Raw genomic sequence first — 72,089 nt, 5'->3', positions numbered from 1 at the left:
ATAAAATATATTTTTCATTAAACTTGTTTTCAATTTGCTTTCCAGCTTGCCTACGAAGGATAAGATACCCCCTTCAAGAACTCTCTTAGACATAAAATTTACAAATGAAATAAAGAAAAAATGTGTTATTTAGTTCATATGGAGCCATAATGAGGTGTATTTATAGGAGATTTGATATGGAACAGATGAGACAGGTTATATCTCAAGTTGAATGGGTTGGGGCGTGTTGAATGAAGAAGGTCGACCTTGGCCTCAACCGTGGGTCTTCCTTGCATGGGTTTTATATTAAGCTTCAAGTGTGACTTCGGGCCAAAGCATGCATAAAATATGTTCTTTGACCATTTGACAAGGATCGACCTTGGCCATTAGCTTAGGCCTAGCCCAAACTAGCCCCATTTTCTAAGCTCACTTCGATCTTTAATTGTTTCTTTTATCTCAGATCGTGCTTCTTCTTGGTTTTGTTATTTCAAAATGTTAGTTATACTCTTTGGTCCAAATTCACCCATAATATCAACCCTACTCTCATGCGGGGTCATGAGGTTTGACCTGACTTAAGAGTATAACTTCTTCTAACTTGCAGTGCTTGATTGTATTGGTTAGTTAATCCTTAAGAATTGTACATCGTTTTGAGAAAGATGAAAACTCAATTTCTTTAGAGGTGAGGTGTGACCATCGTCTCGAGAAAGATGAAAATTGATTCCCTTAAGATTTGTACACTATATCGAGAAAGACAAAAATTGATTACTTGAAAGGTAAGATGACGATCTTGTCAGAAAGATGAAAATCAGTTTTTGAAGTTGTGAGTTGACAATCTTGTCAGAAGATAAAAAATTTCTTTCAGATTTATGCACCATCTCGAGAGAAAGATGAAAATTAATTGCTTAAGAGGTGGGAGGTAGCCAACAAATGACCTTATTTGGAGCTTGAAACCTTCTTGAGAAAGATGAACCTCAATTTCTGAGAGGTGAGGTACCCAGAAAATGATCACCTTTGGTGCTTGATAAAGAAGTATATTCTCTATACCTGCTTTTTGTTTAATAGGGAAGCATATTAATACCTTGTAAAGCTATTTTTTGTTTGATAGGATAGCATATCCCTTGTAAATCCGTTTACTCAAGGAACATTTTCCATAGAGAAAATGTTTGATTGAGTATGAATTTAGATATCTTCAAAAAATAAGTTCTTCTCTCAGAGGAGAATAACAAAATGCTTTGAGGGAGCATTTGGTTAGTGATAAAAACAAAAAGTTGAGTTGGTAATAATTATAGAAAAGTTATTGGGGGAGTTGTGATACAAATAACAAAGTGAGAAATGTGAGTGTTTTAGTGAGAAATGTTAGTTGGTGCGAATAACGAGGAAATAAACCTCTTTTACCCCCTCCCCCAAGTGAACTCTCCCAAATTACACAAGTTGCCAACACACTCCATGAATTGAAAGCAAACATTGTGCAAAAATAAAATGTCATTATAACATACAAAGTATTGTAAGATTAGATTGACCAGGAATTTGGCAAGTTGGCTCAACCTTGGCCTCGACCTTTGTTGGTCAGGCCAGACCTTTTCCTTAATAGGTTATCTCTCCATCTTAGCATTGGATGGCTGGTCATCCCCTGTTCTCAGCCTTTGGCTTGATCAACCTCGAGTGGTCACCTCTCTAATCAAGTTTTGCATGTATGTTTTTTTCATTGTCTCTTCATTTTTTAGGATACTTGTTTTCTTAGTCTATAGCAATCCTTGTCGATCTGAGCCTCAACCTTAGACTATCTAATATTTGAATTACCTTTCAAAGATGAAGCTTCAATATTTTAAACTTCTTGAAAACTTTGGATTCTCATAATCATTTAGACATTAGAGTAAGGTCGGCAAAGATATATTTGCCCTTGTGTTCTTAGGGTCGGCCTCGACCTCAACAAGCTTTCACAGTGCGTCTAGTGAAAATATTTTACCTCGATACATTTACTATTGGGTCTTAATCAACCCCTTATGAATTTCAATTGCTAATTCACGTTCCTATAACAAATTTGAGCCTAAACCTCACCCTCAGTTACTTTCGGTAGTTCCAACTTTGAACATTTTGGTCTTTCTTTATTGCTCCCACTTAGTCTCCTTACTCTAGGCCTCAACCTTAGTTGCCTAGGGTCTCTTTGCTTCAACTTTGTTTTTTTCTGGTGAATTAGGTCTCCTTGAGCTTGACCTCTGTTATTCATCTTAATTCGATACCTTCAGTGTCGGTTGCCTCTTTATGTCTACTAGGGTTATCGACCTCGACCTTAGTAGTCTCTGCCTTTCCTTTTTGTTTTAATTTGGTCTCCTCAGTCTTGGTTAAGGGTGTACTAGGGTCGTTGACCTCAGAAAAATCGATAACCCAACCAACCTGGATTACCCAACCCAAACTAGAAGGGTTGAGTTGGATTAGAAAAGTAAAAAAAAAAAAGAGTTAGGTCGCCAGGTTGGTCAAATAAAGGGCCGGGTTGGCTCAACCCGACCTAACCATAATATAAAATAATATATATATCTATATATATCCTAAATTCTAAAGACCAAGCCGTTTGTCTGTCTCTGTCATCTCCTCAACCTTCAGCGCTCGCCTTCAATCCTCGCCTTCAACGTCTGTCCGCCCCTCCTCCATATTTTATTTGTTTTTTTTTCCTTCGTCTGCCACCCTAGGCTGGCAGCCCTCCCCCATTTTTCTTTTTATGTTTTTCCTTCGTTCGCCTCCCTCCCATTTTAAATATTTTTGCAACCTCTCTGAGTAACCCTTTCTCTTAGCCTCACAATAATGAACTATTTAATTAAAAATGTTAGTTTCTTTATTTCTCCATTAGTATCGTTAACTTTTGGTGGCCATGTGTATGAATTAAGTACATTAAAAAATATTTTTTCCATAACACAAGTTAATTCTTTTCAATACATCTTTAGATATAAGAACACTAAGGTTTTTTAATAGAAGAATTATTAATAAAAGTGCATATGCTCCAAAAGTTTTGGTGAAATCTGTCTAATTCTGTCGATTCAATTAATCTAAAAGAATTAATTTGCATATTTCATGTTGCCGTCAGATAAGAATATAAGAAATATTCTTAGTTTCCACTAGGTAAAATAAAATAAACACCCTAAACCCTTACATATCAAAGACTAAAAAAAAACAATCAAACCTGCCAACCCAACCCATATTTTTGGGGTTGGGTTAGGTTGGGTTGACCCTTGCATATTGAACCAATATAGTTCATTTTTGCCAACCTAGATACTTTGGGTCGATCCATAATTTTTCTCCAACTCGACCCAACACGGCTTATGTACACTCCTAGTCTTGGTATTTGGTTGCCTTAACCACTACCTCGACCTTGATATTGGAGTGGCCTTAGCCTCAATCAATATCACATCTAAATGAGAGGGATTCTAAAGACATGAAAGTAGGGTTAAAAAAGACTTAAAAGAATTAAAAGTTACTACCTATACCAACAATGTGCACCTTCCTTTTTAGAAGCTCGATCATAGGAACTCCAAAGTTAAGCGTGCTTAGCTTGGAATAACTCTATGTTAGATGACCTCCTGAAATTTTTTCTAGGATGCATGTGAGTAAGGACAAAGCATGCTAAAAGGACTCGTGTTGGTTTGTGAGGACAACTTTCACTCTAATAAGCCTTTAACACAAGTAAGGATGATGTTGCCAGGTTGCAAGGAAATGTCGGAGATCTAGATTCTGAATCATGGGCTTGGGGGCATTACACATGTACTTGATAAGTATTCTTTAATTATAAGACTCATTGTGTTTAGTCTTAGCTTAATCCCAACATCTGATTCTCTTCAAGGAGAAGGAATCAAGCATTGGTCAACAACTACTCGAGAGAAACTCCCTTTTGACATTTTTCCTCCATCATTTGTGTCCTGAAAGGAGAACAAATGTGACGTTTAGCTATCGAGAGGTTGCTGGCCTTAATTAGAAAGGAAATGTGATTCTTATGAGCATAGAAACCTAGATATATATCACATGATTTATCTTCATCATTTATGTCCTGAAAAGGAGAACAAGTGTAGTGTTTAGGTGTTGAGAGGTTGCTCGCCTTATTTAAAGGATGGTTAAATGATCTAAATCGCATGGCTTAAATCGCCTACAACGCGTAGAATTTCATGCACCTTTCTTTAAGGCAAGTTAGTTCGTATTCCATGATCATCCCATTCCATTCCATCTTCTACAGAAACCCCTAGTGTAAAGAATATATAATTAGAATGCATTTAAATTTATAATGTATAGATTTATACAACTTAAAATTAGAAGTAAGTGTTATTGTTGGGGTTGATGCCCTAAATCTCGTGACATTATAGTTTGTAATTGTATATATTATACAAACATTTTATTTATCTAATAAAATAAAGTGTTTTATTTTGTTTGACAATTAGTTGCATTAACCCACAAAACCAATAAACTAACGTCCAAGGTTATCTTCTGTAATCTAAACATGTATGTGGAGACATACAAGTGGATCATGTTTAAATGATAACCTAAATGGTTTGTAGTAGATGGATAAGGCTGGATACCTTATCTTGGTGACACTACGAATACAACCTGCTTTATAGTTGTTACAATTGTTCTAAAGTGCTACAAATGATTTGATCCTAATCATTCATATCGAGATATTAGAGTGAGGGTATTCTATACAAAAAGTTTGTATAAGATCGGACTATGAAATGAATAGTCTCTCTTATTAACACCATTACTAGTTGAGACTACATTTCACTAGGAAGACCATAGGTGACTTGACCTAAATCCTGAGTGAGTTATGAACTTTTGCCTATGAAGGCGGTCCTTTGATTTAGATGGGTGAGAGTGGCCTATGTCGCCAACTCAATATGTCTACCATTTTGGGGATTCGTCTAATTTGGGAGCTGGGAACACAGTTACACAAGAAGGAATTCGCTTCTCTATAGATAGAGTAAGTAAAGAAATTTCTCTATTAAAGGTTAGTTCCAGGGCTTGAATAATGTGGCGTGACACTCTCTTTTGGCCTGAGAGAAGTTCAGTTATAGTGGGACTATAATTATTATTCATTAGAAAAATCAGTGGTATGTAAGGAGTTAGATGTAACTACAAGGGTAAAATGATAATTTTTTGCCTAGTTGTACTTACGAGCAATTTGTGAAGGGTCATTGCACTGTTGATTGGTTATATTGAATGATGGACACAAAAATATATCTACGGTAAGAAGAGTGCAACTATTAGTCTTTAGTTGAATGGCTGATAGTTAATGAATAAAAATTATTTTAATTAAAGAGTTTAATTAATTAATCTTATCTCATTGGAGCTTCAATCTGTAGGTCTCCATAAGGTCCCCTTGTGAGCTCAATAACGATAAATGAGAATCAAATTTATTTTGGTTTAATTTGAATTGTTCAAATTGATTAAAGGAAATAAATTGTATATGATACAATTAATATAATATATTTGATACATTATAATATAAAGTTTTTATGAGAGAAGTTAATATTTGAATATGATTCAAATAATAATAATAATATAAATAAGATTCATAAATAAACTATAGGTCAAAATTAATATGAATTCGATTCATATTAGAATTATAAGTCATATGAGATATTTAAATTACCATTTGTTATATTATACATGATATAATATAAAGTTTATATTATTTGAGATATAATATGGTTTAAATTTATATTATTTAAAATAATATAGTTTTAAATAATAGAATAACTCCTAGAGAGAGAGGGAGGAAGTGATAACTCCCCTTCAATCTCTTAAAAAAAAGGTTAAGATTACATTAATTTGAACCTTTATGCTCTCTGCTATCGACGATCTCTCTGTTCTAAAAGAACAAAAAATCTCTAAAAAAGTTTTCCCATGCCAAATCACAAAAGCCACAACTCTCTATTGATTTTCATCTTGAGAATCGTGGTGTTTGGAGAATCAAAGAAGAGATTTTAGGCGATTCTACAAGGTTAGTTTTTGTTCCATTTTTCCTCCTTAAAGCATGTTTAGCCTTTAATTTTGTTTTTCTCTGAATTTTTTGGTTTTACAAATTAATTTAATTTGCACGGCGTTCATATGCTTCAACTTTAGGAATTCCATTCCTTCAGTTATAACTAAGATTGATAAGAAATTTCCTATGTTCAACCTTGACTTATCCTAGGAAACCTCTTATTTCGCTTACATTTGGGCAAGCGAGAGAAAAACTTGTACTCAATGTAGACTTAGTAGAAGTAACAACAGATGGATATAATGTGCACCTTTTATAGTATGATCCTCACCTAGAGTTAGGACCTTTAAACGCATAACCATATCTTCTCGCGTAACAAGTCGTAAAGTTAGAACCTTAATTGATTAATCAGCGATATTATTTATAAACGGATGGGAGGCAAGTAATCAAACCGTATGCCCATCTCACATTCAATCAATGGAGAGAAAATAATACTTTAGTTGGGTATTTTAATTTAATTGTTTCTTTTGGCTCATACCGTACTTCTTTCTAACTTTTTTATTTTAAAATGTCAATTATACCATTTGATCCAAAATCATCCGTAATACATTACAAAATAAATATTCAAATTTCAAAATAAATTAATTAAAGTTTTGTAACATGACAAACACATCATTTCTCAAAGTATTTTTAATAATTTAAAATTTAAATTCTAGATTACACAGACAAAAACATTAAAATAATGTTATATATGTACTATTTAAATCACATAATTTAAAAAACAAAAAGTATATAACATGATTGCAAACCAAGTGAATTTAATTATTGTAAAAAAAAATCTAAATTGCATACCAAACAATAATACATAAAATTTGTAGAATATAATGGATACAAATTATTGCATAATGATATCTCGTTGTGGACAGAAACACTCCGTTGTTGAAGGCAAAATTCCACATGCTGTAATTTTAAAATAGAAAGCGAAAAGAAAGAAAAGTAAAAGAATTATGTGTATAAGAATTTTCCTAATTCAAAAGTTTAGGCTACAAACTCTGTAATATAATAATAAACTAAAGTGCGTTTGTGTTTTTTTTTTTTTCCTTCGTTCACTATCCAAAGTGCTTTGTTAGAGTTGGAACATGAAATATTAAAAATAGTCCAAATTTCAAAATGATCTTTCGCTCATCAATTTAGAAACGTTAGGTTTTTTTATTTTCACACATTGACACACATTCCTAAGCATACGTTCTTTCAATAATACATTTATAATCTTTTTTCTTAATGCAAACAATTGATTGTATTAACAAAAAAAAAATATGGGATAAAAAGATTGAATCTCCAACTTTTACATGAGCAAAAGATTATGTCAATTATTATTAAATTAAGTTTACTATAATTTCTTGTGATTAAAATTGGTACTTTCTTATTTATTATTTTGTATCAATTTAGTTCTTAAATTTTGGATATATAACATTTTGAAAAAAAAATAAAGAAATTTAAAGGCTAAAATTTTAAAAGTAAATATACATAAACTTCAAATTTTTTTAAACTGAATTTGTAATTCAACCTATTATATTTTGTTAGTACAATAATTGTGGGATGAGAGAACCGAACATTTTGGGTCGTCTGGGACAAAGATTATCTAAGACTATAATAATCACTTCTTACTACCGTAAATACTATTTAAAAGTTTCCAATTAGCTACAGTAAACACAATTTCAAAATTCTCAAATTATTACATAATTTACCATTTGCTACAATTTTTACGATTTGACATTCACCATTTTTTTTATTCTTTGCTATAGTTTTTACTATTTTCTTATTAAACTAAATTAGTCTACACATCAAACACATACTATTATAACCCAAACTAAAATAATCTCCGTCCTAAGTACAAATTATTCTAATCAAACTATAATAACCTAGGACTATAATAATTCACTTTTTGTTCTAAACATCCTTTTCATCTTTAAATAGAATATCATTTCAATTACTGTTGAGCTATACTCAGTTAAATGAATAAGTGGAGACAATTATTTTTATGGAGAAATTAACAAAGTATTAAGTTTTTAAATTTAATCATATTATTCATTTGGACTCTCTTGGTGGTTGATAAAATAATATTATTTAGTATTTTTTTTAAAACTTTTTGGCAAAGGTGTATAAAATATTTATAAATATATAAAAATGTCGCTATGTACGATAGGTTAATGAAATAAACTAAGATAGTTATTCATTATTCATTATTATTAATAGACAATAACAATATGTTATATATTTGTAAGTAAACGGACTTAATTTTGCTATATTTGAAAACGACTAGAATTAATGGTAAAGTGAAATATAGGTATAAAGTAAGTAAGTAGGGATGCAGTGATTTATAGAAACTCATATTTAAGTTAAAAATGAGTTTGTTTACCATGTTTGGGATAGTATTGTGTGATTTGAATTACTTGTTAAAGGAGAATGATAATGATGTGCATATTGCTCTCCAAGGAAAAATCTAATAGGATTGGCTATTGTGGCTGGTCCAAATTGATCTTTTTAATTATTAGAGTCAAATCAAACATGCTAATTCATTTTATGGTGCTTCCCTAATATTCTGCTTTTACAAATATCAAGTCAAAATTAAATTGCATACAATGTATGCATTTTCAAATGAAAAGTTCTTTCAACTTTTAGGTTACGTTAAATCTAATCCAGAATAGAGTTACTAACAATCAGTGACATTATCCTCAAAACAAGTTTACTATTTTTCATCCTAATATAAAGCAAAACGTAGTTGCCGTTACAAATTCTCATGATATTGATAATTAATTGGGTCATACTGTTAGTTATATAGACTATATATGTTTATTAGTTACTTACCAAAATCTCGTACGTGTAATATTCATGTTCGTAAAATGATATTTGTGAATCAAAAGCATTTACATAATCTTCATCTTTGTTATTAATTGCTCTAAAATTATCTTGATATCCAAGATAAAAAGTTAGTTAGCATTTTGTTATAAATAAGTTACACTAATTTACATTTATTTCAAATTGATCCTTTAACTCTTCGGTAATAAGAAATCTGTATAAATAGCAAAGAGATGAACAAGAGCGGTGAAAGAAAAATGTACCTTTGAAACTCTAATAATAAAGAGAGTCACAAATGGTTGTTTTTGTAAAGTGGACGTAGGCATCCATTGCCAAACCACTATGAACTTGGTGCTCTTCTTCTTTTCCTTTATAATTTCTTTATGTGATATTGAATCCTTAGTTGCATGATTCGAAACAAAAGGAATGGAAATCTAAAGGCGATCTTGGGCATATTGAAGTTAATCTCAGGCTATCCTAAACTGATCTCGATCGGAAGATCTTGGGCAATCTAGAGTTGATCTCAGACAAACTGAAGTTGATCAAGCAATAATCTCGAGATAAATTTGAAGTGAGATATAAGGAATCGAGACAAAATTGAAGTGAGAAAAAGACAAGTCTACTTTTCTCTCTCTCTTTTATTTTTACCTTTTATTCTTTCGATCTTGGTGAATCACGATATTTATAAAATGAACTAAAATATTTACAAAATATTATAGTATATTTATGGTGAATCACGATAGATACATATAATGATCTATTTATTGTGGTATATAAAAGATAAATGGTTATATTTTGTTATATTTAAAAATATTTTAAAGAAGTTTTAATTTTGTGGCTATTTTAAACTTACTTTTAGAATATATTTTAATTTTTTAACGGGCTATTTTAGAAATACTATAAAAGTGGTAGATGATAATGAAGGTTTATAAGAAATGAAAATTATATGAGAGAGTATATTAAATATTTTGAGGTGCCATTATAATTATAATTAAAGTAGAAGGAGTGTCAAAATACTTATAAGTTGACCAAAACCAAAAGGGTTTAATTTTAAAAAAAAAAACAAATTAAGAAGCGTGGTCCAAAAGGAAATTTGAGAATTGGAATTACCTTGACTGCCCCATTTTCCCTATCCCTATCCCTATCCTATCCTTGACTTTTATTTTTATTTTCTCGTTTCATATTAGGAATTGAGGGTATTTCGGTCTTTCCATCTAAAATATTGCCATTATTCAATTAATTTTGAATAATAATTCACTATATATAAACATATGTTATTTTCATATATATTGTGATTTTGTTATTTGTTACCCCCTTTGACTAACCTTTTGAATTCTATTTGTGAATAATTCAAACCCTTGAAAATTATTTTTCAAACTTTTTTTTTTCTAATTTTTTTCGGAGTTCTTTATTCAATTCATGAACGCATCTGAAAATATTCAAGTATTCTTAAGAATGATTTTCTTATGGAGTATTTCTTAAGAACATTACAGTTTAATGTGGATTTAATACCATTTTAAAAGATTATACTAATTATATAATAAATAAATAAATAAAATAAAGAATGAATATATATATATATATATATATATATATATATATATATATATATATATATATATATATATATATATATATATATATATATATATATATATATATATGGTTTTAGTTAGGCTTTGGTTTTTGTTGCTTTTTAGTTTTAAAGTATTATCATATATATAGTAATATTTTAAAAAACAATTGCTTATACCAAAATCTGTTAGAGTTGATCAATGATAGATAGATAACGTTGGAAATATGCTATCTTATAATGCTTCACTCGAGCTCATTTTCGTGATTTTACGTTCTTAATTGACTATTTTATAGGTTTTGAGCAATCCAAAAGGTAGAAATTGGTGTTGATGTAACTTTGAGGCTTAATTGAGCAAATACCAAGATAAACGACATCAACCGAGAGGCAAACGAGTGATCAAAAGAAGTCATTATGCTTTTGCATTATAAACAGAATCCAAAAATATTAAAGATCAAAAAATATTTACGATCTATTTAACAAAAAAATGTCTATGAAGTTCGTAAAATATTTTAATAATTTCCAGATTTGTATTTGAATATTACAGATGATTCGTCACTTCTTTTTCTTCTTCTCATTGAGATTTATTCATCTTCTCTTCCAGATTTTTTATCTCATCTTCCATATTTTCTTATATTTTTAAACGATTTAATCTTCTGTTTAAATCTCATATTTCATTTTCACCATTTTTTACAAGATTCTTTGAAACTTCTCTATCTTCTTCTTATTCAAGAAGATCAAGATTGTTTAAATATCCTTTGAAATGATCTAAATGATCGTTAATTATTGTCAACCAGATTGTTTACAATGGTCAACACGATTGCTTAAATTTGAAGCACCTTTTCCATTGTTAAAAAAAATTACACGATCGTGTTAATATGATCTAAGCAATCACTTACCATAGTCAACACAACCGTTTAGCATGGTCAACACGATTATTAGATTCAAAATTTTTAACGATGATTTATATTGGTTCGTGGTACACGATCGTGTGGTTCTTTTTTCTTTCCATAGTCAACACAACCATTTGAAGTCTTTTTCTCCATTGTTAAAAAAGAACCACACAATCGTGTATCATGATTATAGTACATGATCGTTCAGAAGAAGATTATCCACGCGCACGTATGGTTGATTAATCGAATGTTGACTAGAGCATTTTTTGTATTTTTCATTGTGGGTCTGTGAGCTTTTTTCGTTTTTAGAATTGTTCTATAGGACATAAATATTTTACCAATTTATTATATTTTTTTAAAAAGCCCTAAATTAAATATATTTAACTAAAATGTATTGTAAATATAATGATATATTACAAATGTAGATATCCATAACCTACTTAGGTTACAATTTTCATATAACTCTCACATTCAATTCCATATTGTAACATCCATCCTATTGAATTCTACAATGTAACCTATAACATAATATGTCCTATAAATAGAGGAGTGTAGTGCCTTTGTAAGACACACCACAATTGAGTTCAATTGTCTTCTTTTCTCCCTCTCTTCTTCTCTTTGTTTTGTTTCATTATTCTTTATTTCATAACACGTTATCAGCACGACACTCTACAATTTTATTATTTGCAAAAGGTAGGTTATAATATTAGTTTGTTTTTATGGTATTTGTGAATATTGCATGAAACAATCCATGTATACATCATGCATAGTTTAAATGTTTGAGAATGTAATATTTTATACCTATTGCATGTTGTAATTTTACATATTACGTTTACATGGTTATTGTTTGTTAAAAATATTTTTAGTTCATGATAAGATTATGATTTAGTTCATCTTTAATTTCTTTATGATTTATATGATTGTTTATGTTTGGTTCTTATATCAATTATTTTAAGATCTATGTATAGTTTATGGGTTCTTTATAATTTGTTTTTATAATTTAGTTGTTTACTTTCTATTAGTATAAGTTTTGTAATTGTTTTTATAATCTAAATGCTTTTATCAATTTACTTAAGTATATTGTAAAATTAACATTTTTGGTGTGTATTGTTGTTAATTTTCCATAATATGTATATGTAATTTTTAATTTTAATTATTGTACATTAACATGCATGTTTTGAATTATTATATATGGGTTCCATTGATTTTTGTATCATGTGCATAGTATGATATTTATCTAAGTTGTCTTAGAATGCATATTTGACATGTTTATTAAATTTCGAATATAAGTTAGTTTCTTTGTTATAGTTTTACTATGTCAAGTCTTACCAAATTAGAATTTCTAGTTCTTGATATCGATAGTGATAGTTATTTATCATGGGTGCTTGATGGTGAAATTCATTTGAATGCCATGAATCTTGGAGAAACGATTAAAGAAGGAAACACGACTTCAAGTCAAGAAAAGGCGAAAGTTATGATTTTCCTTCGACATCATCTTCATGAGGGACTAAAAATTGAATATCGTATGATAAAAGATCCCTATGAACTATGACAAAGTTTAAAAGAAAGGTATGATCATAAAAAAAGTGTGATTCTTCCTAAAGCTCGATATGATTGGATGCACTTAAGGTTGCAAGATTTTAAATCAGTAAGTGATTATAATTCCGCATTATTTAAAATTTGTTCAAAATTATTGTTATGCTGAGAAAAAGTTACTAATGAAGATATGTTAGAGAAAACCTTTCAACATTTCATGTCTCGAATATGCTCCAACAGCAGCAATATCGAGAAAGAGGTTTTAAAAAGTATTCCGAACTCATATCATGTCTTCTTGTGGCTGAACAAAATAATGAGTTATTAATGAAAAACCATGAATCTCGACCAACTGGAGCAACACCATTCCCTGAAGTGAATGTTGTATTTTTAAATAATATTAATGGTCAAGGTCGAGGTCGTGGTCATAATCGTGGTCGAGGTCGTGACCGTGGTAGAGGAAGAAATAATTATACTTTACGTGGTAATAATCATTTAGATTTCAAGAAAACCACAAATGATGATCATAGAAGGAAAACTCCACAAAATAAGAAAAATTAAAAGTGGTGAAAATCAATGCTTCCGTTGTGGTATGAATGGTCATTGGACTCGTACTTGTTGTACATCTAAGCACTTAGTCGACCTCCATCAAGCTTCATTGAAGGAAAAAGGGAAGAATATGGAAGTAAACTTTGTCTATTAAGATGATGTATTTGACCTTTCAACATGACCCATTTAGATGTGGCGGACTTCTTTAAGTCTCCTAAAGAGAAAAATGATATTAATGAAGGAATAGCAAATACTTCCTTCCTTTAATTATGATAATGTCCAAAACTAATATTTGCATTATATTTTCTCTATTTAACATTTACCAATTTATTTACATTATTTACATTTCAAGGTTAGTTTTTTCTTTTTACCAAGAAACTTATTGAGTTTCAAAGATATACGTCAAAATGGTTATCACGTTGAAACTAACAATAAAAATAATATAGAATATCTTTATATTACATTTATTGTTTCACATGAGAAGCGTATATTGGAAACATTGCATGTTTATTCTTCTAGATTATATTATACTCATATACGAGTAATTGAAACATATGCCACCATGAACCCGAAGTTCATGAATTTAAATATGTTTACTGTTTGACATGATCGATTGGGTCATCCCGGATCAATAATGATGAGAAGAATTATTGAAAATTCTCACAGACATCCACTAAAGAACTAGAAGATTCTTCAATCCAATGAATTATCATGTATTGCTTGCTCTCAAGGAAAATTAATTATTAGGTCATCACCAGCCAAAGTGGGAGTTGAGTCACCTACATTTTTAGAACGAATTCATGGTGACATATGTGGACCAATCAATCCACCAAGTGGACCATTTAGATATTTCATGGTTTTAATTGACGCATCAAGTAGATGGTCACATGTGTGTTTATTATCAAGTCGAAACCTTGCATTTGCACGATTACTTGCTCAAATAATCAAATTAAGAGCACAGTTTCCGGATTATACAATAAAAAGCATTCGACTTGATAATGCTGGTGAATTTACATCTCAAGCATTTAATAATTATTACATGTCAACTGGGATAAATATTGAACATCCTGTAGCTCATGTTCATACACAAAATGGTTTGGCAGAATCATTTATCAAGCATTTACAATTGATTGCCAGACCATTACTTATGAGAGCAAAACTTCCGTTATCTATATGGGGTCATGCTATTTTGCATGCAGCGTCACTTATACGCATGAGACCGACATCTTATCATAAGTATTCCCTAACACAATTAGCTTATGGCCAGGAACAAAATATTTCTCATTTGCGAATTTTTGGTTGTGCAGTATATGTTCCAATTTTTCCAGCACAACGTACTAAAATGGGACCTCAAAGAAGGTTAGGAATATATGTCGGATTTGAGTCCCCATCAATTATTAGATATCTTGAACCCTTGACGAGAGATGTATTTACTACACGATTTGCTGATTGTCATTTTAATGAGAAAAATTTTCCAACACTAGGGGGAGGAATTAAGAAGTTGGAAAATGAAATTGCCTGGAATGTATCGTTATTGTCTCATTTAGATCCTTGTACAAAGCAATGTGAACTAGAAGTTCAAAATATAATTCATTTACAAAGTGTAGCAAACCAAATGCCAGATGCATTTATAGATACTAAGAAAGTGATCAAGTCATATATTCCAGCTGCAAATGCTCCATCTAGAATTGAAATCCCAACTCAGCAAGTTGATACATTTAATGAATCAGCGTTGCGCCAAAAGCGTGGTAGACCGATGGGTTCAAAGGATAAAAATCCTCGAAAAAGAAAAGTGACCAATAGTCGAAATGACTTTATTGACGATAGAAACATTCAAGAAAAAGTCATGGACACGACTAATGGTAAAAATGTAGAAGAGACTCAAGTATATGAAGATAACAATGAGATCTCGATAAATTATACGATGACAGGAAAAAGGTAGAATAGAATTAATGTAGTTGTGGACAACATTTTTACGTATAATGTTGCACATAATATCATTCATGAAAATGAGGATTATGAACCTAAATCTGTTGACGAATGTCTAATAGAAAGGATTAGCCCAAGTGGAAAGAAGTCGTTCAAGCAGAACTAAATTCACTCACGAAACGTGAAGTTTTTGGACCTGTAGTTTATACACCTAAAGGTGTAAAACCTGTGGGATTTAAATGGGTATTTGTGCGTAAACGAAATAAAAATAATGAGGTCACTAGATAAAAAGCACGACTTGTTACACAAAGATTTTCTCAAAGACCAGGCATTGATTATGAGGAAACATATTCTCATGTGGTTGATGCTATTACATTAAGATATTTAATTAGTCTGACTGTATGTGAAAATCTTGATATGCATCTTATCGATGTAGTTACAGCGTACTTGTATGGATCTTTGGAAAATGAAATCTATATGAAAATCCTTGAAGGATTTGAGATACATGAATCATATAATTCAAACTCTAGAGAATTATGTTCAATCAAATTACAAAGATCATTATATGGATTGAAACAATCAGGACGAATGTGGTACAATCGCTTAAGTGAATATTTATTGAAAGAAGGTTATCAAAATAATCCAATTTGTCCATGTGTTTTTATCAGGAAATCACAGTCAGGATTTGCTATTATAGCTGTGTATGTTGATGATTTAAATATAATTGGAACTCCTAAAGAGCTTTCAAAGGCAATAGAATATCTCAAAAAGGAATTTGAAATGAAAGATCTTGGTAAGACAAAATTTTGCCTTGGCTTACAAATTGAGATTTAGCCGATGGAATTTTTATTCATCAATCGACATATACAGAAAAGATTTTAAAAAGATTCTACATGGATAAAGCACACCCATTGAACATTCCAATGGTGGTTCGATCACTAGATTTAAAAAAGGATATCTTTCGACCTCGAGAAGATAATGAAGAATTACTTGGTCCTGAAGTACCGTACCTTAGTGCAATAGGTGCACTAATGTATCTTGCTAATAACATAAGACCAGATATAGCATTGTCAGTAAATTTGTTAGCAAGATATAGTTCTTCTCCAACAAAAAGACATTGGAATAAAGTTAAGCATGTACTTCGTTATCTTCGAGGGACAATTAATATGGATTTTTTTTATTCAAATAAATCAAACTTTGATCTAGTTGGTTATGCGAATGCTGGATATTTATCTGACCCACACAAAGCAAGATCTCAAACAGATTATATGTTTACATGTGAAGGAACTGTTATATCTTGGCGGTCTGTAAAGCAAACCATGACGGCCACTTCATCGAATCATGCAAAAATTCTTGCAATTTATGAAGCTAGTAGAGAATGTGTATGGTTGAGGTTAATGACTCATCATATTCGAAAAACATGTGGTTTGTCTTTCAGTAAAAGTTTACCAACAATATTATTTGAAGATAATACCGCATGTATAAAACAAATCAAATGAGGGTATATAAAAGGAGATAGAACAAAGCATATCTCACCAAAACTCTTCTATACGCATAACCTTGAAGAAAATGGTGACATCAGTGTTCAACAAATTTAGAGACAACTTGGCGGACTTATTCACAAAAGCATTTGAAAAGCTAGTGCACAATATTGGAATGCGACGCCTAAGAGAACTCAAGTGATGTATCCATAAGGGGGAGTAGAAATATTGCCCTCAAGGAATAGGAATACTACACTATTTTTCCGTTGACTATGATTTTTCTCATTGGGTTTTCCTAGTAAGATTTTAACGATACATTTATTTTTATATAATATGGATATATCTAAGGGGGAGTATTGTAAATATTGATATATTATAAATGTAGATATCCATAACCTACATAGGTTACAATTTTCATATAACTCTCACATTCAATTCCATATTGTAACATCCATCCCATTGAATTCCATAATGTAACCTATACCATAATATAACCTATACCATAATATGTCTTATAAATAGAGGAGTGTGGTACCTTTGTAAGACACACCACAATTGAGTTCAATTGTCTTCTCTTCTTCCTCTCTACTCTATTCTTCTCTTTGTTTTGTTTCATTATTCTTTATTTCATAACAAAATGAATCACTTTTTAAAATCCAAAAGCACCTGCAAGTAGTTTAAAAACGAAATAAGCAATTAATAACTATAAATGCATTGTCATAAAGCACTACTTTTAGTTTTGAACTCTAACATGACTTCATTCTAATATGTATTCAATTTACATCAATATAGTTTTCATGTGCTATTATGAATTCATAAGGAATTCATACGAGTGATGTAAATATAATATTATTAATAAACATGTTATTTAAAAATTGTGGAATTGTTTTAAGAAAATTACTATAAAGGTCAAATTGCTTAAATATTTATATAATATTGCAAAATTTTACATTTTATTAAAATCAATATGATAATATAGAATTTAAAATTTCATTCTATTTTAATTTATTTTACTATATTTCAAAATGTTTCAAATATTTATATATTAAATTAATTATCTTCGTGAGTTTTTTTTCTTATTTTTAAAATAAGGTTATCGATACACTATCGATATTTTAACTGACATTCTTATAAAAGTAAGAAGTTGAAATGTTGGTTAATTCCAACATTTTAAACATGTGATACACCATTTTCCTTTGTAGATATTTACTTCTTTAATAAATATTTCTCTTCTCCAAATCAAATCGTCTACGCATATTCTCATTGTGATTTGTTTGCATATGTTCTTTTTTCACATTCACTTTTCTCTACCTGCGTAAATGTTATTTCATAAACTTCTTCTTGTAACACCCAAAAAATATTTAAGTTAATTTGGTTATATAATTATCTTAAATAATCTATCATTAGATTATTATGGATTTTAAATTAAATAGAATTGATGTAAGGTTAATTCTCATAAATATAACAAAACACTAAAATATTTACGGGTTATGTAACAAAATAAAAAGCTCATGATATTTTCAAAAATTATAGATTTGCCCTTGAATAATACTGACCATTTATTCATCTCCTCTTCGTATTATTAATTTCTTCATATTATTACTTCTTCTTCATTTTACAATATTATGGTTATTTATGTAAATATTTACCAATTCCTTCATTTCCTCTTCTAGAATTCTTTTCTTCTTCTTCATTTCTCATCATCTATTCTTTTTCTTCTTGGTATAAGATCGGATCGTTTAGACTAGCTACAAGGGTACAAGATCGTTTAAACTTGCTACGAGATTGTTTAGACTTGGTAGAATGGTAGAAGATCATTTAGACTTGGTACAATGGTACAAAATTGTTTAGACTTACTACGGGATTGTTTAGACTTGCTATGAGATCATTTAGACTAGGTAGAATTGTACAAGATCATTTCGACTTGGTACAAGGGTACAAAATCGTTTAGACTTGCTACGAGATCGTTCCTAAAAGATCATTACTAAGGGATTGATGCTAAGAGATCGTTGCTGAGAGATCATTGCTAAAAGATCGTTTAGACTGGGTATGAGATCATTTTTTCAATCGTGTGTAATTGATTAATTGCGGGGGCATTTTTGTTATTTCACTTAGTAGGCTTGTGGGTTTTTTCATTTTTAAAAATTGTTTTATACTGCATAAATATTTTCGCGCTTTGTTTATTTTTTACAAAATCGCTTGACGTAATGTGTTGGATTAATAATTAAGTATGTATGTATATATGTGTGTGTATTTAATCACGGTTTTAGGAATTTCGTAGAGAATGTTATTAATTATATAGTTTTTGTTATATAATTAATAATTGAAAAATTGATAATTATATAATATAACTGTTGGGAAAAGATGATGAAATTAACTATGGAAGAGAAGGGATACTTATATATATATATATATATATATATATATATATATATATATATATATATATATATATATATATATTTATTTATTTATTTATTTATTTAAAAAATGAATTAAATAACAATTAACTATTATTAAGGGACATTTTTAAATATAGCAAAAGAGTTAAAACTATTTACAAAACATAGTCAAATCTATCAAATTCTCTTTAGCACATTTTAGTTTTTTTTTTTTTTTTGTTATATTTTGTAAATATTTTCAATATTTTCCTATTCATAAGAATTCCTCTTTTATTAATTTTATTATTATTTCGTTATAAATTACGATTCATGCATTAATTGTGTGCATATGCATCTTCTTCCCCAAGCTACTAGTTGTCGACTCTCTCTCCCACTTGTTCTCTATTGTTCTCCCCGTGTCGCCAGTCTACATTGCTTCGTCCAGCTTCATCCTGATCGATTGTGTGTTATCCTCTGTCATCGTCGCTCATCGATTTTGGTTAAGATTGATGAGTTAGGTGAGTGTTTTGAGTCTTTATTGTGGTATTTCAATACCTATTAAAGGTTAATTGAGACTCTAAATTAAGTTTATTATTGGAATTGATTTTGGTTACATGCCTTCCAAAGATCCCTTTGGCAAAGCTTAAGGATTTAAGTGGTGAATTTTTCCATAAAGGTTGAGATAATTTTTCAACCTCCATTTCACTAAGTTTTGTAAGCTAAAGTACATAAATTAGTAATTTGTTGGCAAAAATTGTTAATTTAATTTTAGTTATGCATAAGTGGAATTAGGGTTTGTTTACAGCAAAGAACTTAGCATCACCTAAGGTAAGAGGTTCTACCACTAGGTCCTCGACCGAGGGTTAGATTACTATGTGATAATGGTGAATTATCTGTATAGCCTAAGGTTAATGTTAAATTGTGAAGGGTAACTGTTGGATTAAGCTAAGGTGTAAATGATAATTATTTGCATATGTTTATTGTGGGAGTTTCCTATGCTTGCTATCAAGTATGATGATTGTTTACATGCCTATTATGGATTACTAATATGGTATGTTGTGAATTAGATTATGATGGTTTACTGTGAATCAATTACTAATGAATTAATTGCTTAGCTTATGGGTTACAATAATAATTGTTATGGGGAGTTATTTCCTAGTCTATGACTTACTGTAATAATTGTGATGGATAACTATTGGCTTAGTTATGAGTTACTGATCATTTATGAAGCGTAGCTATTGGTTTGGTCTAAGGCTACTGTAAAATGTATAAAAGACAATAATTTGCATAACATGAATTATTGTAAAATGTATAAAAGGCAATATTTTCCTTATTCTTAGGTTATTGTGATTTAATTTACATCAAGGAATTTTTCAAAGGAGTTTAATTCTGTTTTGAGATAAGTGATTTCTACTACTGGACTTTCAAATTAAGATGAAATTATACTATATGGATTGATTGAATAAAATGCATTGATAAGCTTAGGTGATAGTTAACTGGATTGTGTTGATTTATTTATGTGACTGATTATATAGTTATGGAGTTGTTGGATGATGTTTGCATGTTATGTTTATGCCTATTATTGGACTATGTTTGATTGAATATATAGGCTCATTTGAACTGATGGTAGTTGTTAACTTTGGCTACTAGGCTAGTGTCCTCTACATGTATGGTGTCTGTTGGAGGTTTTGTCTAAAAGATTTTTTAGAACATCTTTAACTAAATATCCTTGATATTGAATGAGATATATCTTTGATTAATGAATTAATTAAAGGATGAGATATTCAAAGAATAAAAGATTTTCCATTATTTTAGGAATCTTGTTATTTATCTTCAAAAGAAAAGAAGATTTATACATATAATATATGTATAAATAGGTTACCGTGACGAATTGCACTATGCTAAAAAAATATAAAAAAAACAGAAGGTATAATGATCTTATATCTTAGTAAATGATCTTATATCTATGAGACCGACTTGTTGTTCTGCAGAAGCTACCGGTTTTTCAAAGGTATAATGATCTTATATCTATGAGACCGACTTGTTGATCTAAGCTGTGTTTGTAGATGAGTAACGAAAAAGACGAGACAGTAAGATACGACGCTATTGCAATCTTTAGTAAAGATAAAGATATCGTTAGAGATATTCACTCTTGTATTCAAGGGGAGCCTGAAGTCAGACATCATGAAGAAAAGTGATTCGTGCATTCAGGGGGAGCCTGGAGTCTGAAGCTGAGACACATGTTATTAAGTCATATATTTAAACTGAGTTTACATGTTGTATTAATATATATTGACTTAAGTGAATATTAACAAAAGTTACTCAATAGGGTTGTGCGCAGCTCCCCAAACGTAGGTAACATTGGTCGAACAGGGTTACCAAAGTGCGATGCTAAATCAGAACAGGGCTTATTCCTTGAAAACAATAGAGCCTACAGAGTTTTCAATAACAGAACTGAAACAGTGATGGAAACAATTAATGTTGTGGTCAAAGATTCAGAATGCGCTATGAAGCAGATTGGTGATGAAGAAAGCGAAACACCTATGGTGACTGTAGCTCCAACTTCTACACACCTGTTGATTCTGAGATAACAAATTCTGACTTACGCTCTAAATCTACACCTAAGGAAGCAGAAGTTGAAGGAACTATGTCAATCCCTTCATCACATGTTCAAAAAAATCATCTGTCAAGCTCAATTATTGGTGATCTGTCTGCTGGAATAACCACTAGGAAGAAGGATAAAGTGGATTACTGAAAAATGATTGCTGATTTATGTTATACTTCAGTAATTGAACCCACTTCTGTTGAGGCTGCACTTAAAGATGAATTTTGGATAAACGCCATGGAAGAAGAGTTACTTCAATTTAACCGTAACAATGTATAGACCTTAGTTCTTAAACCTGACGGGGCAAATATTATAGGAACCAAGTGGATTTTTAAAAATAAGATTGATGAATCAGGTTATGTAACAAGGAAGAAAGCTTGTTTGGTGGCTCAAGGTTATGCTCAGATAGAAGGAATTGATTCTGATGAAACTTTTGCACCTGTTGCCAGACTTGAAGCTATTCGCCTTGTGCTTGGTATATCTTGTATCCACAAATTTGAATTGTATCAAATGTATGTAAAGAGTGCATTTCTGAATGGATACCTGCATGAGGAAGTCCATGTAGCACAACTTAAAGGGTTTGTTGATTCTGAATTTCCTCAACATGTCTATAAGCTCAATAAAGCCCTATATGGACTAAAGCAAGCGCCTAGAGCATGGTATGAACGCTTAATAATTTATTTGGGTAATAAACGATACTCCAGAGGAGGGACTAACAAGACACTATTTATTAATAGAACCAGCAGTGATCTCATTGTGGCTCAAATCTATGTTGATGATATTATTTTTGGTGGATTTCCTAAAGCACTTGTTGATAATTTCATCGACATAATGAAATCAGAATTTGAAATGAGCATGGTGGGAGAACTATCTTATTTTCTGGGATTACAGATCAAACAGAGAAGTGATGACATATTTATATCTCAAGAGAAGTATGCCAAGAACATAGTCAAGAAATTTGGTTTAAAAGTACTCCGCCACGAAGGCCCTATCGTATTTCGTTCGAAAAATCACAAGTTGATACCTTCAAAAGTCCTCATAAGCATGTGCAAGAAGAGGTTGGCTATGGTGGTAATGCTAAAAACAGGACGATCGCATCTGAGGCTCGTCTATCTAACATGAATTCTGATGACCTAGATGATGTTCCACTCGCTCGATTGTTAAAGAAGGCTCTTGTTCCTGATGTTGTAACTGAACAACCTACTGATCCTGTTTTGTCACTTCACTCACAAGAAATTTCGTCATCTGAAGGTGTGTTCATTCCTACTCATGGTCTTCATCATAACTCTATCGTGGAACCAGGTCCTTATCTTTACTCTTCACCAGTTAGGTCCTCTATTCCTGACGAAACTACCACAATTGATCTGAAAAATGTCTCTGCACATGTCCCTGTTTATGAATCTGTTGAAACTAAAGGAAGAACTGATGATTGTGATCGCGAACCCCCTACTGCTGATGACAATGTTGCTGAGCATGTTGACATTGATGACCACAATGATGAGGTTCCTGTTGCCTTTTACTGATCAGGGTACTCATGATGATTCTCACCAAAAGACTCATCCAGTTCATAAGGAACCAAGGCAAGCTAGAAAAAGAGTTCAGCAAAATCGACGCAACATTACTACCAAGACGGGTAGAAAGAAAGTTTCGCCTAACATTCCATCAGTTCCAATTGATGGTATATCATTTCATCTTGAAGAAAACGTACAGCGGTGGAAATTTCTTGTTCATCGAAGATTAGCTGATGAGGTAAATGTCTCAGACAAACACCATTCTTGTCTAAGTATCATGAATCTTATTGAGAAGGCTGGTTTGTCCAAAACTATTTTCGATGTGGGCCCCTTTTATCCCCAACTTATTAGAGAATTTATAGTAAACTTGCCTGTTGATTTTAATGACCCAAGTAGCCAGGATTATCAAACTTTCCATATTAGAAGTTTTAAATTTACAATTTCTCCTACTGTGATAAATGGTTTTCTGGGTAATGCTATTGCACTTGACTTTTCTTCATCATTCCCTTCAACATATGTTTTAGCTTCTACATTATCTGATGGGACATTATCTTCTTGGCCAGTAAATGGCATACCTGCAGCTGCTCTTAGTGTTAAGTATGTCATTCTGCATAAGATTGATATCGCAAATTGGTTTCCCTCGTCACATGTCTCTAGTGTTTCTGCTGGTTTAGGGACCTTCTTGTATAGAATATGCAATGATGACAGGGTTGACACTGATGCATTTATATATAATCAACTGTTAAGACATATTGATTCATTTGGGGTCAAGATTCCAATTGCTCTACCAAGGTTCTTTTCTGGTTTACTTTTGCATTTAAATGCTGCTATATTAACAACCTCTGATACTTCTCGACCTGACCCTAAAACATTAGCCCTTAGCTATAGACTCTTTTAGGGCAGTCATGTGCCTAATATTGATCATGATTTGCATCCATCTCGTGGCCCGCGCGTTTTCAACACTAGTGACTAGGATGAGTCTACTGAAGGGTTCTTTGTTGATCGTGAGCTAGCTGCTCGCATTGTTAATGTTCTAACTGCTGAATCTCGTGCTTTAACTAACTCCATCAATCTGTTGTCTGGACGACGATTGGAGATTGATGCCCTCATTCGACATTTGAAGATTTTTGCTCCATCTACTAGTCATAGAGAAGCAACTACTGATTGATCTTTTCTGGTTCAAAGGGGGAGTGTGTGTGAGTGCTGTTGTTGGGTTGGTGTTGGTGTGATGATCTGGGTTGCTGTAATGACTGATGTTTTTGTGAAGATCTAATGATCTGATGTTTTTTTATGACTGATGTTTTTGTTGACAGATGTAATTGATTAAATCTTCTGATGTGAAGTTTTTGTTTGAAATGAATGAATCAGTGTTATTAAGTGCTGAATCTTGTGGTTTTTTCTTGTGTGGAAGTTTTGTATTGTACTAGAAAAGAAATTTCTTTTAGACAAAAGAGGGAGTTTGTTGAAGATTTTGTCTAAAAGATTTTTGGGAATATCTTTCACTAAATATCCTTGATTAATGAAATGAGATATATCTTTGATTAATGAATTAATTAAAGGATGAGATATTCAAAGGATAAAATATTTTCCATTATTTTAGGAATCTTGTTATTTATCTTCAAAAGAAAAGAAGATTTATACATATAATATATATGTATAAATAGGTTACCGTGACGATGTGCACTGTGTGAAAAAAAAATAGAAAAAAATATAAGTTGAAGAAGATTAGTCACGTCAGAGGTGGTCTGCAGAAGCTACCGGTTTTCCAAAGGTATAATGATCTTATATCTATAAGGATCGACTTGTTGATCTAAGTTGTGTTTGTATATGAGTAACAAAAAAGACGAGACAGTAAGATACGAAGCTACTACAATCTTTAGTAAAGAATAAAGATATTGTCGGAGATATTCACTCTTGTATTCAGGGAGAGACTGAAGTCAGACATCATGAACGAAAGTGATTCATGCATTCAGGGGGAGCCTGGAGTCTGAAGCTGAGACACATGTTATTAAGTCATATATTTAAACAGAGTTTACATGTTGTATTAATATATGTTGACTTAAGTGAATATTAATAAAAGTTACTCATCAAGGTTGTGCGTAGCTCCTCAAACGTAGGCAACATTGGCCGAACTGAATTACCAAAGTTTTGTGTTTTATTCGCTTCTACTGTCCCTCAAGCTGTTACGAAAGTTATTAGCTTTGGTATTAACTAAAGATTAATTAATTAATTATCACTCACGCTACTTTTTCAGTGTCCCTCAAGGATCACCATCTTTCGATTGATATTGATGACTGATTACCTTTAGGTTCACTTTATGATTAATGTGTGTTTCTACGGGAACACAAGTCTGATATATGTGTGTTTCTACAGGATCACCAGTCTGAGATGACCTAGGGCACCTCCTAATAGGATGTTAACAGTTCACTTAGCGAGATCGATAATGGGTCCCTTACTGGATATGTTTATACTCACTCTTTCCATGTTTAACTTTCTCAAGCAAAGGTAAGAGAAAAGACATACATAAAATCCAATCAAAAGCTTACCAAACCCCCCCCCCCCCCAAAAAAAAATGGCTAAAATGGCTTAAAAGAGGCTGAAATGACTTGGCTTGTGCTCGAGGCTCAAGTCTAGGGAGATTAGCTTGAAAAGTAAGTACGTAGTCTTTGATGTTGTAGTATGCCACTGCTTTGGAACTTCTTGTCTTCTTTAACTCGTATACTTCTTTTTTCCCTTGTAGAATTGTCTTCAAACTGTTGAGCAAACGAGTGTAGAAGAAAGTTGACTAATCAAAGTTCTTAAAAACTTCTTCAGCATCAACTCTTCCCAAAATATCCATATCAAATTACATTTTTTTATCCTTCCCAACCATCACAGTTTCAATAAAAATGGTCAAGGCAACCTTCACAGCATCATCATCATTCGTAAACTCAAAATTTTTGAAAATTTCCTCAACTTCCAAGGACGTTATTATTTTCTTGTTTACTGATCCAAATAGAAGGCTTTGAAGGTGCTTATTATCATAATTTTTCTCTAACGTTGCATTGGTTGGCCACAACTCGGTTATGATGTTGAATTCATTTTGAGTCAAACAGATATTTTTTCCCAAAACAGAAAAACAGATGCCATTTGTGTTGGCTACTTCAAGTATCTGCCTCAGCAAGAAATGTTGGACCAACTATCCGTTGAAGACCATGTTGACATTCAGTAATGGACCAAAAGTTGTTTTGTGGAACATCTGTAACTATTCCTTTGGTCAGTTTATCCTTAACAAGATTGTCAATCTTGTACACTTGACATGAGACAATGGCAGGAAAGTATTTGTCGCTAGGTACAGTCATCTTGAGAATAATGATCATGATATATTTTTGTTATGTACATGATCGTTTATAAAACACTAAATCCTAAGCCCTAAAATTTAATTATCCTTTACTTGATGTAACAGATCGTTTAATCCAAACAGAAAGACATTTGAAAAGTTCAGCAACAAAAATTTAAAGTTATACTGAAACGTACCTTTTGACGTTGAAGAGAAAAATGGAATAGGAAATCTTTCAGACGAAAATGAAGATTGTCAAGTGATCAGTGCGTTTGTATATTGTGAAGTGATGGAAAAGGAAGAAGGTGGTATGTATATTTTTTGTTTTAACAAAGGGGTAATATTGTAAATTCGCGTGCCTTTTTTAAAATGTCGAATCGCATTTCTTAATATGTCGTGCGTATTTTTAAACTACACGATCTTAAAAAGTGATTCATTTATGTTTACTATTTAATATTTATATATAAATGATCTTGTAATTAAGTCAAAACGATCTTTTAAAAGATGTAATCGATCGCATTGTTAAATGATGGCAAAAACATATAATGTTAAACGATGATGTTGTACAATTAGACGATCGTGTAGGATATCATTTATAAGATTTTGTTATACATTTTACATATCAATGATGCTGTCATACAATTTACGCGATCGTGAAGTATATTATTTAAGCGACTGTGTATTTATACGATTAAACGATAGTATTCTTGAATATACACGATCGTGGGTAATAAATGTAATTGATCCCTTTATACGTTTTACAAGATAGAGTAGGATATAAAGAGTGAAATGGAATACAAATTTCTCAAGTATAAAATAAAGAAATTTTTAAAAGTTAAATTTAAAGATTTGAAGCTTTACAAACACTATAAATGATCTCTAAAATATTGAGAAATTTTAGGTCGAAGGATGGAGCAGAATCAATATATTCTTGAGTTAACATTCTTCTTTCGTTTTCCTTGATGTTTTCTTCTTGTGTTGAGATTGGTTGTCTTCATATCAATTTTGAAACTTTTGTCTTTTTTTGCTGACCACCATTATTTTCCTTTTGCTTTTCTTTAATTTCTCTTTTGTTTCCTTTTGCTTCCACTTCTTGTGGTGCATGCTCTGAACTCCTATCAGTGTCAATTTCTTCTTCAGTTTCGTTATTATCAACTCCATCCTCTTCAATCAACTTTTTTTTCTTTTTGTTGTATCTTTTATATTTTCTTCCCCTTGTTTTTCTATTTTTTTTCAACGATTACGATATTTCCCAATTAAATCTTGCTTTGTTTTGTTTTGTCTTCCTAGCTCCTATTTTCAACTTCTTCTTCTTTTTCTCCATCTTCAACTTCAATTATCTGAATGTAAAAAGAGAATGTGCTGTCAAAATGATTGTGCAAGAAAATGTAGACAGCCATGCAATATAAAGATCGTTTAAATATGTATATACGATTGTGTAAAATACATAAACAATTGTATAACACATATACACGATCATGAAACCAGTTGAGTAGCAAATAATTAAAATGTGTGTAAACTAAACGAACAGTCGTGCGAAATACATAAACGATCATTTAATATAAATAAACGATCGTGAAACCAATTGTATATTAAACAAATTAAGTCTTGGTATTTTCTCAAAAGCACAATAGACTAAAGCTAGGAGAAACCCTTGAAGGTATACAACATCCTTGTCACTGTAGGATGCGTTTTTCAAGAATTGATATGTTAGGATGTATGATAACCTTCCACATGGATAGTCTTTGAAGATATCTTCATTATTCAATATGTCTAGATGTTGGAGATTTATATGGTTGTGCTATTGCTTGGGAATTAAAAATGCTTCTAAGATATAGAGGTTAACTAGTTTTTCTTTCAATGAGTCTTCCTCGTTGCACAACGCTTTGAAAGTTTTTTCTATATCTCTTCTTGTTATAAAGTCATCATGACGGAAAAGGGCATTTTACGACCATTTTATTTTCTTTCTTCTAATTTAACTCAAGGAATTTGTGACCTTTTAATCCAGTCACAAAACAAAATTCTTTCAGCCCAAATTTTGTTATATGTTCATTGGAGTTGAAAGCAGGGATATTAGTTTTTTTTTGTATGGCATTGTTTTCTTAATAGAAAATTCAGGAATTATGTTGGTATTTTAGCCATTTTAATGTTAAGGAACTGACCAAAAGGACTGTTTGTCAAAACTGGAGAAAGAATTCTTTGGTCTATTTTTGACTTGATCAAATTTAATGTTTCTAAACTGTAGTATATAGTCATTCTAAGGTTTTTTTGTTCATCTTCCATAATAATGTCATTTGGATAGTGTTTCACCTGTTGAATGACATAATAAATAGTATGTTTCAAACAAGGATAAGCTTTAACAAATTTACGAATACAGAGCACTATAAAGAAAAAGATACACAAATATACAACACTATAAAGACAGATATTCACATTCTAGTTTGTTACCTTTATTCCTTTTTCTTTCTTCATTTTTCTTTCTTGTGTCTTTGCTTTACACTTTTTTGATTTGCTACATGATGCTTGTTCATTCTTGCTCATCATTTTTTTGTAAAAAGGAAGACTAATATAAATTATTCAATGAATATATACAATCAATATAGAAACAGACGTCTTTGTGTGCGAGATAGATCATGACAGATATAGATTGATTGAAATGAATATAGATTTTGACCTCTTTGTATGCGATATAGATCGTGGTAGATATATATAGATGATGGAGATAGATCGAAATGAATATAGATTCAGACCTCTTTGTATTCAAGTCAGATAGTCGATTGCGACAGTTCTGTTGAAGTAGTTACTGGGATATAAACGATTGATGAGGAAGACAATGGACGAAAAATCCTAAGTAAGTTCCTTCACCTTTTTATAGCCCTTTCATTTTGATGGCATTTTTGTAATTATGAGTTATTGGAATTTCTGTAAATGTTCGTTTATACTTATATAAACGATCGTTGAAACTTCTCTGCATAATCGTGTATACTTAAACTTTTTCGTCATCTTTTACTGTTTATTACTTTATCATTTATATATATGGTAATGTACAGAATCGTGTATGATGATCATTTATATTTTCAAACATGATCAGACGCACATATGAGATAATCGTTAAAGATAATTTACACGATCATTTATATCTAAAGTATTTTGTTATCATTTAGCGTTTATTTTTTATCGTTTATATATTTGGTAATTTACAAGATTGTGTATCAATTGTATATTATTCTACATGATGTCGTTTAATAATCGTTTATTAACATTAGTTGGGCGTGCGCAGATGATTAATTGCGGGTTTATTAGAGTATTTTTGTTATTTCGCACTGTGGGCCTCGGGCTTTTTCCATTTCTGAAATTGTTTTATAGAGTGTAAATAATTTGCCGATTTGTTATATTTTTGAAAAGACTCCTTTTAGATTTGTTGGGTTAATTATTTTTGTCATTTTATATTATTCATTTATAATATATCTTTTTTATTTTATCATTTGTATATTTTTATATGGTTAATTTTCATAAATGTAACAAAATATCAAACTATTTACGGCTCGTGTAACAAAGCCCATGAAGTTAGTCATTTTTTAAATATTTCAGGTTTACCTTTTTTCTCATAAGCCCAAGAAGCGATTTCTTTCATCGTCTTTCTTCTTTTTTTTTTTTCGCTGTGATTTCTTTCCATCGTCTTTCTTCTTTTCCTATTCTTTTTTTAGGTCGTTTAACCTTTTCATCGTCTTTCTTCTTTTCCTCTTCATTTTTTTCGCTGCGATTTCTTTCCATCGTCTTTCTTCTTTTTCTCTTCTTTTTTTCCCCTACAATTTCTTTCCACCCTTTTTTTTTTCTCTTCTTTTTTTTATGTCGTTTAACTTTTGGTAACCAAATCTAAACAACCATGTACAAAAAATTGCAAAATCTAAAAAATCGTGTATAAAAAATATGGAAAAAGATCATTTAGATTGGAGTAGCCAAACGTAAACGATCGTGTAAAAAAAATAAATCATTGTGTAGACAAATCTAAACGATCATGTACTAAATAATCTTGAAAAAAAAACAATCGAAAAAAATCATTTAGATTTGGCTCCAAATTTAGACGATCAAATCTAAACAATCGTGTAATCAAATTTAAACGTAACCAAACTAAACGATATAATTGAAAAAATAAATTGTAACCAAATCTAAACGGCTAAATCTAAACAATCATGTACCAAACAATAGTCAAATCTAAACAATCGTGTATCAAATATATAACGCGCGCGTTGTTGATGGGGCATTTTTAGTATTTTCCTCGATGGGCTTGTGGGCTTTTTCCGTTTTCGAAATTATTCTATACGGTGTAAATATTTTACCGCTTTATTATATTTTTGAAAAATCTCTTTTTATATTTATTTTGATATTTTTCCAAATCAAAATTTCTAGTTTGCTATTGATCTGGCTGCCCCTACATATGTGTTCAATCTCATTGTTATTTGGACTTGTGCTCACTGAAACACCTTTTTTCTTTTTTAAGTTCCGTTTAGTCTTTAAATTTTTATTTTACTTTATTTTCCTAGATAAATTTAAATACTTTTAAAATAGAGATATTTTCAAATATAGCATATTGAATTAAATATTTATAATATATAGCAAATTTTTAGATTCTATTAATGATAGACATTGATAGGCTTCATCTATCAATACATTTAATAGATATTGATAGATTTTTTATTAGTATTGTTGATAGAATCTAAAATTTTACTATACTTTATAAATATTTTCAGTAGTTTTGCCGTTTTCAATAATTTTCCTTTAAAATAACTATTTTTCTCTCATTTTAATTAATAATTTTGTTGTTATATACTTCAAAATCTTAATAGTTTATTCTAATCATAAAACATACATATATTTATTATCCCGTCACTTATTGTTTATAGTTTATTTTTAGAACATTGATCTCCGACGATCAAGTTATACATGCATGAATTCTTTTTGTTAAGTCCAACTAACTTTTTACCATACAGATTAAATTGTTACCATTATAATGTATATATTAAATTATTATTTATTAAAATTTAAAGACTAAATCTATATAAATTTAAATGTGTATGGAGTTGATAATCACTGATTATGATTTATAGTCTAGAAACAAAGTTGTCTCTGTTATAAAAGTTTAGAACCAAAAGTGGTTTTCTTTAGAGTATCTCATCCATTTGCAGTTTAGAGTTTAATGATGTTTTAATACGTTATTTTTGTGTGTTTTAATCCCACGCCTTTCTAGAATCGAATTATATAAATATTTGTATATTTGATAGTATGGAATTCTGTCTAAAATCAATTGGCAATGAAAAGAATAGCATCTATCTATTTTATAAGGAGCGTAAGTATTCCCTTTATTTTTTCAATGTAATATTTTCAACATATTCTATCATACTAAATTTAATATACTCTTAATAACGATACAACCTATCATACTTCACTTATTTACCTTTCTCATCTATTATATCTCATCAATATGTTTGAATGACTTTCGCACACAAGAATTTCAAACTTCTTTTTATTTGTGTATAAAAATATATGAGAAGGAAAGTGTAGTGCATGTGCATCATCTTTCATTATTTGTTATATGATAAAGTTATTAGGTAATAATTTTCAAATAAACGTGCTCCAATGGGCCAACCCTTCTTCCTCACATTTTCTCTCTAACTTTTCTTCCAAGTTCTATCTTGGCAGCACACCAAAGTGCTTCAAAAAAGTCTTTATCAACTTTTTTCTACATAAATATAATAATAATATAATTTCATTCTCTTTCTCTTTCTCTTTCTCTCTCTCTTTCTCTTTTCCACTGGAACAGAAAAAAAATAATAAATTTTGTCTTTCTTTTTCAAATCTCAGCACCTATTAACAAGGGATTGATTTCAATGTCAAAATATTTGAACTTTTTTATTTTCATGTTTTCTCACACACACAACATATAACAATGCTACTACTTGAGTAAAAGGACAAATTTTGTTTTGGTATATTTTGAAAATGACTTTGTGGACTTGTGGTTGTTTAGGACGAAAAAGTACCCAACCCATTAAAATATTGTATGAGGTCCACCATGGGATTAGTTGTTTCTTATTATATAAAAAGGCTTAAATATGGCTTTACTGAATACATAGTACATATTCAAATTACTATAAAAAGTATTATCGAAATATTAACTAAAATGAACATTTGCTAACCTATTGATTACGTAAGTTACTAGGCAACCGTTAGTGGATATATATGAGTTGTCCATTTTTCTCTGGGTTATAATTATTCAAAATCTAATTTCAATTCGTTTAGTAATTAATTGGTTCTTTGTCTCTTAATTAAGTTGTTTGGGTTCTCTCTCCATTTCTTTATTACTTTTTTTCTGTCTCTTTTTAAGTAAAATTTGAATTTTTTTTTAACTAAATTTTAAACAAAACAAGAAAAACATGCTTTTAAAAATCTAAACTTTTCTTACTTCTCAAAATTTGACTTAGATTTTTCTTAGTTTTTTAAATTTCGCTTAGATTTAAAAATAGTCCCTTCAAAAGCAGACAGTGAACCAAAGGAAATTAGATATGAAAGTGGTGTTTACTAGACCAATTTTTAAAAACAAAGAACTAGTTGGTTATGGAATGAAACCTAAGTAAAGTACTAATTCACATTTTGTTTTTAATTGAATAATATATATAGGATAAGAATTTGAACCTCTAATCTTTTGATTATTTGATATGTTTGTACAACCTAAGACAATCATATTTTAAAAATATGAAAAACATTGTGATGCTACATATAAGCGCGACATTGCTATAACACAATGCAACGTTGAGCTGTGCACAAGAGGTTTGAGCGACGTCTTGAAAAGGGTAGGTGCCAACTTTTTTAATTTGAAAAAAATAATTTCTTTTTTTTTTTTTTTTTTTTTTTTTTGGTAAGAACTTCGACTTCAAGTGACCAATTTTCTATAAATTATGGGACTTAGTTGTTTAAGGCAGAAATTTAAAGAGTGAGAATTAAAGCTCTAAAAGCAATAATTAGCCCTAAAAATTTAAAAAGTGTAAAAACATTTGGAGATCATTTGTGTGAGATCCAAGTCTAGAATAGAAGGATTTTGCTTTTGAAAAGAAGAAGCGTTTTGATTAGAAGTAGCTTCACTGTAGGAAATTCATTATTCAACGACAAAGTTTTAGTGATACAAGCAATTTTTGTCAATAAAAGATCATTTATGGCAACGCAAAAAAAAAAGTATCACAAAATATTATTATACAATACATTTTTAATCTATGTTAATAAAAGAATTAGTAACACAGCAATAATGTCACTAAAAATCAAATTGTTTTAGCAACAAGCAAGAATATTGCTAAAACTTTACCAAAATTTCCCCACTTCTTTTAATTTCCCTCCAACTTTTCATTTAATAATTTATTAAATATATTTCTGATTTATTATTTGTCCCTTTCTCTCTACCATCTCCACAATAAAAATTCCAAAACCCTCAACCTCAATTCTCTCCATCTCCACCGATCGGCCACAAAACACATTGATGTCTTCTCATCGACGGCGACCCACAGACGTTTCAACCGACCACACAGAAGGTGATGTTTCGGTCGGGCAAGTACAAAACCTCACGCGTTTCAATCGGCCACATAGAAGCTGACACCGATCCCGGCTAATGGCAACACACAAAAACTCATGTTTCGAATTTCTGGTTCCACTCCGACGAGGCTAGCGAACAGTGTCCATTGCACCCAAACTCAAACTCAATCAACCCAATCTCCAATTGCACTTTTGGGTAATTAAAGTCATAATTCTTTAAAGGTATCAGTCTTACCCATATTGATTATTTTCAATTAACTCTTTTAATTAGAATATTTTCAAATATGTTGTTAGAACAAAACATCGAAAACATGGTGGAATATCTTAAAAACTCAAAGCATCACATGGTGGAATATCTTAAAAACGTAAAAAAAAAAAAAAAAAGTACCAAAACCATGGTGGAATATCTTTAAAACTCAAAGCATCACATTCGGAAAGTAGCACTCTGTCCAAAACCTAGATTTAGAAAGATAAGAGGGCGAATAATAATCCACCATTATTCCCTACTTCTTCGAAAATCTTTTACGTTTCTAATAAAAACTGTGACTATCTAGTCTAACAAGGATAATCCTATGAGATGGGATCCAAATAATTTTTCATAATTTCTTGTTTAATCTTTTGCCAAATAATTAGTTGGTTATTAAACTTTGTTTAGAAGGGTCTATACAAGCTTTCTGGAAGGTGAAAATGAATGATCTAATTTGGCTAGTACTTCAAGGAAGTCTTGAAATGGTAGGTAGACCTCCAAAGAAGGGTCCTAAAATTAGTATAATTTGTTTAGGTTGGTAATCGATCATGAGACCATCCTTTACTTGTTTAAATGTTCAATAAGTCTTGATTTGTTTAAGCATCTTGTCACTCTTTTGCACAAGACAAACTTATGAAAGATCAAGCATTAAGAAATGGTTGCCATCAGGAATTCTACATGTTCTGTTACAATGCAAAAACTTCATGGTCCTTCTATTGTTCCTAATAATACTCTTCTTCATTAATTGTTATTCTGGTATTTTTCTAAAAATTGAATTGTAGGTGATATTCTGTGGCAATTGTAGGCAATTGTTATTGGATTTTTCATCCAACATTTCTGTTATATTTTGCAATTTACATATGGCTTTGATTCTAATACCTAGATTCTAACTTAGGTGCTTTAAGCGTTGTACTTATTATGGATCGAAGTTGGATAAATTTAAGAGATCAAGCTTCTAGTGAATATTCGATGTTGTTGCTAACTTTATCAAAATTGCAACTAATTATTTAGACAAAGAGGGAAGAACAATATGTCCTTATTCAAATTGTATGAACATCAATTTGAATAGATTAGATGTCATAGAATGTCATTTGTTTAAATATGGTATGTTCCCGACTTATAGGCGATGGATATTCCATGGAGATATTATTGGTCTTTCTCCATTTTTTAGATCTAATTCGAGGTTTCTAGGTGCAACTTTTCCAATTTAAGTTAATGTATATAAGAGAATGTAGATAAGAGAATGTAAATCTTAGAGAAAACATTAGAGTTAGAGATACTATGGATGATGAGATGCTAGAGATGATTCATGATCTACATGGGCCAATGTTTGAAGAAACGACAAGAGAATCAAACGAGCAAGATGAGTCAATAGAATAAGTGTTATGTTTCCTGAATTAGAAGAGTTATATCTGGGATGTCTAAAGTTCACTTCATTTAATTTTTTAGTGCAACTTATGCACATTAAGGTGCTTAACCATTGGAGCGACAAATCCTTTGATATGTTGCTTGAATTATTAAATGAAGCATTTTCGGATGGTGTAAAGCTACCTGCCTTCTACTATGAAGGTACGAAAAGACTAAATGACCTAAGGATGGGATATGAATCAATTCATGTGTGCAAGTTTGATTGTGCTTTATTTTGGAAAGATTATGCATCACTTGACAATTGTTCGCATTGTAGAGAGTCTAGATGTAGGCTGAATAATAGAAAGGGGAAACAAATTCCACATAAGGTGTTGAGATATTTTCCACTAAAGGCAAGGTTACAAAGATTATTTCTTTCAAAACATATCGCAGAGGATATGAGGTGGTACAAAGATAAGAGATATGAAAATGAAGGCATACTTTTGTTGGAATTTATGTCCTAAAACTCGTAGTTTGTAGTTAAAATTATATTCTATTCAATAAAAAGGTTACTGAGGACTTATTAGTGAAAATAGAATACAATAATCTTGAATCTAATAAACTAAGATCCCAAAGCTATCTAATGTAGACTTGAACTTTATGCAGAGTCATAAATGTGAAACAAGTTCGAGTTTATAGCCCAAATGGAAACATTATGGATGCGGCCTCCTCTGTAGTTAATACAAATAATTTGATCCTGAATCGTTCATGTAGAGACATGAGAGTAGGGACATCGTGTGTAAAGAGTTTACATAAGACTAAAACCATGAAATAGTCACTTTTCAGTTATAACACCGTTGACTTTATAAACTGACTATTTCGATTATGACAACCTAGGTAACTTAATCTTAATCTTGAGCTAACTATGAACTTCTACTCAAACGATATTACCCTTAGGTCTGCATACGTGAGGGCAACTCAATGACGCTGACTCAATAAGCCTCCCATTTTAGGGGTAAGATCGGTAGATGACTAGGGATATAGGGTGCAAGATAGAATCTACTCTTACTCGTTTTAAGGTTAGTAGATAGGTTGTTCCATTAAGGACTTAATCCAAGTCTTGAACAAGGGATCGTGTCCTCTCATCGGCCCGAGAGAGATTCGATTTATAGGTTAGACCTTAAATAAAATGTTCAATAGTGGATCAATGGAACTTAAGAAACAAGATGTAGTCTCGGGGGTAAAATGGTATTTTCACCCAACCAAGGTTATGAACAACTTGTGAAGAATTAACTTACTGGTCATGGTTATATCAAATGTACACAAATATATCTATAGTGAGGGGAGTGCAACTACGAGACTTTAGTGGAATGACTCGTTAGTTAATGAATGTTGATTAGCTCGATCTAAAAGGATTTAGCTAGTTATCGAATTGTTGGAGTCCATGATCTATAGGTCCCTTAGGTTCCGCTGCTAGCTCATATCGAATTAACTTAGAATAATATCTTGGAATAATTCGAATTGTTCGAATTAAGTAGAGAGAGAGAAACCGATCGACGAATATATATGATATAGTCATTGATTATAGAGCTTTATGATTAAATATGATTTAAATACTAAAAATATGAATACGGATTCATAATTGGAAGCTTGGAAATGTTCAGACTTGTGAAAAGTCAAAATGTTGACTTTTGACTTTGAAAAGTCAAACTTTGACCAGCTTTATATTCAAAAGTGATTTGAATTTTAGAAAAATGAATGCAGATTCATGCTCGAGATTTCAAAATTAGTCAAGACGAACAAAATAGTAAAAGATCAAAATGTTGACTTTTGTCTTGAGAAAGTCCAAGTTTGACTTTCATTTAATTGGTCAAATGACCATATTACCCTTAGACTAGAGTTAGTGGGAAAATCCAACATTTTGTTGGATAATCCTACTAACACTTAGTGGGACAAATGTTTACATAAGATGTAAATATATAGCCCACTAAGATTAAGTGGAGAATGAGGTGTTGTTATTTTGTAAACTTTTTTCATGCATTTTGCATGTAAATCTTTTATAAAAATAAGTTTGGAAATTTGATTTAAAAACTTTTAATATTTTTGGTGAAAAATTATTCAAATTACTTAACCAAATAGTTGGTTCCTTCCTCCTAATTTCATCTTCCTCTCTCATTATTTGTTTCATATGGGTCTCACAATCCGGTTCTAAGTCTAGAGAATAACGGGTCAACATTAGTGGTGGTCTCAGGTTTGTGATTATGAGGAGATTTCAAGGATTGGAAGCTTCAAAGGTATGTATTTTCTCTAAACCCTAATTAGTGTAATTAAGGTAGTTATTAATCATGTTAACTTTCAAATTAGTTTAAATGCATCTAAAGTAATTTTTTGATCCATTCTTCTACTGCGTATGTCTCGTTTTTTTCATCAACTTCAACATGTTGTTGATGCTGAGGGTTGGAAACATTTTGATGAGCAGTATCCTTATTTTTCTTCAGACGCTCGAAATGTCAGATTACCACTTTTTTCTAATGGGTTTAATCTATATGGAAACATGAGCACATCATATAGCATGTAGCCAGTTATACTCATTCCATACAACTTGCCTCCTTGGAAGTGTATGAAAGTACCATTCAGTTTTCTATCTTTACTCATTCTTGGTCTAAGGTCTCTTGGTAAAGAAATTGATGTTTACTTATAATCATTGATAGATGAGTTAAATGAATTGTGGGTGGATGGTATTCAAACACACGATACTTTTAGTGCTTCTTTCTTCCAACTCTATGTTGCATTGTTGTTGACAATAAATGATTTTCTAGCTTATGGTCATTTATCTGGTTGGAGGACAGAAGGTTATAAAGCATGCCCAGTTTGCAATGTTGATACAAGCTCAATGGGACTAAAGAGCAAAAACTTTTATATAGGACATCATCGATATCTACCTTTAACACAAATTAATCTTTAGCACAAAATTAGTTATAAAGCATGCTCGGTTTATAATGGTCATAAATCAACCTTGAGCAACAACATTATTTGCCACTAAAACATCACCTTTAGTTGCGAGTGCACTACATCACTATAAAATATAAATAGTGACAAAACATGTGTTACTAAAAGTAAGTATTTAGTAATGCACAATTTTCATTAAAAGTACACCTTTTGCAGCGCACAATTATTGAATCGTTGAAACTTTTAGTTATGCGGATACTGCGACAGTCCTAGCAACGAATGGAATTGCGTCGCTAATACTTTTAGCGGCGTTTTTTTCGTTTTAGTAACATTTTTTGTACACCTTTAGAAACTCAATTTCTTGTAGTGTAGGTGTTTTGAAGGCCAGTATGTGTTAAGACTAAGCGATGCGAAAAAGAAGTAAGCGTCCAAAATCTGTAAACACGAGGAAGTAAGCTTTTTTGTTGTTGTGACGTGAGAAGAAGGCAGACAAAGAGAGCTAGGAATTGCAAAGAAATTTTTTAATTTTGATTAGTCAACTGATGACTTGTCGAGATAAAGCTTAAAGCATGGTTAGAACGAATATTAAGTTCACACGTGTAAAACGCTAAGTAGAAGCTGGCAAGCTAAGAGAAGCTTAAGTACTGTGACTAATCTAATTTAGGATTTGTATAAGTAGGACTTAATGTTTGTTTCTTGAGCATAAGTTCAGTACCAGCATTAAACTGTCAAACCTTTTAATCAACTGTTGAGCATAAGCGAAGTACGACTTCAAATCTTCATGTTTCACATCATACTAAAGCAATAGTTGACTAATAATCAACTTTGAATCACCATAAATATCTATGAATGATACTATGATCACCAATGTCATTTGAAGGCCAATTATCAAATCTGATATTCAACCACATTGTTTGAGTATTGTTCACCGAGCGCAAAGCTATAAGGTAACATATGTTTCTTAGGGAAAATGAGGACGATGTCTGGCTTTGTACCACTTCTTCACACTAACCATAAAAGTACATAGTCCATGGTTCCATAATTTCCGTGAAGAAAACTTTATCGTCTGGCAAGTCTTCACATAACTTCCAATCTAATGGAATTTGATGGTCTGCTAAAAAATCTACCAACGTTTGTCCTTTTATCGCCCTCTGTGGAATATAGATAATGTTATATTGAGCAAAACCAACCATTTGGTCAAGCGTCAAGAGATGATTGGACTAGATAGAACATACTTTATAGGGTTCACCTTCGCCACTAAATGAACCGTGAAAGCCTACATATATAATGCCTCAACTTATCGATCACAAGAAAAAGTGCAAGGCACATTTTCTCGATAGGAGAATAGTTGACTTCGGTCTCAACTAAGGTTTTGCTTAGATAGTAGAGAGTATGTTCCCTTCCATTCTTCTCTTGTTATGCCAACAACGCACCTAGTTGCCTTTCATGTACAGCAATGTACAGTATAAACTACTTATCAAGTACTGGAGCTCCTAGTATTAGGGGACTAATGTCACGTCCCATGAAATGACACCGAAATATCCCAAGAGTTGCGCCGCTATGTGCCCACGGCTCTTTAAGGATAGACATGGAGGAGCCCCAACATGGCCCTAAGACAGCCCACGGGTGGCCACACCACACGCTCATGACATAGGCGTGTGCCTCTCGAGGACAGCCATAACATGTGTGCCACGAAGAGCGCAGAAGTACCACTCCATAACACGTCCGAATGCCCATTGGTACGGCCATCGGCCCCAAGCATCAACGCCCAACACAGAACATGCGCACATGCACATGCGCATGGCCAGGCGGTAAGCCCAGCATGCACACGGACAGGCATGCACACCCACGAGACGCTGCACATGCTCACCCAGGCAAGGCGCGCGCGGCATCATGCGCGCGTGCCCTAAACAGGCCGCAAGCGCACAACGCGGACACCCCTAACTCCCGACGCGTGGCCCAAACACACGCCCCACGGCCACGTTGCCCGCGCGACATCCCGCGTGTGCCTATGTCCGTCCAAGGCCAAGAAGTGCCCAGATGCTTCTAGAACTTTCTATGACGGTCGGGATGACTCGAGAAGACTCCAGAAGACCCGTGAACACCCGCGATAGGGCTAGAATGCAAGCAAACAGCCTGGATGGCCTATGTCGATGCGCGCCCAGCCAATGTGCCTCCAGACACGTCCAGAAGCTTCTATGTGGGTGTAGAGACATACGATGATGGTCAGGAGTGTCATGGTAGGTCCAGAATGTTCTAGAGTCAAATGTAAAGGGCCAAACCACCTTGGATCTTCTAGATAGTTCCTCAACCGACCTTCTAAGCCCTTAGGTCGGTTGTGGAGGTTATAAATAGGAGTTAGGGGGCTCATTTGTATTCAATCCTAAGATCCTTAGTAATCTTGGAGCATCCTTAGGACATCCTAGGAGAACCTTGGTGTTTGGCATGTCCTAGCCAACCAAGGCAACCTTGCCTCATCCTTTGCAAATGGCAATACCCTGGCAAAGGATAAACCATTGTAACCTATTGTATTCGAGCATTCTTGGAATAAAGAGAATAATTCCAAGGAAATGCTAAGCTTAGCTCTCTCTCCCACCAAAACTCTCTTGCCTATCAAACATCAAGCATAACAAACAACTTCCGCTACAGTTTCATCGTTAGTGCTTGGTGCAACAACGTCCTAAATGGCTTACTTGGCTAATGTGGGCGTAATTTCTAGCCAAGTGCCGCACGTTGGGTTAGCTTTAGAACTAACCCCGTGACACTAAGCAAGTATTTCTTTATGTTATCAAAGGCATTTTGGCAAGTCTCATCCCACACAAAATTTTCTCCTTTCCTCATCAACTTTTAAAAAGGTTGACATCGATCAGCCAAGTTGAAAATAAACCTTCGAATGTAAGCCAGTCATCCCTTGAGACTTCTTACGACATGCAAACTCTTTGGCCTTGGCATTTTCTGAATGCATCAATCTTAGACTGGTCTATCTTGATTCCTCAGTGCCACATGAGATTTTTGGAGAAACGTGTTTCGTGGAGTTGAAGTTATGTTGATGTTGTATTTATATTGATTTGATGTGATATAGTTCGATCTCTAATACTTGATCTTCTGATTTTCTTTCGATTGAATGTGTATGCTTGATGTATGGAAGTGGAGCACTTGATGTTCTTGAACATGGAGTCTTGGAAGAAAGCTTGTAGCTTCAAAGAAACTTCAGTCTTCGAAGGTAGTCATCTTCAAGAGTTAGGAAGTCTTTTGGTTATTGGGAGAATTCTCTCTAGACCTTATGGAGAAGATTTTTGTCCCCACAAAATGAAGTGGTAATCTATTTATAGAACTCTCTGGTGGCAAAATGAAGTGGTAATCTATTTATAGAACTCTCTGGTGGATTTTATGGGCTTGGGCCTAGTTGGTCTATGGATCAGACCCATTGGCTCAACCAAATGGATTTGGGTCATATTTAGCATTAAGGCTAAATTAAGCTTACTTTTAGCTCTATTGAACTTTAGTCCAAATAAATAATACTTAATTGGACATAAATAATTAACTTGATCCAAAGGTCAAGATGAAAGCACATGGCATAATCAAAATTACCAATTTATTTTTCAATTTCAATTTGGCACACATTTCAACTTTTAATTAGTCTCACATTCAATTATTTGTTCTTTTTCGTAATTAATTTTGTACATGATGTGACAATTTGAGATTGGTCCAGAAGTTCTTATTCAATATAGGTATTTCTTAATTCCCAGTTAATTTGATCTTTGCTCTATGTGAAATGTTTCCGCTAGGGATGTAAGAATAACCCGAACAACCCGATAACCCAGACTACCCAACCTATATTATATGGCTTGGGTTGGGTCTCGGATTGAAAATTTTGGGTCAACCCAACCCAACCCGTTTACACCCTAGCTTCCGCTACATTGGGGCTCTCATATTTTCAAATATAACCTTCATGAAGCTTTCCTAGTCGAAGATTTTTTTTTTTTTTTTTTGCAACATTTTATTGCTTTGTTGGAGGCCAAAGAAATCTTCCCTCTTGTTGGAAATGAATCTATCTATTTAAAGATTATATTCATTTTTATTCTCTCGTTGTCATCTCTTATTAAATTGAAGTCAATTTGATCATTAGATGATTGAAAAAATTATCATCATAGTAAAAAAGTTGATTCGAGAAATACAATGCCACATGCAAGTGTCATTGTAGTTGAAACGCCCACTTCTTTATTCGAATTTGTGCCTTAAAACCTCGTAGTTGATTGGTTATTTAATAATTTTTTAACTTAAGTAATTTAGATGCAATATTAAATTATTCATTACAATAAAAATCCAATATTATTCAATGTAAACTTTTTAGTAGTATGTGGTTGACATACCGGTGGTTCATGTTCAAAAATAAGGTTAGGTGTCTTATCGTGCTAGCACTATGTATACAACCCACATTTTAATTGTTACAAATGTTTTAATCCAAATTCTTCATATGGATGTCTGTGAATAAGAGTATCTTAAACAAAGAGTTTGTATATGACTAGACCATGAAATATTTAATATCTTTATAAATTCATTAATTGAAGAGATTAATATTTCATCGAATGATATTATATGCCACTTGATTTGAATCCTAAATGAGATATGAACTTCTACCTATAAGAGCTTTTCGTTTCATTTGTCTAGGTAAGAGTGATCGAAGTAACATCTTAAATAAGCCTATTATTCTGGGACTTGACTAAATAGAAAGTTGGGAATGTAATTGCACAAGATGGAATGCTCTCTTTCCTACTTAGGATAAGTAGATGAGTAGTTGTCTAAAGTGCTCATTTTGGGACTTGAACAATGGGGCCCAAACCTCTCATTGGCCTTAAAAGAACTTGATTTATAATTGGATCCCAAATATGTTGTTCATTAAAGAATAAATGGTACTTAAGATGAAATATTCAATTATAGAAATAATATACATTTGACCTAGTTGTAATAACGAATCATTCATGAAGGACTAACTTGTTTGTAATGATTATATTCCTGGACACAACTTGTTCTACAATGCTAAGAGTGCAAATGTAAGTCTACATTGGAGTGACATAAAGTTAATGAATAAAAATTGATTAGTAAAAGAGTTTAATTAATTAACATTGCATCATTATTGGAACTTATGATCTTTAGGTCCATAAGATCCCTTTGCAAATTCATTTGCATTCATATTACAAACAATTAGGACCTTGTTGAAAGAAAATTTGAGACTTGGAATTATTATTTAATATATTTCATATATATTCATTTGCATTCAAATAGTTTTTATAAATTTTTATTAAACAAACACGCTCATGTATTTGATTACACTTTCTCGAAAGAGTTTTTTTGCATGATTTGTTATACACTCAAGAAGTTTATGTTTATGTTTATGTTTATGTTGGACAGTAAAAGAAGACTATCAAATACTATGAATTATTCATTAGAGGGATTGTCAAAAGTTAATCATATACGTGATTGTTGGAGATGATTATTGGAGTTGGTTAACGTAGTAGTTGACGGATAGTAGTTGGAGGTAGTGATGTCGAAATTGGTTATTCTATGGAATGGTGGTCTCCATTGGAGTTAGTTGTCGGAATTGTTCATTGGCGAGTAGATTCAAGAAAGAGATAAGAAAGTTGGTTATTTTAATCTCTAAGTTGCAAAGAGTGCTACTATAGAAAAACGAGGGGTTAAAATAACTCTTACTCTATTTTCTTAGATCGTGCTCCAAATGTTGCATAGACTATTAGAATCTACTCATACCCTTCTAAATGGGTGTTCTAAATATCTTTGGGAGTTGCTTTTTTAGATTAATGAATCAATGGTGTAATCGAGTAGAGGGTTGACCCAAAAAAAACCAAATGTTTAAAGAAAATTATAGGTTGGATGCTAATGGGTTTAAATGGTCGACAAATGTCTTCGCATGTGTCCTATATTATCAAAAAATAATAATAACAATCTAGAAAAATATTAATAAGATTTTCTATTTTTTATTTTACACGTGTCAAAAGACTATCAAATTAGTCAGAGAGACTTTCTATTTATACTCTTCTTTGTCTCAATAATTTCATAGTTAGAATTATCTCTAATCAAACATGCAACAAGAATACATTGAATCTAGATTTAATGTTTTGTTTATAAGGTCACCTATCACTCATCGATAAAATATTTGTCTTATATACAAATTGCTTCAGAAAAAATATCTTATCGGTCTTTTAACAATATTCTTTAACTTTTCTTCAAATGTTGATCACACGTGATTTTGCTGACAAAACATGTACACTTTACACAAATTAAATGTCAAGGTTTAAAAGTTCATTCTTTTCTTGTCTAAATCTATTGTAATCATATTCTATTCAATAAAGTCATTATTGAGAAATTGAATACTATAATCTTAAATCCAATAAACTAAGATCTCAAGGCTATTTTTGAGTAAACTTGAACTTTATGTAGAGACATAAACATGGATTAAGTTCGAGTAAGTAGCCTAAATAGCCTATAGTATATGAATAAAGGTTGGGCGCCTTATTCTAAGATACTATGGATGTGGCCCACTTTGTAGTTAATACAAACGATGTAATCCTGAATCATTCATGTAGAGACATGAAAGTGGAGGCATTCTATGTAAAAGGTTTACATAAGACAAAACCATGAAATAGTCACTTTTACGTTATAACGTTGTTTACTGTTTAAAACTGACTATCTTGATTATTGATGACCTAGGTAACTTAATCTTAATCCTAAGCTAACTGTGAACCCCTGTTCACACGAGATTATCCTTAGATCTGCATAGGTGAGGGAAACTCATTAGCGTTGGCCCAATAAGCCTCCTATTTCAGGGGTAAGATCGGGTGGGTAGTTAGAACATAGAGTGCAAGACAGAATTCACTCCTACTCGCTTTAGGGTTAGTAGATAAGTTGTTCCCCTAAGGACTGAATCGAAGTCTTGAACAAATGGGTCTCACTCTCTCATTGGCCCAAGAGGGATTCGGTTTATAGGTTAAACCTTAAAACCAATTGTTTAATAGTGGATCAGTGGGACTTAAGGAGAAAGATGTAGTCTTGGGGGTAAAACGATACTTTTCGACCAAGCTAAACTTACAAACAACCTGTGAAGGATAACTTACTAATCATGGTTATATCAAATGGACACAAATATATCTATAGTGAGAAGAGTGCAACTACGGAACTTTAGTGGAATGACCTGTTAGTTAACGAATGTTGATTATTTCGGTATCAAAGAGTTTAGCCAATTAATCTCGGATCGTTGAAGCCCATGATCTATAGGTCCATTAGGTTTCTTCGCTAGCTCATATGGAATAAACTTAGAACGGTATGATGGAATGAGTCGAATAGTTTGAAATAGGAGAGGAGAGAAAAATCGATAAGTATATGTGATATGGCCATCAGTTTTTAGATTACTAATAGAGCTTTATGCTTAAATGGGATTTAAATATTAAAGAGATGAATGTGGATTCATACTCGGAAGCTAAAAAAAGATGGAAATAGTCAAAGTTGTAAAAAGTCAAAATGTTAACTTTTGACTTTGAAAAGTCAAACTTTGACTAGCAATATATTTAAATGTGATTTGAATCTTGAGAAAATAAATGCGGATTCATGCTCAGAAGGTCAAAATTAGTCAAGACGAATATAATTGTAAAAAGTCAAAATGTTGACTTTTTGGTTTGAAAAGTCAAAGTTTGACTTTGACCAAATGACAATTTTACCCTTTGACCAAAGTTAGTAAGAAAATCCAATATTTTGTTGAAAAAACCCACTAACTATATTGGACTAGGTGTTAGCACACTATGAAGACATTAAGCCCATGAAGACATTAAGCCCACTAATGGTCAGTGAGTTATGTGTTGTTAGCCCATGTGTTTGCATGCACATACAACCTTGCATGTGAATTCTCTATAAATTGGGCTCTTGGGGCCTTAAGAAAATGGTTAGAAAATTTTTCTAAAACAAAATTGGGCTCTAAAATAAAAAATATATATAAAACCCAACCCTTTTTCCATATATTTTCCATCTTCTTTCTCTCTCCCGATTTCCCTCATCAAACGGGTCGCACAACCTGGTTCTGAGTCCGAAGGATAGTAGGTCAACCCTAGTGGTGATTCAAGTATCAATCAGAGCTTCGAACTTAAGTTTTTCTTAAAAAATCTATATTCAGTCTTATTTTGGTTTATGGTTTATTGTTAATTAATTGCAATTAGGGTAGAATTTCGGTCTTTCTTCTGTCCTCGTTTAATCTCTATCAAATTCAATATAATAACTCCTGACAAATAGAAAAGGTAATTTTAGCTATTTTCACACCACAATATCAACATTTTATCATCACTATGTATAAATTAGGACCTAAAAGACAACTAATAACTCTCTTTTAAAGAGTCATCGAAGAGCATTGTCTAAATTAGGACCTAAAAAACAACTAACCCTGTTTTAAAGAGCCATCGAAAAGCATTGTCTAACTATGCAACATTTTTTCTAGTGACCTACAACATTTTCTAGCTTTTGAGAAGTGAGAAATGATACTCATACAACAAGATTATGAGCACTTTGAACTTTGGTAGCGCAAACTCCTCGTAGCAATGAACACCCTAGTGATTTTTCCTATGTTATCTGCTCCAGAACAACTTCAAATCTACAAGTTTAAACTTATTTTAACATATATCAACAAGCATATGAGGTTCAATAAATAATTGTACAAAAAAAATTTATTTGTCATAGTAAATACACTAGTAAATTTTCCTCCATTTGACAAATTATGTTATCTGCTTCCGAACAACTTCAAATCTACAAGTTTAAACTTGTGTTAACATTGGTCAACAAGCATATGAGATTCAGTAGATTATCGCTCGATTTCAACTCTTTCCAATTCAAATAATTAAAAGTAATTCAGAGTATAGAAATGAACTCTTCACTTGCAGTAGAAGCATTGCCATCTTTATCTAACTCCCCAAATATCAGCATCAAGGCATGCTATCAAAGTACAATTTTCTCTTACCATCTAACAACAAGAAGTTCATTTCATTTGAAAAGAGAATCCTCACGCAAACATTATAACATGCAACAAAACCAACCAATTCAAATAACTCAAGTACTCTTCAAAACAAACCTCAACCCCAACAAAGTGTTCCAAAAACCATTACGACCATCCAACAAGAAATCAAGAATAAGCAAGTAGCAACTCAAATGCTAAATTTCATGACTAAACAACAGGAAAACAAACCAACATCGAGTTTGAAAATAAGCTTGACTACTATGAATATAATTCGACAAACAAAAATAAATCGACTAGATAATGGAAAGCAAGCACAAAACAATAACGACTAGTTAAGGTATCTTTCATCATGTTTCCCACTTTGCATAACCAAACTCAATGCAGACTTTAATTAAAATCAAAGGTAATAGGGCAGTACATAACACATACTAGTAAGTGGCTCACACCTGAGGAGAGGCACAAGCAGCATGCAAGGTAAAATCCAGAAAAAGGTGTCATATATGTCGAATTAGTTTATCTCCAATCCTCTTGTTCATAGGATTTTTTTTTTTTTTCTTTTTTAATAATATCTAAATCATCTTGTTACAAAACTTTGTTGAACAACTCAAAAAAGCCGATGATCATTAGTTAAAAAGAAAAAGAAAAAATACCATTTGCAACTATGTCCACCAAATTCCCTTGCTTAGGTTGAGCAAATCTCTCCCCCATAAAAAGTCTCCATTGAAGATAAGATGGATTGGAAGCAGGCCTAACTTCCCAAATGCAACCTTCTTCAACATATCCTCACAACTTCCTTTTGAGGTCTTCCATTCAAATAACTTTATTCGTAACACTACTAATTTTGTTTGTGCCTCTCAAATGAAAGCCTTTTGATGAAACCATTTCAAACTCTCCGGATTTTGTTCATCAAAATCATCTTTGTTTAATAAACAAAAAAAAACAAAAACCATTTCAAACTCTCCGGATTCGTAACACTACAGTTTGGTCCTTAAAGTTTGTCTTTGATTGCATTTGAGTTTCCAAATTATCTAAAGTGACATTTTAGCCCCTAAAATTAATTTAGAATAATCTCATTTTATGTATCTACCATTAACATGTTTGGTCTTTCTATTAACTTTCCACCACCCATTGCAAAAATAATTATAATAATAATAATAAGAGTCAATGGCAAAATTGACAAAAACATTTGAAAAATTAAACTCATGGTCCAAATATTTGTTTCTTTCTCTTTTGCAAAAATAGAAAAACTAAGCACTCGTTTCAATTTAAAAGAGGAATTAAAACTGAAAACTCTAAAATACCCTAGTTGATTTACGGAATTGTGCATGAAATTTGATTGTCATGTGATTACTATCGGATTGTCATCTAATTTTAGTTAGTCTCTTGAGATAGCTAATTGATTAACTTTTGATTATCATTTTTTGTCACATAACTTTTGATATTGTTTGACTGCCTTCTGTTTGTCAGTTAATTAGCTACTCATCTTTGACATGTCTAATTGCTAATTGATATTGATTGTTATATAATTGATATCCTATTATTATTTATTATCTTAGAATTGTTTGATTGTTGTTTGATTGTCAAATTGCTAATGCGTACGAGTTTACGATCACTACATGCACAATGAAGCCTTTGAAACCGAGACCAACTCATCCAAAAAGCACAACCCTTGAACACGAGGTCCACTCATCTAAAATCAACCCAGCCCGCCAAAGATCCACGTGGCATTAAACCGATCATTGATCGCTGTTGATCGAAACTCCAACATAAAGTACTTAACATCTAATAAAATTCACATGACAATCATATAAAAATCAGATAGTAATCGCATGACAATTAGACAAATAATTGGGTGTCAGCGAGTGAAATTTCTCAATAAGACTAAAAACAACATTTAAAAATATGATGCTAATATTAGAGTATACCAAAAAAAACTTAAGGTTACATTGATACATAAGTATATAATGCCAAAAAATGATAATCAAATAGAAATCAAGTATCAATTAAGATAACAATCACATGAAATAGTAATCAGATGACAATCACCAATAAAAAAAAATTCATGCATTAAAAGCATATGGATAAACAAATTCGATAAACAAATACTTTTTAGGTAGTCATAACCAATAAATGAAAAAAAAAAAGAAAACAAAAAAGTTCACTTTCACACAGAGACTTTTCTCACATAATAATTAACTTATTACCTTATATTGTTTTTCACATAGTTGGTGCCATCTACTATAATATAATGATACATTTAGTTGGTAGGGCAATTGTGCAGTAGTAATTTTGGAGAACACCGCAAACTCCAAAACCTTAAAAGAGCACTATGCACATCCAAATGCACAAATAGTTTTAAAATGTGTATTTTTTTTAGGGATAGAGATGTGTTGATTAAGTAAAAAACCAACCAACACAAAATTAAATATATGAGACATATTACACATCCAAAATGCACAAACAGAAACCATCATTACACAAAAAGAAAAAATGCTTAAATGGAAAAACTTAACCCAGTTGTATTCTGAAAATATACTCATAATTTCTCCGATTAGAAAAATGAAAAATGAGAGGTATTTTCTCAAACACCTTCCGTGTACAATCAAACTTATTGTTACTAAAAAAAGAACGTTTCTTCTTCTTGAACGCATTCTAGCTGTCTCCCTCTCTTCAACCAGTTGTCATCGTCCGCTTTGGGTCTCGTCTACCTACCATCACGTCTCCTAGTCGCCATCAAAGGTTTCACAACCCACCCCAGAGCACCTCCTCACTAAGTCCGAGATGTGGCGTAAAATTGACCATCGTTCTTCTTCTAACAATGGCATGTCAACCCTGCTTAACTAGTAGCTCTTAACTATCTCTTTTCAATTAAACTTAGACATATAATGTAACGCCCCAAAGTTTCGAGGTATGTTCTCAACATACCTACTTTATGTTACTGAGAATTTAAAATTTGTTAGGTGTCGTGTTATTTAAGTTTAAAGAGGAAAAGAAAAGAAAAAGGAGAATATAAGTTTTATAATCATCATCATCATCATTATTATTCCTGTTCCATCGGTCGTCCCGTCACGACTTCGTTCGCCCGCACCCAAGCCATCTCCTCTCCTCGACCAAGCCGCACTTGACTCTTCCTTGCTCGTCGTTGCACAACTCACTTAGTGTTTTGTTGTCTTCGCCTCGTTTTAAGTTTAGTGGTAAGGTCGAAAGTATGAAATTCGTAGCTGTTTCCATAGCATCGTTAAGCATAAATGTTGAAATAAAATGTTGTAGTTAATTAGTTTGAGTGCAGTTTGATTCTTGAAGGTGTTGGAGTCGAGTTCTTGGAATATACCACAGGTTTGGTTGGAGTTCGATTCTCCGTTTACTTGGGTAAGTGGTAGAATTTGAAATTGGTGCTTTAGTTGGGTAACTTTCCTTGTTTTAGTGTTTGAAATCCTTATGTTTATGGTTAGGTCGATTTTTTGGACTTCAACTTGATTAAGGAACATAGCTAAATATAAGGTAAGGGATTTCTACTACTAGACTCAATTTTAGATTTACATGTATTAACTGAAATGATAGTTATAATATAATGACTCGATTGTTTGTATAGATAAAAAGTATTGCTAAGTTATGCTTTCGACTGAGCATAGGCATCATGACTGCTAAGTGTAGTTTAGTCATTATATATATTGATGGTTCGTGCTGTTGATTGAGTTTAAGTGAGTTAACTGTTATGTGTAGTTGGATGTTGATGACCTGTGTGTTGTTGGCTAAGTTTAGATGATTTGATTGTCAGGTGTAGTTACATAGTAATGGTTAGTGCATTTGACTGGATTTGGATAGTGTGATTGTAATGTGTGGCCTGGATATAAGTATATTGACGAATGTTACTATTGACTTAACTTAGATTGTTGACTGAACTTAGACTGTTGACTCGTTATGCGTAGAAACTGAATTGTTAGTTTGATTCATGTTTTGATGTAACTGTCATGGACTGTTTAGGATGAACAGGGGGTAACTGTTAGCTTTATCTATGGGATGGTATACCTTGCAAGCACGGTGTTCTACAGGATCACCATATGTTATGTATCATTCGGGATCACTAGACTAAGATATACATCTGACGGGATCATTAGATTGATATGTGCATCTGACGGGAATACTAGACTGATATGTGCATCCTATAGGATCACTAGATTGATGTGTGTATTTTACGGGATCACTAGACCATTATCTGCAGGGTACCCCTAATAAGTAGCTAACGGTTATTACCCTAACGGGACCAGTAGTGGGTCTCTTACTGGATATATCTTATACTCACCCTTTTATGTTTAACTTTTTAGGCAAAGTTAATGCGAGAGGTAGACCAGCAAGGGACAATAAAGATTCATGAATGTCATATGGGAATGCTTATTTTTAATGCTTTCGCTTAATGTCTTTGTTATTTCTGTTTTGAGGATTTTGAATTGAGTTATGATTAGGACATCTATTTATTTTGTTTTGTTTTAATGGTTTCATAGACGATGTCCTAAATTCTTGAAATTGTTTGACATAGGGCCCGAAGACAGTTTCTTTATTTCTGATGTTTAATGATTTTAAACAAGTTTTATGAAATCATTTGGATGAAGTGTCTTTAGTACTAAAGTAATGACCTCAGCTTAGTCTGAAAAGTTGGGTCATTACATATAATGCGGAAAGAAATGTCTAAATTACTTGAAATTAATGAATTAAAATCTTTGCAAAACATCTTCAGGTTTACCCAACCAATGGACAACTTGTTCAACAAATCCAACCAAACAACACTATTACAAAACTCAACAAATTCAAAACTCTTATACTTGCTGTTACAGACAACGGCAGCTAAGTCCTTTACTTGCTTAATTACAATTTATCATGCTTGCATGGAATGAGTCGTACAAAGATCTAGTCAAACTTCTAGCATAGTGGGTGGATACTTTAATAGGTGTTAGAACCATAATCTCTACCTGTAAAGGATTATTGAAAGGATGAGGTATAAAGCCCTGTGAGTAACAACTTTTAAAACAAAGCATGATAATGAAAACTTTAAGTAAAATAATATACATAAACTTAGCAAAGCAATTTTCTCTTCTTAGCTTTTAACTTTCTCTTTTCTTTCTTTCTTGTTATACCTTGAACTCTTCGTATCTACGAATAAAATTTTAGGTGTGGAAGCCCTGTCCCTCGATAGAATACTTGCAAGACAAAATTTTAGGTGTCAATAGCACCTTATCTTGCTATAGCTATCATGAGACGGAAAATCTAGGCGTCCGTAGAGGCCCTCATCTCTTACCTAGTTTATGTGATGGAAACTCTAGGCATCTATCGGATACCCTCATCACACGACTTTTGTGCACAAGACAATCTCCCACGTAGGGTTGCTATCAGATCAAGACATCTCGGTATAGACTTAAACATATTCAAAAATCTCATGCTAAAACTTTAACTTACTTAAGTTAGCATGCTTATCAAAAACTCTTGCATTAAGCAAGTCTCAAATCTAGCTTTGCTTTAAAATATCTCTTTGCTCAAATATTTGTAGAAACTTAGCATTCAAACATATTCTCATAAATCTCATGTTTTAAGAAACATTTTTCAAATTGAATGTTTTAGAACTTTAACTAAATCATGCTTTCTCATAACTCATTTCTAACTTGAAACTCATGTTTTGTAAATACTTTCATAAATTTAACATATTCAAATGCTTAAACTCAACGCATGCTTTAAAACATAAATTTGAGATTCATTTTAGTCACTCACAACTTGTGGCTAGGTTTTTTGTTTATAGATTTGCCCTTATTTCCTCTTACCCTAAAAATAACAAGAAATCTCAAGTAAATGTTAGGTTCCAACTAAAGGAAACTTCTTTAAATTCTTACCTTTATACTTTCCCTCTCAAGAGAACTATTTTCTTACTAACCTTGACTCCTTTGAACTCTTTAGGTGGTCTTAGCTTGCTCAAGATCGGTTCTTCAATCTTTCCCTAGCTTAACACGAGCTCCCAACAGATTTATAGTCTCAAATAACAGACCCTAACTTAGCAAACTTGCGCTTAAACTTCTTAAACATGGAAGAAGAAACTTGGACTTACTTGGATCTAACCTCAAGCTCCACTTTTCATTTGTAGTTTGAACTCACCAACATCCTCCCCTTCTCGGATGTCTCTTGACCGAACACCCAACTAAAAGTTGGCGTCGAACTACACTCTTGCCTTGACTTTACTCTTGCAAGGAAACTCAACTTTTCTCTACTTCCTCTTGAAGTGAAAATTATGAGAAATGAGAATCTTTTGTATTTAAAATTCCTCCTTATATCTGAAAAATGCTAACCTCGTGCAATAGAAATTCTCGAAGATCTGTCGATCATGCGTCTTTAAGTGATCTCGGTCGAGATCGGGCCAAGATACTCCGAGATCTTCACGCTTCTCGATCAGACACATGTCCAAAATCATGTTCAAGAACCCTAATAATTTTCTTTCCTACTTCTAGTCCTAGCCGAACACGACCCCGGCATGGCCTGAGATCCATCTCTAAAACCCTTTTATTTTTCATCTCGGTCTGCAACAATACTAAGATGGTCTGAAAGCATATCTTTAAATTTTACTGTTTTTCAACTCGGTCAACAAGCACCAAGATGCTCCTACCTTAGCACCAAGGTTTGTTCTTTGTTTTCCATCTCGTCCGAGATTGGTCAAAGCTGGCCTAGGATTCTCACTTCTGCCTTTCTCTACCTTTTCTCTCGACCAAGCAAGATCGTGTTTTAATGCCTTTATCCCAAGATTCCACCTTCAGGCCCTTGCTTTACTTTAGTCTACCCCAGGATGCTATCTCGAGATCCTTGACTTAGCCCCAAGACTCTTGGGCAAACTCTTAGCTTATCTTCTCAACTTCTAGCAAGTAAATGAGATAGAAGATGCGGGTATTACAGAAGGTCTCGCTTTCTCATCATAGTTGTAGTTGAAGCTCAACTACTGTTCGATTTTCTCTTTCGTCCATTTCTTACGTTAGCGCAAACTTCAGTTTTCCTTTGTCGTTCAAGTCACACCATCATAGAGGGAATTTCACCTAATTGTAGCAATAAAAAGAATACCCATGAATTTTTCTCTAAAAATGCAGAAATTAGCTCTATCTCTAGACGTGGTGTTTAGCTATCTCTAAGTTTTTCACGTTTTAGGTTTCTCATGATTTGAGCCCTAAATGAAAAGGATTAAAATAATTTCAAAATTGACATTAAGTGGAAATTACTCTATTGTCAAACTTAAAAAACCTTTCAATATTCTTAACTAATTTTGCTATAAATGTAATTTTAAAAAACTGCAGTCTTGCTTGCAAATATACAAGTGCATTTTGCTATCCAATACAATTCCCTTCGTAATAAATTGCTTATAGAACCATATGTAAATAAGACACGTGATTTTTCTTACTTTACGAAGCTTAAAATGTCAACTAGAAAATTCAACAAAGCTGAATGTAACTTAAATCAAACCTCAATAATCAAAAATGTAATTTTTCCACTACTAGTCCATAATAAATTTATAATTACTTTGCAAAGTATTGTGTTTGTAATTACTTCAACATAAGCCCGTACAATCCATAAAGTGTCATGCATTAGTATTTTTGTTTTAGTAGATCTTCGTCCTCCAGAAAGTGATAATTAGAAGTTAAATTTTCATCTTCAATTGAAGTTTCCATGGCATCAAATAAAGCAATACCAATAGAAATCGTAATATACTTCGGCTTTTACAAATAACTTTTTTCATTAGGTTAGAAAAAGAAAAAGTACAACTCTTCATTCTCAAGGGTGAATGCCCTCTCTTTCGGACCTAATCTTTGTTTCTTTGTACACAAAATCTAAGTGATGAAGGGTAAAAAAGAAAAGAATGAGAGGGATTCCTTCAAATTTATCTGCAATTGCAATCCCTTTATTCACGAACAAATGCTTCATGGACAAAAGAATACAATGATCCATCATAAAATCAAGAAGACCATTGATCAGGAACTGTGAGAAAATAAGCAGTCATTGCCTTACGAAACCGTTTCTTGTATTGTTTCGGAGAAATGATAGTAGGAGAAGCATTCTTCGGACCTCCAAGTATTCCCGATGCCTTCACCCACGTCTCCAATTGCTTGTCCCACGTATACTGCCTCATGAAATCGATGATGCCTAAAACGAGCTCCTTACGCTCCTCATCAATCCCAACCAAAAGGGAGTAGTCCATAACGTCTATTGACTGAAGAAGGTCAAGAATTAGTTGATTTTCTCCCATATGAAGAATATAGTAAATACAAATCAAACAACCATCCAGTTTCATGGTGTATGCAATGAAAGACAAGTATTGGGATTAAACATGCAGCTTACCGCCAAAAAAGATGTATCATTCCAGATTGCTCGTTCAAGGATTCTTTTGGCCTTGCTTCCGAGAAATATGGGTTTCGTCCGCAGTGCTTCTAAGAGGTTCAGATCGAGAAGAACTTTGTTAGCCCCAGATGTGTCTGGGTTGTAACGAGATCGTGAAGAGCCCTTGAGGTCGTACACCTTTGAGATATTTCTCATGAAAAAAAGATTCTCCATCACCATCAGATCCATTTTCATTTCTTTCCCACCTTTCAGGTGTTTAACAGTGACCTGCCATTGCATAGTTGTGAGAAAACAAAAATGTAAATATGTCCCCATAATCATTGGTAAATACATATACTCCCATGCATTCACAAGGAAAGCAATATATATTTATACACCGTATCAAACTCTCCAAGATGTGCCCATTTTGGTCTCTAAGCTTCCAAAACATTTATTCTGGTCCCTCTTCTTTTTAAAAAAAATAATTATGGTTATTCCGTCAGTTGTTTTAACACAGGGATAATGTGACAACGCACTAACAAAGGCAATTCAGTGAATGTTGAAGCCACAAAGGTTGGCCAAGGGTATTAAATAGGTGCATTATTAGGTAGTAGACAGTGAAAAAAACAAAAATCGTTATTTTTTTTATGTTGATGTACAAAAAAAATATTCTCAAGAGTTCGTAGATCAAAATCGTTATTTTATAAAGTACGGGAACCAAAATGAAAAGCAAAATAGGCTTCAAAATCTAGATATTTTACCTGATAGATCCCAAGAATTTTTGCAAGGCAAGTAGGACTTCCATAGGTTAGAGCTTGTGACAAGTACTTGAAATATTCAGGAGCAAACTCCTCAAAAGAATCAAGCTCAGTCCTTGTGACCTGTTTAATGATGAATCTTTCATCCAATGACTTGGCAAAATAAACATTACTTTTTCCACCCTGTGCACTCCAGCGACAACAGCGACTCAAAGACCTTACAAAATCCACTCCCTTGGGGCAGCATTTCTTTCTAAGCAAGTCAAATTGCTTTGCAAAGTAGCAAGTGACAGAGAATTTGACTTTACCCCCAGATATTGAAGATTCATCTACAAACGAAAGCCTCAAATGGGGAGATTTTTTGGGATCTGAAAACAGGGTCCTCATGGTTGAAGAATCTTCAGAACCATAGTTTCCATAGTGGATATAGTCCAAGTCCAAACCACCAAAAGACTGCCAAGCTGAAAGAGGTGAAGGACGAGAATCTTCTATATTGATTCTAGGGACACTCCGGCCTCCCTCATTGACGGAAAACTTATCGGCAACCCAATCATCGTATTCTCTCGAGTTTAGGGCATACGCAATAATGCTAGTAGGTTCATTGTCATAAACAGCAATAACTATATCATTATTGCCAGTTTGAGGAAGCAACAGGCGAACGCCTTCAGGAACATGAGATGCGGAGATATAAGATGTAGTTGAACTGAGTAATAAATTTGACTTCTGAACTTCCAATGGCAACATTTGAGAGTGGGTTCTAGTTAAATTAGAAATAGGATCCCTCAGCATAGTACTGTAATCTGCAGAAGCATGGAAAGATCTAATTGTCGACAACTGAAATGTAGATGGATACAATCCTTTCCTGATTCTTTCTTGCATTCTTATCGCAGAATCAAAGGAATGAACTCTCACAGGTGACATCAATACCCTTCTCATTTGGGGATGATCGTTTTGACTCATCTGCTTCACTGCCCCATCGTTAGGTTCTTCTGCTTGCAGTGCAGAAACAGTTGGATGTTTCTTCATAGATTGCTCAGTTCCAGACCATGCACAATCGATTCTCTCAGAAAGAGTGGATTCGTAAGAAGGAATGCTTTCAAAAGCCATGGAGGTAGTCAGTTCCCCATCTGTGTGCGTTTCCTCTCTGCAGGCTTGATGTGAGGTTGATGTAGAGCGTTCATATGCCGTAGACTCTTCCTTCCGGTCTGAATGTATATCATCATTTTCAGCAAACTCATGAGCCAAAGAAGATTCATGAATATTCTCATTATGGCCAGATTCAAGTTTCCCATCACTGTGAGCAGAATCACTTTTCAAATCCCTCATTATAGAAGAAGAGACATCAGTTTTGGAATTTAAAATCTTCTTTAGGAGAGAATCTAGTGAATAAAGTCGGTGATCCCAATAGTGTGTATGCATTAATAGGGAACGCCTTAAACGATTCAGCTCAAGAATGTCGACAGAAATCATCCCCATTAGTGAAGGTTTCATCATGAATGGTTGCAGCAAACCCTAATAAATTCGTACATAATTCAAATCCCTTATTAATTACATGTTCGCAGAATAATATAGTACTTGGTACCACAAACAAATCTGCAAGGACAATTAAAATGTTTATCATATTTGAATTGTTCTCTCAGCACTTACAATGTAATCACTTCGTTCTTTTTGAAGCAGTTCTTTCAGTTGCGTGATGTGGCTTTGCACATCACTCGAGTCCGATGATTCTTGCATTGGCAACTTGCTTTTCTGTTCCATCCTATCGACGACATCAGAAATCTCAGCATACAAGCTTTCCATTTTACCAATAATCTGCATTGAAAATCCAAAAGTAGAATAAACAAAAGAAATTTTTTTAAATCAAGCAAATCACATTTCAAATTCTCAAAATCACCTCTGAAGCTTCATTTGAAATCCACTCCTGCTGAACATGGCTATTGAACTCAAGTACAGAAGGGGGCAAGTTAACAGAGAGAATATCTATGGTGGAATAGCGGAAGAATGCAACCATGCTCCCATACCTGTTTTAAGAAACTTTCTACTCAGTAACGAGCAACATCCAATAGCTATTATAAAATCAATGCTAAATTCAGAGGCCAACACACCCATAGAAACGAAGACAGTCTCGCTGTAATGAATGACCGCAAGTTGCAACTCGATTGGCAGTCGCATGGTTTGAGAAACTAAGCTCCAAAAATTTTCCAAAAGAGAGCCCCCAGGCAGCATCAGACATAACAACTCTAGGAGTTGCCGGGGGGACTCCATCTATTTGAGCGCACTTGAGGCAACGGTGCCACATCCATATCTTACCATCTTCTTCTCCAGGAAGCTTTATGGAGGGTAAGCGTCTAACATTAATTGTAAGATTACCCTGCTGATGGGTGTAACACAGAACATGGGCCTCAGCGGACTCCTTACAGGATGGACAACTTGACTTCTGCCATAAGAACCCAAAGTAAATAACATATAACTTCAAAATTATACAATTATATGGGAAAAAAATTTAAAAAAAAAAGAACTTGTATGTTCAAATTAGATATACACAATAAGGAAATAAATAAACCTGGTCAAAGAGATCATCACGTAGGTATCTCCCTAAAGGCTTGTCAAAACGGCCATAGAACTTTATACGATAAAGGCGAGAGCGCTCACATACAGTTCCTTTAAGTACACAATGGCTTGAAAAGGATACCAAAATGCTCTGGTGAGTATCTGCTGCTGAAAAGTATTCACTGGAGAGATCATTTTCATCAAAACTTTCAGACTTTCGCAACTCTGGAATCCCACCAGACCTTCCATTTTTCCATTTCAAGGTTTCTGGCAATTCAGATTCAGAAAGACTTCGAACAGCAAAAGGAACTGTTATTCCATCCTTTAATTCCTCACAAGGATTGAGAGAAGGCTTCAGATCAATATCAGATGGTAAATCATCATTGAATATGTCTGGAAGTGTATCAACAATGCTAGAGGCCTCAAATCCAGTAGAAAGAAGAAAGCTACTGTTACCAAGGTGAGAATCCACTGAGTATGATTTAGATTCTTCAAGCTCAGAATTAAGAGCAGAAAAATTTTCTCTGGCGGAGCCATCAACCAGAAAATTGGATGCCTCAGAAGCATTGGGATTTTCCGATGAGGAATGATCGTCAACAGAAATAGAGCGTGTTGGCATCTTAGGCAGAGAAGCACCTTCATCCACAAGAAAGGAAGTCTCAAGAGATAAGTGATATGCTGCAAATACTGCATATTGAACAACATGTTTAACTTTTTTAAGTTCTTCACGACACCTGCCTTTCAGCAAGACCTATGACAAGAAATATGATAAGATTAGAAGCAGAACAGTGTTCTATAAAATCACATTTTTCTAAACTCACAGGATCGTATCACGATTCCATAGTTCAAATTATGGCTTAAAAGCAATTGTCAGAAGAAATTTAGGTTGTTTGAAAGCTACATTCAAAAACTATTTATTATAACTTACAAGCTGTTGTCAGAAGAAATTTATATGATTCCAAAGAAAACAATCAAGAAAGATATATTTACATAATAAGGAAAATCCAAATACATTGTTTCCATATGTTAAAATGTTTACTAATTACCTAATCAACAACATTTCTTTAACAAAAACGAGGACTCCTAAGTGATAATTAAAAAGATAAGAAAAGTTGGATCTATCAAAGACCATACTAAATTAAAACCCAAAAGGGGTTTTGTATGGTAACCTCGAAATCATTCTGAAATAGTAGCCTGGAAAATAATTTTGAAAAGTACCCACAGAAAACTAGTTAATTTTCTAGCTAGAGTTACCGTGCAACCCAAGCGCTTTGGACATCCTTCAAAGAACATCAACGTCTTGGATAGTTTTTTATTTTGATTAGTATCCATGAGCTCCTCGGTTACTCTCTCTAACCGGAAAAGTTCACAATGTCCCAGACGGGCTGTGGAAATATGTTCAATTGATGGAGTAAGGGAAGCACCCGTGCAACGGGCTATACGCTCCAGTAAAGGCCTTTTAACATTCAGCACCAGAGATATTTCCTTTGCCAGCAGATAATCCTGTGCACACGAAGATACACTTTTTTCCACCACCAGAACATTGGGGCGAAGAGATTCAATTTTTGAAATAATTGTCTTCAGATGATCATTTTCCTGCACCAATAGGATAGGATATTAGAAGTCAAGATAAAACCTAAAAATAATAATTATTGTTGTTGTTGTTGTTGTTGTTGTTGTTGTTGTTGTTGTTGTTGTTATGATATAATAATAATAATATGAACTTAACTAGTCCCGGCGGCATTTGTGTAAACAAAAGATTTAATGCATGTAAAAGGAAGATAAACTAAATGTTGATTCTCTTAAAAGTAAACACAAGTACCTGATGCAGCAATGTATTAAAAGAAGCTAACTGGTTTGCAACTTGGTGATATTCAAGCGATCCCCCTAGAAGAAGTAACCTTGGATTTTTAAATTGTGAGGTCATGCGTTTGTGCTTTATGTTTTTTGTACAAACAACTCCCTTTATAAGTGTACTGTAGAAGAAAGATGAACGATTTCAAGACATTAGTCAATAGTATATATATGATATATACATCAAGACATTGAGGCTATTTGCACCAAGGGATATTCCAAACTGCAGTAACGGCCAAAAGTTATACCTTTCATGAGGGTGTCCTGATGCTACGCATTTTACTTTCACGTAATCCCCAGGATCCATACTGCCTCCTCTGCTAGTATCTGGTCTCACAAAATTTGCAGCTTGCCAGGCTATTGTGGTAATAACATCAAGCCAGACGTCAACACAATCTCCTCCAGATTTTATATCCTCCCCTTGTAATAGCTGAGCAACGAGAGCCCTAAAGTGACCCTGAACCATAGCTTTTAAAGGCTCCTTATTCTCCTCATGCAAATTTTGCTTGGCTGGAAACATGTTAGAAAAGCTACTGCTCCTGGAGAACATGGCACCAGAGTCCCCAATATTGTCATCTTCATCATTGTAGGAAAAGAAATTATTCTCCAACTCATCGCTTTCATCATCAGGAGGTGGGGGGAACCATATAAGACCATTGTTTTCAAAATCTAATGGCCTTTCTACCTTTCCATCTTGGTTCTGAATAGTTGGCAGGTCAGCAGAGCAAGCCTGTTTATTATCTTGGCCTTCAGTCAGTCTCTCAGACCTATTTAAAATGGTCTCAGCCTCTTGAGACAATAGATTCACCCTTTGACCTGGATCTATAGTCTGTACAACATAATCAGCTTTACTAAAAGTATAATCATTCCTTGAGGGGCTGTCAGAAGGACTTGATCCCCCAAAATGAGAACTAAAGAACTCGTTTCTAGTACTAACACTACTTGACTCTATGTCTGAATTGTCACGAAAATAATCACTTGATGGGCTAAAAAAATGTCTCCCGGAATCTTCTGCATCATCTTCGTCACTCCTACATTAGTAAAAAATACTAAATGAGATTAGTGTATTAAATCATTTCACGTCACTCTACTGTATTAGTAATAGACATTGAAGAACTGAAACAACAGTTGATTTCTTGATTTAAAGTGGAAATATATTATATTTTGATCCCAGGAGCATCATCCAAAATCAGAAAGTTGAGTACTATCAACAAGAAAATATACTAATGAAAGATTTTTTGCTTTATAAGTAATTTTTATAATTTATAACATAAAATTTCAGAAGCACTCAAAAAGAAACCTACCAACACAATTATATACCAAACTTATGCATTGTCACAATGGGAACATAAAAACAAATAATTCACATACAAGCACTTTAAAATATTGTACTTAATTTTAAACAAAAAGTACAGGATTAATAAAAGTTACAGAAGGTACTAGAACACCAAAAAGTAATGGACAAACAGCCTATTTCATTCAAATCAAATATTACCAGTTAGGCGAGTGACGAACGGAAATAGGAAATGGATGAGCATTAAACGAGCTCAAAATCCTATGTGATGCTGCATAGGGAGAATAACCACAATCTTGTGAATCAAGATATCGACTCAGACGATCATCGGGAAGTGATTGAGTCTTCATAGGGGACTTGTCTGCACCATCGTAACTAGGAGAAGGAGGTTCTGGGCTATATCTGGGAGAGACAGAAGGATGAACTTTCTCACTATGTCTTCTCCCACCTTCAAGCCGTAGATTAGTATCAGAACAAAACTTACATAACTTGGTTCTCTTCACAGCCTCATTACCCACCTTCATGCCATCTGATTGAACAACATAAGATTCATATCCCCGAATACATTTTCCACAAGATGACTGATTACAACTCTGGCAAATGTATCTCAACGACATCTTGGAAAAGCTTGTATCACACTCACAACACATTTTGTAACTATTGTTAGGCAACACAAATTCCTCAGATAAACTCACAGACGAGTTAGGTCCCCAGGAAATCCAACACCTAACCTTCTCAATCAGATCTGATAATGAACTATCAGGTATTCCCATAAACAATCAATCATCCAAGAAGAATTAAAGCCTCGATGATTCCTCAAATTGAAACAGTATAACACCACTCCTCTTTCAAGTTCAATACATGAAAATATTTTTTTTTCTCTTTTTCACATATAGAAATAAAATGGAAAAAGAAAATCTACCCGTTGAAAACAAAATACCCACAAAAGTTCAAATTAAAAAAGAAAAAAAGAAAAGAAACGGAATAATACCCACAATAAAAATGATGGGGTGCTTTAGGATGATGTGTTTGTATGAGTCTCAAGACTTTGTATTATGTATTTCTTCCCCTCTCTTTGTTTATCTCAAAATGGGGGCCAAAAGCCAAAGAAAAAGAAGGGAAAAAAGTTAACAAATCCTCCAAGAAATATATCAAAGGAAGGATATAGAAAGCTATGAAAAAACCTGAGATAAACAAAAATCTAGCAATATATACATCAAAATCCTAACAGAACAATAACCCACCAAGACCAAAGAAGCCAACAAAGACCAGTATCAGCACGAACAAGAAGAAAACAGAAAATGAAACCCTAAAGGCTAACTGATGCCAGATTCCTCAAGAATGAATCTGGCAACCGATTTAAGCAGCCCAAGGACAGAATCCAGTAAGAACCGATCATATGTAAGAAAAGGGTAGAAGATCAATGAAGAAAGTTAGCTTGATTTGATATAAAAACAGAAAGTCAAGTCAAAAAAAGCAATCCCAGAAGAAAAAACACCAAAAGAAGACCAGAATGAAGTAAGATGAAACAGAAATAAAAGCAGCTTGTGAAGAAGAAGAAGAAGAAGAAGAAGAAATTTGTGAAGGGATTTTGAAATTTAAATGCTTGGTAAAATGAGAATCAAAAGGAGGTATAGAAGGAGTACGGAGAAGGTCCCTTTTCTACCGGAATCAGTAGCTCGCATCTCGAAGCTTAAAATTCCTTCTTTGTTACCCAAACAACAACCATAAATTCTTCTACTGTTCGTCTTTCCCATCTGAAGAAGAAACCACTTTCTTCTTCAATCCACCATTCTTTCGTTTCCTTTCTGTTGGTTGATTTTTCACTTCAGTTCTTTCTTTGAGTTTCAGCTCGCTTTTTTATCTCTTTTTTTTCTTTTTTATTCTTCTACTCTCTCTTTGCTTCTCTGCTTTGTTTCCTTTTCATAATACTATAGAACAAGAAATCTATCTATGCGGCCAATGCCCATATAAGAAAAGGCAATAAAAGCCGAACCGGACTAGACCAAACCAACCGAACCCAATACTTTTTTTTTTCCTCTCTCTCTCTCCCATCTAATTCCTTTCCTACTTTAAATTTCCTTTTTAGTCCTTAAAGAAAGGCTTGATGTTTATTTTATTTTTCTTCTTAGTCTTTTCTTTTTTCTTTTTTACATCTACTCTCTAAACTTCCATGTTTATTTCAGATTTGGTTTACAAATCTTTAAAATGTTTGTTCTAAATTTTTATTTTTTAAAAAAATAGTGAGTATAATTTTAAAATTTTTACATCTATAAACTTAACTTTAGAATTGTATCTAATAAATTTTTTAATTTTGTGTTTGGTAGGTGATTTAATTTTATATTGAATGTATGATTTCATTTTTAAAGCTTTTGACTATGTTTCAAGATTCAGGAATTAAATCATGTTTAATTAAAAATAATAATAAAAAGATAAAATTGTAATTTTTATTTTTAGAATAGAGATTAATATAAAAACGTAAATGGAATAAATCTTAAAAATTGAATACCAAATATATGTCTTAAAAAAAAAAAAACCGGAATTAAATTGAAAAGATGACTGCACTTAAATGTAATTATTTAAATGTTAGGAAGGTGATTGATTAAGATTATAAAATATTAGGGTTTACCGATAATTTAGAATAATATTATTATTATTTTTGGATGATATTTTAATTTAGGGTTCTGGAGTTCAAATCCATGCTGTTGATTGGTCAGCAACTCAGCGTCAGACAGATGAGAAAGCATAGTCAGCTCTAATTCATCCTCAATTTTGTTTCATTACTCTAAATTATATTATATTTTTGTCATCGGAAATTTTTATATTTTAAAACTTTGTTTAATTTTAGTCTAAAATATGCACCTTAAATTTAGTTCCTAGTGCTCCCATATCTTGTTTCCCTATATAAACTTTGACATTATGGTTGTAATTAAAAACTAAATTTTCAATTTAAAAATTCAACTTTCAAATTTATATAAATATTAATATTCGATCAAATTAAATCTTCAAATTTTAAACTTACATCATTATGATTTATATAAGTTTGAAATTTTAATTTTTATTATTATTTAGTCCACAAAATATTTTAACGAACTAAATTTATTGAAAATTATTCAATTAAAAACTTAATTAAATTTAGGGGTTTTTTTCCAAACAATTATGGGGCCTTTTAAAAGAAAATTATATTTTCCTTTGCTTTTGGGGCCCACAATTGGTGGGTTCACGTGTGATACACGCGCCTTTGACGACATCTAGAACGTGGTATTGTAGTGGATTGGGGCTAACGGGTCAAATTTTACACCCACAATTATCATTTCTCTTTTCAACCTTTGTGTCTTTCTTTCTTTCTATAATTTACATTTAAGCTTTAAGTTGGTCTTTCCAACCTTTTACATTCCTTAAATTAAATTACAAAAAGTACTCTTGAAATTTAGTTTAACATTTCTTTAATTCTCACACAAATCTCATACATATTCGTCTTCGTCTTGAGTCTTTCGTGGGCTTAACTTGGCTTTACTTTCTCTTAGTCTAGTCTTATTTTTCATGCAAACCTACATAAGAGATCTTTCTATCAGTATGGTGTAAAACCTATTACACTCTGATGCCTAATTGCGTAAAGAGAGTGTATTGTTTAGCTAAATGTATAACAAGTAAGGTTGAGAGTGTATTGTTTAGCTAAACATATAACAAGTAAAGTTAAAGCTAACTTCGTAGGATGTTGAATGAAACACAACTCAGTTATGTTAGAAACGATCCAAGACTTCAATAATTCTCCAATTGGACGAGTGATAGTTTCATCAACGAAGCTAAGTTTGTTTTTTCCCTGTGAGACCAATTGTCATTGTTTGGCTCTAAGATGCGTAATTAGTTACAGTGAGAAGCTTTGAAAGCAGAATAATACTGGTGTTATCCAAGTGATGAAGGTAGTATGGGTTTGCATATTGTTCAACGGTGGAATTAGGAGCTTGATTTGTTAAAGGAGTGGAATTAGAAGAGATAAATTTTCGAGAAGCGTGATTGAATTATATCTCCAAGCGTGTTTTGTTTGTCTGTCATGGATGCGAGTGGAGAAGCTCTTGAGGGCTTACTTGGAGAGATAAACTACTAATACTATATCAAACAAATAAACTTACTCAAATCTAAATAAATAGTCAATACTTGGTACACATGGATAATGAGTTAGGAACAAAAAATACAAGTGATTAACGAAGAATAGAAAGCTAAATTTGATGGTGCTTTTGTACTGTAGGGTTTTAGATTCATCTGATTTTGGCTAATAAACTAATTTTCCAAAATATTTATCTATTTTATGAACCTTTTAAGTTTAATTTATTTTGGTTTCTGTTATGAAAATTATCAATACAACAAAACAGGAAAACATATGGGTATTATAAAACTGAGCCAAACAAATTCACGTTGTCTGATCTTAAGACAAATTTACTCACACTAATGCTTGAGTTTTGAGAGTAATTGTCTCCTAGGATAGAAGAGGACCACCTTTCTTCTAAGAATAGCATCCCGTCTAGAAGATCAAGGAACGAAACTTTGTGGATCTACCAAACGTCAAGATTGTGGATGATGGAGAGAAAATCTTTTAGAAGAAGACAAAAGATTGTGAAAATTGATCTCTTCTTCAACCAAACAGAAAAGGACCGTAGTTATAGACTTATTCATGGTCATTCGAAAAGTCATGTTCTTTTTCTATAATATTTTTTCTGAAGTGATAAATCTATTCATTAAGAAACACAAATAGTTATTAGTTTTCATGAATTGATACATCCACTCACGATGCATCCATTTATGAAGAAACACAAACAATCACCATTTATTCCAACAGTTTCATTATCTTAAGAAGGTTCATCTTCAACTTGAAATTTAGACTCTGCTAGGTAATCATTTTGTTTTTAGTATTTTGGTTTTAAAATTTATTCTCTTGCTCCTCACAATTTTTATACTATAATTTTCGTACAAAAATATTTTAATTATTAGTCAAATTTCAAAAAAAAATAATAAATTAAAGTTTTCAAATCGTCACTTTATTCACTTTTTATTGGTGTTCTTAGACCAAATGGGGGTTATAATCGACACAACAAGCTAAGAGGATAATAAGGTTCGAGTACAAAATAACAACTCATGTGCAAAATAGGCTTAGGAAAGAGGATTAGGTCAAGTTGAAACCAAGGGTGAGGCTGAGCCTAGCAAAAAAAAACTGGTATGATCCAGAACACCAGAATATAACCAAAATGGGTCTTGGAAAAAGTATTTGGCCTAGGTTAACCTTAACCAAACATAAAAGAGGCATCCTGTCGGTACCGAAGAACTATCTCAAAGTCATTTTAAAACCCTATTGAAACAACTTAAGTCAACCACTCTTATAAATATATCATTATGAATTCAAGGAAAGTAAGTCGATTCTCAAATCAGTAGCTCTTAACTTGTTTCACTTATTTACTATTACTAGCATCAAAGTTTATATAGGTAAGTACCATACTGATATCTATATCTTGCTAGTCACTCTCATTTTCTAAAAAAATTAAACAAACTTATTATTAGTGTTACGTGAAAGCCATGTGCGTTTTACTTGTCTGAATTTGGACATCTACACTAACATTTTTAGAAAAGTAAATAATAAAATAAAGAAAATCCTACTTGTTTTAGCAAGAAAATCTTGGTTAGAAGTAATATTTATGAACTTATTTTTAAAAGATAAAATTAAACACAAAAGCGAAATATACCAAACTATTGATGAAAATTTGTAAGAAGAGAAAACTAAGGGTGGCTACGCCAAAAAGAAAATAATTTTTTTTGTTAAAAATTATTTATATTTTTAGGTAAAAATAAAAATAAAAATAAAAAAATTATATTATTTTATTTTATTTTATCTATCTTTGGCGAATTAGTTTTCCCAAATTGGTCTCATTGCAACGACAGCCAAGTGTCAGAATGCTCCTCCTCCACATGTACGTAATGCACTTTCTATGATGGAACGCTCATTATGTAGTTTTTAGTTGGCTTCTAAGACCTATAAAAGCAAATCACTTCCTCTCATTTTGACACAACAAAAAAGAAACACTTCCATCTTCCCTTCTCTACAAAGCTTCCTTTCCTTTTTCATTTATGTTCTTTATTATTTATTTACTATTTTCCAAAAGGTGTTGGTTTCGTCGATGAGTTTTCATGCAAAACTGGCCGTACTTTTGTGGTTGTTTTATCCCGGGGACGTCGTGGAATCCTCAGAGCTACTTGCATAACCAAGAGTAGAGCCACAAAACGTCTTAAACAGAGCAAGCTATGTGACGCAGCATTAACAATTTTTTGTTTTGCAGATTCTATTGTTAACGGTGGAATTTTTTACATAAGGAGAATTCTAGTGACAACAATTTTAAGATGATCTTCGTCTGCTTTAATGGCTACAACTCACTCCGACGTTATGTTCTTCGAATTCAACCACTCATTTCGTTTTGAAGGTCAAATTTCAAAAGATGGAGACAAAAGATGTTTTTCTTTCTAAAAGGTTACTTACGCTTGTACCACGAAGAAATATGTTGTTCCAGAGAAATCTCACCGACAAACAAATCAAGGTGGCTATCTATGAGGCCCTGAACGTGTTCAACCTTATGCAATAGGAATGCATATGACAAATAACTGACTATGTGTGAAGGCTACATGAAGAACTCTTATGCATTTTGAGCTTACTTCACCAAGAAGTAGCGACATCACCCTTGTGTAAGGAAGTCGGCAATTGATTTGACTTTTCCGTTTAATCTAAACTTAGGATAAGGAAATGACAGTGACACGTGGCATTCTGACATTGACTGATTCTCACCGTCACGTTTATAAATAGGTGAAGTCCGACTATTTTGAAGTTACTTTTACCCCGTGCCTAACAAGAAAGAATTGAGAGAATTTTCAAGATTTTCAGAAGAATTTTAGAGAACTTGAATCTAGCAACAAGTTACAAGGAAGTTCTTGGGTAAAGAGTTAGGGGAGGAAGTCCACTGGTTGTGAGTGGTTTTTCTTTCAAATTTTTTCAAAATAAAAAGGATTTTCAATGTGTTTACATCCTTACAGATATGTCCATTGAAGCCTCGAAATGATTCTATTATGCTTTCTAAATGCTTGTGATTTATAAATGCGTAAGATTTGATATTAGTTGAAATAATGGAATGATGATCTCTTATACTCTATGCAATGAGAATGCCTCATACTTGCTATATGATCTAGTATGGGATGTCTTATTCTTGTTATGTGGTCTAGGATAAGATGTTTTATTCTTGTTGTGTGATATGGAATAAAGTGCCTCATATACTTGCTGTGTGAAGTGTTATGAGATGCCCTTTACTTGCTGTGTGATCTGGCATTGGAAGACGCATTATGCGTAATGAAATTGATGAAACTTGCTAAATGCATTAAGACTACTTCGCATAGCCACAACTTGGCAAAAGAGTATGGTAAACGCTTGAGCTAAGGAAATGGTACAAATATGTAATTAGATAAGCACAATCGTTCTGCTTTGTAATTGTAAGATGAATGATGGTAAATGTGTTTTATGAAATATGAACTCTGATGATTGATTTGAAAATGAAATGATTTTCCATACGATTTGTAAATGTTCGATGATGAAATTTGAATCGTGTTAATCACCTAGCACATGATTTGCTTTAAACTCAATACTATTATGAAAATTAAGGCAACTTTAATTTATTAAAGGTGTTGATAAAAGACGTCACTCACTATACATATATTTTCGTCTAACCTTTCAAATGTTTTATTTTAATCCCCCTTAGGTAGCAAAGAACATCTAACATTGAACTTACAGTCTTGATCACCCACTATACCATAAAGGTGTTGATAAAAGGCCCCACTCACTATACACATATTTTCGTCTAACCTTTCAAATGTTTTGTTTTAATCCCCCTTAGGTAGCAAAGAACATCCAACATTGAACTTACAATCTTGATTGCCCACTGTACCATTCGTGAACGCATCATTTTGATAGTGGCCACTATCAACTTACATAGCATGTAGAAGCTAGCGAGAAGAGCCTAGAAGTAGTTTTGAGTTGTGTATAGTTCTTCTGAAAGGGACTTTGTACCATGTATCAAATGTAATCTGTTACTTAAAATATCAATGAAGTCTTCTTATTCAATTTTAGTTCATATTTCGCATTCAAGCTTGTTGGTTGTATTTAATCCACTTACTAGGCATTTTGCATGTATCTCGCAAAGAGACTCACCTAGATTGTCTACGCGGTCAAATCCTCACTTGGTCGCATAAAGTAACATTTAGGGCGAGGCAAGACACTGTCGACTAGGAAGAAAAATATTTCTTATGCAAAAATTTTATTTTAAATGGTTTGACTAATGAGCTCTATGACTATTACAACACAAGGAAAACACCAAAACTAGTATGGGAGGCCTAAAGAAAAAATATAACAATGAGGAGCTTAGACTGAAGAAATACGTTGTGAGTTGTTACCTGAGATTCCAAATGATGGATGACATATCAGTGGACGTTAAGTCCCACAAACTGCAAAAAATAGCCCACAAAATTATTAGGGAAGTTATGACTCTTGATAAACAGTTTCAGATTGTTGTCATTATTGATGAATTGTCTCCTTTATGGAAGAATTTTAAAAACACCCTAAACACGAAACTAATGAATTCTCCCTGAAAAGTCTGATTACCTAGTTAAGGATTTAGAAAGAGGTGAACTTTGTACCGAGTAGACCTGCCCCAGCTATGGTGAAACCGGTAGGAAGGAATAAAGTAAACAAAAGAAAGGGTCAGAATCGAGGATCGAACAACCAGCAGAATCAAAAGAAACAAAAACACCCCTTAAGAGAAACAATACAGTTCCTTTGCTATAACTGTAATAAACCTAGGCATATGGCCAAACACTGTAGGAACAAAAGCTGTCCTGCTAATCAGGCAAACTGTAGGAACAAAAGCTGTCCTGCTAATCAGGCAAACTTGTTAGAAGGGTTATTAATAGTCATGATTATAAAAGTAAATGTGATCAATAGTTCTAAGGGATGGTAAATAGACATTTGAGCTATGCACCATGTCTGTCACGACCTTAGTTTGCTTATAACATATAATGAGATAAAGATAAAAATATCCTGCTGGCAGATCATCACTTGACAAAGGTTGTTGGCATTGGAGATGTAGAGCTAAAGTTTACCTTTAGAAAGATCCTCATTCTGAAGGAAGTTCTGCATACCTAGAATTAAGGAAGAATCTAGTCTCAAGCTATATCCTCAAGTTGGCTTCACTCAGACAATCAGAGTCGAACTCTTTACTTTAATATAAAAAAATAATAATGTCTTTGTAAGCAAAGGCTATGCAACTAAAAACATGTTCAAATTGAATCTTGAAATTAATAAATTTAAATCTTCTGTTTATATATTGTGTTCTTTTATTTGGCATGCTAGACTACGTCATGTTAATAAACGACTAATCAGTAACATTAGTAGATTAGAGATGGTCACTAAGTTATCCATGAATAAATTTGAGAAATGTGAATTTTGTAGTCATGCTAAAATAACTAAAACTTCGCATAAATCTATACTTAAGGAATTTGAGCCTCTAGATT

At 32.7% G+C, this 72,089-nt stretch overlaps 1 protein-coding gene and 3 long non-coding RNA genes across 4 annotated transcripts; 1 reads left to right on the top strand and 3 right to left on the bottom strand.

Annotated features, from left to right (window-relative positions):
* Positions 1–46,987: 46,987 nt before the first annotated feature.
* LOC107991312 (uncharacterized) lies at positions 46,988–50,079 on the bottom strand. Its single transcript, XR_001763290.2, has 2 exons — positions 49,907–50,079; positions 46,988–47,342 (listed from the first exon to the last, which is right to left on the bottom strand). It is a non-coding gene; the product is annotated as an uncharacterized LOC107991312 (long non-coding RNA).
* On the bottom strand, positions 47,344–48,818 carry LOC107991311 (uncharacterized). The gene is made up of 2 exons (XR_007823924.1): positions 48,353–48,818; positions 47,344–47,494 (listed from the first exon to the last, which is right to left on the bottom strand). It is a non-coding gene; the product is annotated as an uncharacterized LOC107991311 (long non-coding RNA).
* A 295-nt stretch (positions 50,080–50,374) lies between the features above and the next one.
* On the top strand, positions 50,375–52,311 carry LOC107991310 (uncharacterized). The gene is made up of 4 exons (XR_001763286.2): positions 50,375–50,896; positions 50,992–51,071; positions 51,155–51,203; positions 52,028–52,311. It is a non-coding gene; the product is annotated as an uncharacterized LOC107991310 (long non-coding RNA).
* A 3,128-nt stretch (positions 52,312–55,439) lies between these two features.
* On the bottom strand, positions 55,440–64,434 carry LOC103495094 (putative 1-phosphatidylinositol-3-phosphate 5-kinase FAB1C). The gene is made up of 11 exons (XM_008456552.3): positions 62,697–64,434; positions 61,450–62,232; positions 61,170–61,323; positions 60,602–60,943; positions 59,361–60,098; positions 58,903–59,234; positions 58,692–58,818; positions 58,445–58,609; positions 56,801–58,309; positions 56,061–56,327; positions 55,440–55,932 (listed from the first exon to the last, which is right to left on the bottom strand). The coding sequence occupies exons 1-11, from the start codon at positions 63,266–63,268 to the stop codon at positions 55,678–55,680; spliced, it is 5,244 nt and encodes a 1,747-aa protein (XP_008454774.3). The 5' UTR covers positions 63,269–64,434; the 3' UTR covers positions 55,440–55,677.
* Between the last annotated feature and the right edge of the window lie 7,655 nt (positions 64,435–72,089).

This window comes from Cucumis melo, chromosome 10 (genome assembly GCF_025177605.1).
Source record: "Cucumis melo cultivar AY chromosome 10, USDA_Cmelo_AY_1.0, whole genome shotgun sequence".
Lineage (NCBI taxonomy): Eukaryota > Viridiplantae > Streptophyta > Magnoliopsida > Cucurbitales > Cucurbitaceae > Cucumis > Cucumis melo.
Note: the sequence above shows the minus strand (reverse complement) of the source record. Positions and strands in the feature narration are given on the sequence as shown.

Coding starts and splice junctions, on each gene's coding strand:
- LOC103495094 (XM_008456552.3), bottom strand. CDS start 63,268: ATGGGAATACCTGATAGTTCATTATCAGATCTGATTGAGAAGGTTAGG. Junction 60,944..61,169: donor TTAATACATTGCTGCATCAG/GTACTTGTGTTT, acceptor CTATTGGTGCAG/GAAAATGATCATCTGAAGAC. Junction 60,099..60,601: donor CAAAGCGCTTGGGTTGCACG/GTAACTCTAGCT, acceptor TTCTTGTCATAG/GTCTTGCTGAAAGGCAGGTG.